The sequence below is a fragment of the Rhea pennata genome, chromosome 31 (assembly GCF_028389875.1).
Source record: "Rhea pennata isolate bPtePen1 chromosome 31, bPtePen1.pri, whole genome shotgun sequence".
NCBI lineage: Eukaryota > Metazoa > Chordata > Aves > Rheiformes > Rheidae > Rhea > Rhea pennata.
In genome coordinates, this window is record NC_084693.1 from 3,056,207 (window position 1) to 3,120,116 (window position 63,910).

Sequence of the window (63,910 nt, forward strand, 5' to 3'; positions counted from 1 at the left end):
AAAACACAGCTCTGGTGGTAACCGTGCGTCCTCGGGACGGCTGTCGCATCCCTGCGGCGCATCATGGTGGCATCTCCTCGGGCTTGGGAAGGACCAAGTGGTCCAGCACGTGGGCACAGCCTAGGACATTCCCCAGACCGAGGGCATCACAAAGCGGCTTTGTGTCCGCCGAGCCGGGCTGCGGGCAGCGTGTCCCCCCCCACCCCCTGCCGTCCGGGACACCGTGCTGCCACAGACGCCACCGAGAAGCGGCACCGGGGCGGCAGGACGCGCGGCTGGAACCCCGGGGCTGGGAGCGCGCTGGCTGGGAGCGCGACCATCCGATCCGACCGGGAGGCCCCCGAGACGTTCGCTCTCGGGATGCGTGGCCCCAACCGTGGGCAGTTCTGCTTGGGGAGATTCTCCCGCCGCCATCGGACACGACACGTCCAGCTGCCGCGGGCTCGGACGTGCCGGCCCCGAGGGCTCTGCCGCCACCGGGGCCTTCGGGCCCGTTACGGGGGGCTGAGCCCGCCCGGCGGCGCGCGGCTCGCGCTCGGCCCCGAGGCATCGGGCCGGAATGATACGTCTGAGGGGAAACGGGCAGCTCCCCGGGGCGGGGGGGGGCGGCGGATACCGGGCGGCCCCCGGGAGGGGGGGGGGCGATGGCGGCCGCCGCCACAGCGAAACGGCCGCGCTCGCTCCCGCCCACAGCTAGGGCCGGCGGGAGCGGAAGTGCGTCACGGCCGCTTCCGGTGTGCGCGGCGCTCCAAGATGGCGGCGCTGGCGTTGAGGTGACTCCCGGGCCTGGGACCGGGGGGGGGGGAGGCGGCGGCGGCCGCCCCGGGAGCAGCGGCGGCGCTGCTCAGAGAGGGGCCGCAGAGAAGCGTCGCAGCCTTGAGCGGGTGGCAGCGGGCCGCGGCGTCCCGCGGCCGAGGCGGAGCAGCTCGCTGCTGGGCCGCGGGCGTGACGCAGCGAGGGGCGGTGGCGGAGCGAGCGCCGCTTCCCGTCGCTTTGAACCTCTGAGAGCCAAACCGCGGCTTCAGCCGTTCCGCCAAGGTGCCGTTAAACGTTACGTTAAACGCTAGCAGTTCGCGGCCGCTCCTTGCTGCTCCCGGCCCTGCCACCCCGCCGCCTCCCCCTCGCCCCCCCTCCCCGGGCCTCTGCTGCCCGTTGCTGCCGCAGCCCCCGAGCAGGTTCCTCCGGGTCGCTGAGCTCCAGAGCCAGCGCGGTGACCCGAACCCGAGGAGCCACCTCGCGCCTTGGCTTCTCCGGTCGGTCCTAGGTGCGGAGGGACTTCGGTGGGCAAACGCAAGAGCGTTTCCTGGCGCGCACATGGCGTTGAGCCCAGGCGGGGAGAGCGGCTCCGCTCGCAGCTTTGAACCGCTGCTTCTTTCAACTTAAAACTTCCGCCAGAAACTTTGCTGCTTCTTCGTGGTTGCGACCGCTCTTCTCCCGGCCCCAAGTTATCGATGTTCTTGATATTGGTGTTAAAACAGTGTTTTGGCTTTTTTTCTCTTAATAAACATGGCATGGTCGTGCTTTGATGGAAAGCTGTTGGTGATGTGTGCCGGTTTGCTTAAAACCAGGCTCCGCCAGCAGAAGGAGGTGAGAACGCCTCCGCTGTCTGCTGGAGGGAGGAGTTCTGCAGTGCAATTACACCCTCTGTTTAAAAAACAACAACAAAAAAGTAGATCTTTTTAGTTTTAGGCCCATAACTTTATCTGATGTCTGCTTCTACTTGTCAGATGAAAAAGCATATATAATCATTGCTCATTTGCCTCATTCATAGCAAAATCCAAGTTATTTTTATTTTTTTTAATAGACCTGTCTTGCGGGATAAATTTTAAAGACGTCTCTTTGTGTGACACTGAGCTGATGCTTTTCTAGAGCCATTCCCAGCGACTTCTAAAGTCTTTCTGAGTTATAAAAGGCAGTTGTGAACTGTGACGCTATGCGTATAGCCGGTGTTGTTGTCATCAGGTGTGCTGCTGTGCGTTTATAGGCATCTCGTTTAAACTGTCACTTTGTGGCAGAGTTGCTTGGCATCACAAGAGCCTTCTAGAGCCCTTTACGATCGACTGTACTTCGTAAAGTCCTCGAATAATTTGTATGGTTAGTGAATTACCCCCTTAGTTTTTGCAGCCTTTTTCAGGCGTGGTGCAGAAGTGGGGAAGCTGTATTCTGAAGCTGTAGGATTCTGTTCTAGGACTAATTTTCTCTCTCTCTCTCCCTCATTTTTCTTTTCTTTTCTTTTTTTTTTTAACATGTTTATCAGTGATCTGGAAGAAAATATAAGCTAATGGATGGGGAGCTAGAGAAGATGCAAGAACTGAGAGAATGATAAATAATGAAGAGGACAGGTCCTTGGTACAGTGTGACCTTGATTGCTTAGCTGGAGGGCTGTGTTTTGCAAGCAATATTCATTTCACTGAAGCAAGATGTAATGCCTTGCATCTAAAAAAAATATTGCAGTGAGGGAATAGGGAATTCTTGTTGGGGAATTTAGCTTTGAAAAATATGAATGTGCTGTGGATTTTATTCTTATTTTGAATGTTGTGGGTGTTTTGCATCCTGCCCTCGCTCTTTTTTTCGCCACCCCTGCCTCCAGGAGAGGTATGGAGCAGCTTTCGTATAAGGGGAGATGAAGTAGGTTAGGCCTCTTAATCTGGAAAGGGTGACTGAGGAGGATGTGAGAGAGGTATATAAATCATTAATAGTCTGCAGATAGAGAGTAATCATTCACCTCCTTTGCCTTCACCAAGAATGAGGAGGTATTGGATAACGCTGCTTCGTGGTAAGCTCAGGACAAGCGAGGAGGTGGTTTTCCACGTCTCGCTAAGCTCCGAGGATTCCTGCCCTTGCAAGGGCTGAAAACTTAGGGGGTTCGAGAGATGGCAACACAGTGCCACGGAAGAAAAAAGTCCATGTATTATGTACTGAAACCGCATCTGGCTTGGGAAGTCTGTGAGCAGCAAATGGGTGGAAGCTGGGAGGATACCAAGGCGGTGTTCCTCTCTGCTTTCTTATACTTTTCTCCAGAGATCTGTTGTTTGCTGCCATTGGAAATGATAACAGGCTCGGTGGAGGTTTGGCCCCGTCCGGCTGTTGTTGCTGTTTTATCCCGAAGTTCTTGATGTAGTTGTCAGGCCCACGCGTCACGAAGAACATTGATGCAATGGAGAAGATGCCTGGAAGGGCTTTGCAGTCAGCAATGTTGCACTGAGTTGTGGGACTCAGTATTGAGTGTATTTAATACAACAGAAAGTGGTGCTGTCCTGTTTTTTTTTTAAGGTAGAGGCATGCAAATGGTAGAAAACTGAAAACCTTCAGCCTCCCAGCAAAAGTGTGGCACTGTTTGGTAGGCAGGAGTTGAAGCCAGACAAATTCAAACTAGAAGAAGGATGTACATGTTAGTGCAGAGACGTGGGAATTGGGGAGAATTCTGGATCGCTGAACATTCGTATGTCAAGACTGGATGCTTTTCTAAAGGTCTGTTGTGTTTCAAGTCCAGCCTTTGAATGTGAGGGAGGATTTTTAAAAGGAAACATCCTATAGATCATTTATACAGGAACTCGGTGTGGTTAATAAGAATGACTTTTGTTATGCATTTACACCTGCTGAAGATTTGACCTCCAGATGTTTTTCCACCCGGGTCCTTTAGACTGGCTGCAGAACGATTTAAGAGCACTAGTGCTTCGTTTATCTACCGCTGTTAATGAAACTGTGGGAGATGCTGGTACAGATGCTGGTGTGTTTGCGAAGATTAATTAATGTTTGTCATTGTGCTGCAGATGAATGTGCCAAACATTATTACACACTTCGTTCTCATTATGTCATCAGGAAATGCCGCGCTGTCTTTTATGCTTTGTCCTTGACAGGAGTGTTTGCGAGCGGGTGCTGTAGATTCCAGCCCACATCTGCAAACTCTTGAGCTATAGCTGGACTGGGGGCCTGTTTCTCTACCCTAGTTACTGGAGAACTGCCCGTGAATGTCAAAGTCACAATTACTACAATTGATCTGCAGAGAATAGCTCCCACTCCTTTGGACACCATAAAATCCCTTTTTACCTCCTGCCTGAAGTGTTGGTGAGGCTGAAAAGCTCTGTGCATCGGGCTGTGACAGTGACCTGTCATCTCTCTAATGCTCAGAGCTTAATGAATGGTGATGCTGAAACAGTGTAATGAAAACAAGCGTTTAGAGGAAGCGCGTGCGTGTGTGGGGGGTGCTGATATCTTTATTTTAGATGCTGGGATGGCAGTAGCCTGAACCAGCCCTTTTCACAGCACTCGGCGGACGCACCTTTCTGGGGACACCTGCCCTGCTAATTGCTTTAGTGAGAGTGAAAAATGGACCGCATCAGCATAGCTGTGAGCTGAGAGTGCTGTTTATGTCTGCCTTATAAATAAGGTATTACAGCTGAGTAGACTAATTATAGGATATTGTAAAGATTGAACCCCTGGGCAGAGTCTGGAGACTCTATTTAAGATCTAGGCTCAGTGTTACAGTGAGAAGATTTGTTTAAGAACATCCCAGATCCTCTTATGTTAGAACTGATATTTAAGACGTGCTGATATTTAAGACATGAGCCACTGAAATGGCAAATCCCCTGCACTGGCCCCGTATTGCTTGCGTTTTCAGGCATTTATTTGGCACTCACAAAGCTTTTCCGTTTTCTCTTGCAGATGTGTCGGACGGCGATGCCTGTTGGCTCAGCTTGGCTCTGGCTTTTCAGCACGACAGTGAGTTTGAGGTTTTATTGGGAGTAACGGGATTAAGTTCTTTCCCTGAGGGATCCCCTCTAAAGCTTTGGTGCATGTGCACGCTCTATCCGCTTAGTAATTCTGATCAATCAATGCCATGTGGTGGCTGCTGCTTACCACATCATACCATCAGGAGCGCGTGGCCTATTTAGTGATGGGTGAGAGCTGCCTTGTAGCTTTGGGGCTGCGTACGGAGCTGAAGGAAACGCTTGGCTAGGTGCTGAGGGTGGGCCTGAGCCTCTCGCTGAGGAGACAGTACAGCTGTTACTTCTCAGGATTGCTTTTTGTGACAACTGCATGTTAACTTTGCACCTGATGGGAGCGCGGATCAGCAGAAGCCCCCTTGTTCCTGTGCTTCGTGCTGCCAGGCTTGGGGAGAAACAGCTATTTTCTGCTAAATTGGGATGTAAGTGTAATTGCTATGTAATCTCAGGAACATTAAATTACAAGCTCTTTATTTGGTACAGTGTGCAATTACCGTGGCAGTAAAGAGCAGGTTGCATGTTATCGCTATTATATAATGCATTATCTGATATCCTATACTCTGATTTGGGACGGCGTGGCAGAGGGTGGTGTTGCTCCCGTGGCTGAATGGATTTCAGTGCAGAGCTGAGCTTAACACAACAGCGGCTTCCCATCCTGAGTATTATTATAAACTCTGGAGAGCTGGCAGTGATCCTCTCCTTACTCGTGTTTGCACACAGCTGCTGGAACTGTTCTTTTTATGGCTGGAGTGAAGGTCAGCTGGGAACTCGCACGCTGTGAGGGTGGAGAGCCACTGCGGCATTGCCCAGCGGAGCGGGGAAGGGTAAATCGCTGCCTGTCTCTCTGCATCCCGTCTCCTCTCTTTTGCAGTGTCGTCCCCATGGGAACGACAGCGAAGGAGGAGATGGCCCGCTTTTGGGATAAGAACACCAAGTCCAGTCGCCCCTTGTCCCCTCACATCACGATTTACAAGTAAGAGATTCGTTGGCCTCCTCGGCTTCGCCCAGTGGCGCTTTGGGGCTTTGATGCATACAGCTTGGGGCCACGCTCTTTCGCAGTGTCACCCTTGGGTGGGAGGGCTGTGCCCAGTTCTGCTGTCAGTTCAGCCAGGTGGGCCAGCTTTGCGGCGGAGGCACCGGGTGGGGAGACAGTCTGTGTCATGCTGTGAACAGTCTGAAGGGTTGCATACAGCAGGGAGATCACGTCCTCAATTACATCGTGGAGTTGATGAAACTCACTTTTCTTTTTTCTTTTTTTTTGTATGGAGTTGTGAGAGCAGGTAAAATTCCCCAAAGGCAGGCAGTGTTTTCAAACACGCAGTTGAAAGGCAGCAGCTTCCGCGGCGGGTGGTTGTGCGGAACAACGTGTCCCACTCGGGAGCTGGCAGAAATCTGGAGTGGAGGCAGGAGGCCAGCTCTGGGCTGCCAGGTTGCCTCTGCAGCGAGATGACATTTTCTTTTGGGCTGCTTCCGTCACTTTTCAAGGTTCTCTCGTTTATCCGTATGTCTGGATGCCTGAACCTTGCTCCCTTCATTCCTAAATTGCAGGAGCCCTGCAGTTTTCTCTCATTCCTCTCTCAGCAGACACAGCCGTTCCCCTTCCCAAACCCGTGCCAGTGGCATTTGTCATTCCCAAGCTGCCTCTGCACATTCCCTCATCTTTCCCCTTTTGCTCTGGCTGGATTCCTTGAATAATTCTGAGTGCAGAAATAGCTGCCCAGCAGCACAGAGCTGTCTAGGAATAGACGGGCCGTGCTTTGTGCCTCTGCCTTGGAAGCGTCTCTAATATTATGTTTTCCACCTTTGTGCCCTCTGTGTTTTGCTGATGAGGTTGCTTGTTTTGCAGGTGGTCTCTGCCCATGGCGATGTCCATCACGCATCGGGGCACCGGCGTTGCGCTGAGCGTAGGTGCGTGAGTCTGTGAGCCGCTCTTGGCGGTTGGTGGGCTGCGGGAGCGAAGACCTCTCAGTCGTGCATTTGGGGATGTGATTCCCGTTGGCTCTTTTCTTCCCTTTACCCCAAGCTGTGGTGTTGGCTTCAGCAACGGGTTTTCTCTTGTCCTCCATCTTTCTCTGCCCCTTAATATCTCCCCATCGCCCGGATATTTGTGGCTGAGTCTCCTTGTGCCATGAGTTGCTTCAGTCCCACGAAGGGAGTGATACACTCCCGTAAGTAAAATCCAGAAAAGCTTTTGTAGCACTGTGGCCTTTCCTCCTCCATGACTCCAAACGCTGTTTCCTCCTGGGCCTCCCCGGGCTTGAAAAAAAGTTGACTAGCTGCTGCAGTTCTCAGACCTTCTCTTCCATGACTGTTTTTTCCCAGTTTACCCTAACAGGAGGCTCTGTTTGAGGGAAGGACTGGCAGACAGGCAGTTTCCTGATGACTTTCCATATGCACAGGTGGAGTTTCTGAGCTTCCTGTCAGTGGCTGCTGCCTTCCTGGAGAGGCTGATGGGGGGAGAAAGTGACACTGTCATCAAAGCTGGTAACCCCCCACCAGCGATTTGACTCGCGTGGTTTGACTAAGTGATCCAACGTCTAACAGTGAAAGGCTGTGTGATTTCCAGGAATGCCCTCTCATGGCAGCAGGAAGGTGCTTGTCTGATAGCTCAGAGTCTCCCGTTGAGCTGGAGGAGCTGTGTTGGTGTTTGTAGAAGGAAGAGAGTGAGGGAGCTCAAAAAAGATATGTGACAAACTGAGGGCTTGTGTTCATGTTGAATGTGCAGCTGGGTAGATGAGGAGAAAACACTGAGGGCCACAGCCTGAGCTTTTGCCGGCTGCATGTTTTCCAACCATGAGGTTCTGATTTCTGAGTAGCTCTGAGAGTTTCCAGACCATCTGATGTCAGTGGGAGCTGTATTTTTAGCAGAAGTGAATTTCAGTGGAAGGTGAGGTCTCAGAAAAAGCCCTGGAGAGCCCTTCTCCACCTGCATCCACGCAGCAGAGCTCTGGTGGGACTTCGGCCCTTCCCCAAGGGCGCGCTCCGTCTGCTGGCCAAGTTAGGATCTGGTTCTACCTTTTTGAAGAGCCTGCGCACCCTCTGCGGGAGAGCAGCAAATGGCTGCGTGCTTAATTACTGCTCCAAATGGCAACCAGGTGACTTCAGCAGTTGTCTTTGCACCCTGCGAGCCCAGCTGGCTCCTTCTGAGCCAGGCTGCGTGCCCTGCTCCGTGCACGGATCCAGGGCATGACATGGCAGCGATGCTGGCCAGAATGACTGTGTGCTGGCACCACCCAGCTTTGGGACTGTGTCTGCTGCTCTCTCAGCCTAGAGCTGTGAGCGGTGAAGGCACAGTATCTCCAGCTGGCTCTACAGGCTGCTGTCTCTGCCAGCAGACACTGTCCAGCTTGCTGTCAGATGGGCCAAGCTGGCAGATTCACCATTGCCCTTTCCGCTTCCTTGTAAAGAAACCATCTATCAAACTCCAGGATTGGAATGAAAAACGGCCGCTTCCCCAGGCTGCTGAGAGTACGAAGGAGAATCCCTTCAGCCGACCACAGCTCACCAGCCCTGATGCCAGAAGGAAGAGCGGAAGCGTTATTCTCCTCTCTAGCAAGGCCTGTAATTACAGGAGCCTCTGACTTCCTGCACTTTCTGCAGGGCGAACACAAAAGCCATTGAAGAGACAAGTGGCTGAGCAGGGAAGCAGCTGGTTGACTCCCTCTGCCAGTGCCGGCCTCAGCCGAGGCGCTCGAGCTAGCGTGCCGTGGTGTAATCAGGCGCTATTGAACGGAGGGTGAATCGCGACTCGGCTGACTCCGCTCGCTTTGATCATTCCCATTCTTTTGGCAGCACCATCTGGAGAAACCCTCTTGGCCTAGAAACGACTGGGAGACGCTGCCGTGGCAGCGCAGCCACTTGTGTCAAACTGTCTCTTCGCTTCCCGGTTTCTTTGCTGATGTTAGCTCGGGCTGCGCGCCGTGCTCCCCTGCTGAGGCCGTCTCGCTAAATTGGCCTGTTTATCAGTGGCTGGCAAGGAGTGATTTTTTATTTTGTCCTGAAATACAGGTCTGAGGGCTTCAACGAAGAGCTGCCGTCTTATGTTTTCAACCTTTGTTGTCCCTTTGACCTTGAATTTGGAAGGTTTGGCTGCAAATATCGGAGCTCATGCTAGTTTACTCTCAGGGTATTGTATGAGTAATGCAGCCCCTGGTGCAGGACCCAAATTCGGCGCGTTGCTGCCCCGATTTGAGTCCTCTTGGGTATGTTGTCACAGCACGGCTGATGCTGCTGCTAGATACGGAGAGCCCTTCTCCCTGCTCCTTCCTCCGTTAGCCACGGTGAGCTGTTGGTTTGGTGTCGCAAAACCAGAAACGTAGGGGTGGTCTCACCAGTGAAACTAGAACAATTATCCCCGCTGCCTTCTCTGAAGTTGTGTGTGGCTGAGCTGGCAGATTTGTCTGGCGAGTTTGTCCGAATTGCCCTTCAGCGTAGGGACGTAAGCTCATCAAGAGAAAAAAAATGGGCACAAGACTGCTCCCAGACTGAGCTACACTGCTTTGGGGTCGGGGAGGACGTAGGCACTGTGGTGACGCTTACGAGTCGGTGTCCTCCTTTAAGGCCTCGGACTTTCAGCTGGTTCTCCTGCCGGCCTGGGTCTCTTTGCTGGCAGTGAGGTGCTGATAACACTTCTGGTGGCTTTGTCTTTCTCAGGAGTCTCCCTCTTCGGTCTGGCTGCCCTTGTGCTCCCTGAGCAGTTTCCCCACTACCTGGCAATGGTGAAGTCGCTCAGCCTGGGGCCTGCTCTTATCTACTCTGCTAAGTTTGCTCTGGCTTTCCCCCTCTCCTACCACACCTGGAATGGAATCCGACACCTTGTGAGTAGCCTTTGCGAGGGGACTCTGTGTGTGTGTGTGCGCACACGTGCCTGGGATGGGGTGAGAGAAGGAAAATGTCTGCTGGCGGAGGGAGTGATGTGTGCAGCGTTTGGGAAGGTGCCCTTGGAAATGGAAATTAGTCACCTAAAGTGCTTCAGAAACGAGGTGCTATTTTTGGGTACATCTAAGTTGCAAAGAGCATCGCTACACTGATGCTTCTCCTAGCGGCAAGGATAGCTGAAGCATCTCCCCATGCCCCGTGTTACCTCCTCAGCTGCTTGCAGGGCTGCGGAAGGGACGGATCTGGGATAACGGGGGGTGGCGGGGAGCGGACGTTACAGCTGAGAGGAAACGTCTGCAGCACCACAGACCAAAATGCTGCAGAAGTGACACGCTTTGCTCGTTATCTCATGCTTGTAATGCAGCTGTTGTGCTGTGATCTTCAAAGTGCTTTGTGCTATTTACTGAGCCCAGAAAACATGTAACGGTGGCTTGGAGACAAGCACGCTCTGCTTAAAAGTAACCTGTGATGTTTGCCCTGGGCTGAAATTTGGAACAATCAGCTCAGTTCAGCCAAACTTCCTGTGTTTAACAAAGGAGGGGGAGCTGGAGAGGAGAGCGTTTGAGCTGGGAACAGTACAAGACGTGCTGCTTTTGTAGTTGATTTTGTGTTTTTGTAGCTCCAGATAGGTTGGGTTTTACAGGAGCAAATTGCAAAGGCAGCTGGCCTAGAGCGTGACACGATCCTTCTGCTCCAGGGCGGGAGCGCCACGTGGGGAGCAGGGCTTTAGACATGGGCTTGCTCGGCGCATGCTGACAGGTTCCCGTGCTTCCAGCATGGAAACACGCGACTCCTGCGCTCAGACTGTTGGATGTCATATTTACAGCCTACACCTGAGAGCGACTGTTACTAGATGCCCGTGTCGGAGCGCCGGGAGGCGCCTGGTCCAGCCGTTCCAGGCGAATGACAGCCCTGCGCTCCGTGGAAGGAGCCCGCTCTGCGGATCCTCGGGGCAGACGGTGTCTTGCTGGCAGTACTGCGAGCGCTCGTTATACCAATTTTCGAGCACTCCGGATCAGATGAGGTCTCTGTGCACAGGGCCTGCAGCGGGCTGAGCCTTGCTTGCTCACGGAGATGCTGTCAGGCAACTGGAGCAGTCACAACCAGCTGCTTGTTCAGAGCATCGTGAGTCGAATGCGTGCTGAAGTTTGTGACTGCACATATGTATTAAGATGCCAATTAAATTGTCTTCCGATGCCCGAGAACGTAACCGGCAGCATTGGCCCTGGCTGAGCTTGGCAGCGCAGCCCATCAGATAGCAGAAAGGATGTATACAGGGAGCAGGTTCTGTTTAATGGCTCTGCCCAAAGTACTTCTCTTCTTTGGCTCTCCCCGTGGTTTGCTGGCAGGCTGGGACAAGGTGTGCGCTCTGCAGTGCTGCACTGAGCAACCCAGCTTTTACTTGCACTTGACCAAAGTTAGGGGAGAGATTCAAAAATCTATCTCACATCTGAAAACGGGGGGGGGGGGGGGGGGGATTCCTGGCTCTGGGTTGTCATTGCACCGTTCTTCCTTGAAATCTGGGCTCAGTTTGGCTCTTTGCAGCTCGCATCGTACCCCAGAGGTTACCATGGATGTGTTGGGGGGCCTCAAGACTCCTTCCAACCTGTATAGCTCTGCGCTCAGGGGTGTTACTGCTGCCTTAGATCTGTGGCTTGTGGAAGGGCTTCGTAACCTATTTCTGTCAGCAGAAATGAAGCAAGCAAAGAGCAGCTGCCGCTCTCGGAGTGAACCTGGCACGCTGCAACCATTGCGGATTAGGGAGAGCTCACAGGCAGCTTTGCAGATAGATGAGGGGTAACTGATGGGGGGTAACTTCTTCCTCTGACGTGGTGCAGGTGTGCCTACATCCAAGGAGATCGCTGCGGTGGTGGGACACTTGTAGCTCTCCCCCCTGATTCCTGCACCATGCTTTGGGGTGGTCTTGCTAGATTTTTTTTTCCAGAAAAGTTGAATCCTAACTGCTGTCTCTCTTCTCTCCTGGTAGGCATGGGACATGGGGAAGGGGTTGAAGATCACCCAAGTCAACCAGTCTGGCCTGTTGGTCCTTGTCCTGACCCTGCTCTCCTCTGCTGGCCTCGCAGCAATGTGAAGGCATCTCCTGGTTGATGGCCTCCCTTTTCTAGAAGATCTGGTCTGTCTGTCCTGACCCACCTCGGGAGGTGGGAGGACAGACTCCTGAGTAACTATAAATCTTTGGGGAAGGTGGCACTTCCCCTCGCAAATTTTGTGGATGATCAGAGTTGCTTATCATTAGCCTGGATGACGTGCTCTGCTCAGCTAGCTCGGGACTGCCTTTTCGATGGTGGGGGGCCGGGCTAGGGTGTCTCAAGTACCAGATAACCTGAATAGCCACAAAAAGTTGGGCACAAGTTAACAGCTGATTCCAGAGTTCTGCCCTAACTCTGTACTGTTCTTTCAGAGAAACTCCGGTGCATTTTTTTTCTCTGTGCTCCGTCCCAGAGCTTGAGACAATGCTGATTCTGTGTCCCCTCAGGTCCGAGTGGGCTCAGCGAAGGAGATGCCAGCGCTGCTGGTAGTGCGTGTGTAGGCCTGGTGCAGGACAACCATCTGCATTGAGGCACCTCATCCTAGGGGAGGGAGGGCAGATGGAGCTGCCAACGCCAGCGCCCGTGAGGCGAATGGATAATTGGTGTCATCCGGGATGTAACATCAGCCGCGCAACCCTGGTGTTTCCAAGGCTGGCAGCGATGAACGGGTTGGGTGGCCACACTCAGACCTGCAGATGTTCAGTCCTGACTCCTTATCACTGGAAAGGTGGTGATTCAGCAGACTTGGGGGCTCTAGAGCTGTTGCCAAAGAAAACATCTTGTTTCCCCTGTATTTTCTTTTCTCTAAAGTGAGTGGGAGCGATGTGGTTTTCCCGTTGTGCATTGTCACCAGCCCTTGTGTCAGTGCTTGTTTGTAAGTCATCCACCATTGCAATAAAGCAGCCTTGATCTTTCGCACTTGAGAACCGCTGGGTTACAGGCTTGGGTTTCCTTGACACAATATTGACTAAGGAGAAATAGGATCAGAAAGCGGGGGAGGGAAGGGGTTACTTTGCGATTAAGGGAGTCACAACTTCCCAGAGAAGCTGAGCGATGGAAAAACAAAGCTTTTGCTCTGCCTCTTCTTCTTTTTTTTTTTTTTTTTTTTCAAGAGCCAGGTATAATGCCTGACCTTTGGAGCTGGTGGGTGTGGGGTTGATTTGGCTGTGAAATACTGCCAGCCCAGCAGGGAGGAATTTCCTTTGGAACCGTGTTTACTCGCAGTGGTACAAATACCTGCGCGACATCCAGGACAAGAGCTTCTCGTTCAAATTTGCCGACTTTTAACGTCCCCCCAGCAGCTCAGCTCTACGAAGAGGACGCTCCTCATCAGGAGCTCTGTCTCATTTTAATGTCCCAGCGACATAAAAACGTTCTCTGCTTTAGGAAGGATCCTCCTTGCCGTTCACGTCGGCAGCCAGCAAAATGATGGCTTCATCAGGAATATCTGCTCTCATCATCCAGCTTTTGATGGAGACCTCAAGTGGCAGGAGGGGAGCTATTCTGATAAATGCTTTCCGAGATCAGTTGCACCAGACAGAATTGTTTTCACCCGATTGCTTTCACTCCAGCCGCTGATCTAAGCCCCTTTCCCTCCCACTTGTTCAGCTCATTTGGCTGACTAGTGGCTCTAACAAATCTGCCACTTCTTTAATTAGCAGAAGGCACCCTAGCCCTGAGGGGAGACGAAGCCTTACAGATGAGATACCACGAAGGAAGAAAAACTGTCTGCTGTCATCACGTTAGAGAGAGAAAACTTACTGCTGAATTACTTTCAGTATAGCTTTAAGCCCCAGCGGGAGAGATCTCCTGGGTGAAACTAATGTGTTTTAGCTTTAAACCAATTACTTCCTGCAGTTGCTGAAATGGCTTTTATTTGGAAGCCTCTTCTGATTGCTGATGAGTGAGTCCGTGGTGCATGCCAGCTGCTAACAAAGTTGCATTTTGCTGCATCTTGTGCATTCTCAGACTTTTATTTCCTTTCCCCAAGCAGTCCTAGCCCAGGCAACCTGGGTTTCCTGTGTAAAGGGGGATGGAAGTGCTGCCTTGGAGGAGGACCAGCTTCTACCAGTTTCTCAGTGATGAAAATAAAGTCAAACCTGGCTCTGCCCCCCACTCCACCTCCAGTAAGAGACTGGTTGATTGTGTAAACACAACCAGCCAACTGGATTTCTGCTGCTCGGCGCGATGAGAGGCCAGGTGAGGTGTGAATATAGCTCCACGCTTCGGGGCTGGTCTCACCTTTCTGCCGTTAGACGAGCTGCACTGCAACCTGGTGAGGATGCACCGAGGCAAGCTGAGGCTGCCCTAGGTTGGACACCAAAGCTCTGCGCAGGCGCGTGCAGCCCTGATGCTGCCGAAGGGCCTGAGCTTGGGCCAGGCCGCTGGCCCTTAGCTACTGAAACCAGAGGACAGGGGATTTTTTTTTTGAGGGGTACTTTTATTTTCCCAGTTGCCACAAACACAAATGCTGGCTGCCTTGCTTGGGCTCTTTTGAACCAGCTCTCCTTCATCGCTAAGGCTTGGACACAGGCTGAGGTGGAAAAGGTCATGAGCGCATTTCCAGCCGCTGAGCACGGGGAAGCCTGTGTGTCCTGGGCTCCACTCGCTTCGCCCACCTGGAGCCTCTTACTTGCGAGCGAGATGAAGGAGGGCTGGTTTGTGCTAGATGCAGGGAGCAGCAGGGGAGGGGAAGTGCCCGCAGCCAGGGGGAGGGAACGAGGAGAACGAGAAGGGCTCAAAACCGCGCGCAAGGCGGTTGCCCCTGTCTCACGCTCGAGCCCGGGTAGGCCATCTGTGCCGCCCTCTCCTCGGAGCACGGCGGCCGCCTCGTCCACCCGTCGTGCTCTGGGGACGCGCTCTTCTCTCTTTTGGCCGTTGCCTTCCGTGTCCTGGAGGTGCTGCCGACCTTGGAGTGAGAGCGGCTGGGCACCAGCGCCTCAGGTGAGGTGGTTCCTCGGGGACTGGCCTCCGCTGGCCCAGGACAGGGCGAGACCATGAGACTGGGTGAACTCCCCCCCTTGGGTTTGGCCTCCACGGAGCCGGACCAGCTCGCAGCGGAGACATCTGCCGACGTGGCCTGCTGAGGGCTAGCTTCCCTCGAAGTAGAGTGGATTTTGGGTGACATGGCATCCCTGAGTCTAAGATCCGTGAAGGCGGGCTGGCGGGAGAGCGGGACCTCCACTGGGGTGTCTGTCCTGTGCTTGACTTGCTTGGAGTGAGGCTGCTGTGAAGCTGGGATCTCCGGTGATACTTCTTCTCTCAGCCGGACATCCAGGCGGCCGAGCTTGCGAGACAGCGGCACCCCAACCATGGCACGCACTTCATGGCCAAACTCCTCTTCCAGTGGCATTTTGGGAGAGAGCTGGGGAATTTGGATGCGCTTGCTAGATGTCTGACTGGCCCTTCTGGAAGGCTCCCTGGCGTCTTGCGTGTCTGACCAAAGCTCTTGGGGCTGCGCAAGGGAGACGCACAGTAGGCTCATGTAGCAAAGACAGGGTGGGAGGTAACAAGAGAAGGGGGGAAAGTGAACAGGAGGACCAGCAGGATGGAAATGCTCCGGCAGGAGGGGTTTGGACTAACCCAAGGAGGCCTGCTGCTGCAGGCAGGGTTCGCTGCAGGACTGGGCTCCTTGCTAGGCTCACGGGGAGGACTGAATCCTCGGCAGACAGGCAGGAATTGGTCTAGCCTGAGACTGCCAAGGAATGAAGAAATGCTGCTGAGCTCCTCCAGGAGAAGATCGAGGCGAAGAGGGGTGCTGGGGGGACATCTCCATGTCAGGGCAGTTCCTATTCTAAGACGATTTTCTCCAGGAGGAGAGCAGCGGCTTGTGAGCTCCTCCTGCTGGCCCAGCTGCAGTGGCCCAGGCAGCCTGCTGCCAGCAGCAGGGGGACAACCTCAAATTAAGGGTGAGACAGAGACACCAGCTCCTGAGAATAAGACGAGAGAGCGGCCTAGGCACCGAGCACGAGTGCTGCAACGCTGAGCGCACCAGATCGGGTCTAATAGCGAGTGCAAATTGGGGACGTGGGAGGAATGAGTCTGTCTAAAACATCCCGTGGGAGGAGAGGGAAGCAGCATGGGGAGAAGCGATCTTCCACATGCGCTCAAGGAGTACGTCCATGCTACTTTCTCCCCTGTCCCACCCTTCCCTGGCCTGGCTCAGACCTACATATTAAGAGGAGGGACATGAGATTATAGAAAACATCCCTGAAATCTGCTCGCAGGCTCTTCTCAGCTCTAGAAATCCTCTCCCAGCGTTCACCTGCTTCTACAGTGCAGGGACCACACTGCGGTGTCACGGTGCAGCGGCTCACGGAGGCTGGACACGGAGACGGTGCCTCTGCCCCCTTGTCCGTAAGGCCAAGCCAAAGCTCGGCAGAGAAAGGTGATGTTCCGAACTCCTTAGATCCCTTGGAAAAGCGGCACCTACCTTGCCAGCGATCTCTGGTCGGAGGCCGTTACAGGCGCTGGTCAGGGGGGCGGACTTGTGGATCCAGTCGGTGAGTCGCGCCGCTGCGGCGGCTGAACGCGAGGTCAGATTCAGCCTGGCTGGGGGAATTTTCAAGGGCATGTCCCAGGTTCCCAAAAAGGTGCCCCAGGGGGAAGCCTGTAAAGGAAAAAGGGGGAACAGAGCGGGGCTACGGCCCTGTTTGAGACAGCATCCGCCCTGCTCGGCCAATGTTTTGCTGCTTCACCTAGGAGAGCTCCGCTCCGGAGCCCGTCTGAGCTGGGCGCCTCCGGCTCATCACCTGCAGCACTGTGGGGGCCATGTGGGGGGTGCCAGCCCCGCAGCGGGCAGAAAACACCCCAACACTAACCTTGGAACGGGGCACGGAGGGGAGCAGATGTCCTCGGTTATCGGCGATGATCTGTGTGTAGCCGTCCCGCGGCAAGGGGCGCTGAGGGGAAGCAAGGGGGTGGGGGTCCGAGAGGGTGAGCAGGGGCGTCTGCCTGCGGGTTATGGGGTAAGCAGGGCAGGAAGGGGGGCAATGGGCCAGATTAAGAGTTTTATTGTTATTTTTTGGGGGGAGGGGGGCTGGCCTAGCTTGGCAGAGCGAGGGGGAAAGCAGATCAATACTTTGGCTCAGCCTCGTGGGGTGGCCAGGAAGTGGGGATAAGGAATCAGGCTAAAAGCGGGGGCCAGGCCGAGCCTAGGGATGGTGAAGGGGGCCAGGCCGGGGTCTGGGGGGGCCGGGCTAAGCCCAGGGGCTGGGGAAGGGGCCAGGCCAGGGTCTGAGGGGGCCAGGCCAAGCCTGGGGATGGTGCAGGGGGCCAGGCCGGGGTCTGGGGGGGCCAGGCGAAGCCCGGGGATGGTGCAGGGGGCCAGGCCGGGGTCTGAGGGGGGCCAGGCCGGGCCCGGGGATGGTGCAGGGGGCCAGGCCGGGGTCTGGGGGGGCCAGGCCAAGCCCGGGGATGGTGCAGGGGGCCAGGCCGGGGTCTGAGGGGGGCCAGGCCGGGCCCGGGGATGGTGCAGGGGGCCAGATCGGGGTCTGGGGGGGCCAGGCAAGCCCTGCCCCCAGCGGGGGTCGTCGGGCCCGGGGCTACCTGCCGGGCGGAGCGGGGCGCACTGCAGCTGTGCAGGCCGCGCGGGTCACGGGCACCCCCGCACTGCGGGCGGAGCGGGGTGCCCCAGCCCGGCCCGGCCCGGCCCGGCCCGGCCCGGCCCGGTGGTGCCGCCGCAGCCGCCGCCTCCCCCCGCTGCCGCCGCCGCCGCCGCCGGCCCCACCTGCCCCACGCCGGAGCGCGCCGCCATGACGCCTCACAATGCGCGCGCCCGTCTCCTAGCAACCGCCCGCCCCGCCCACCCCGCGATCCCACGTGATCACAGGCTCCTCCCCCCCTCCCAACTATGGGCACCCCCTGGCGGCCGGACCGGAGCTGCGCGGCGCGGGGGCGGGACGAGGGGCGTGGTCGTGCGGGGAGAGGCGTGGCCATGCCGTGGGGGCGGGGCGTGGGCGTGCTCCAAGGCCCCAGTTGCCGTCCAGGGCCGCTATCGCTGCACCGGGCCGGGCCGGGCCAGGCCGGCACCACTGACAACCAAAAGTGGTGACTGGTGGGGGCGACGGCGGTGGCCCGCGGTGAGTGGCGGTGGCCCGCGGTGAGGGTCGCGCTCCCACCCGGGCCCGTGGCCTCGGCCTGTCCCAAATGACCAGGAAAACCACCAAAATCTTGTCCTGGACAGCGCCAGGTCTCGTAACGAAGGCAACCCTGAAATCTTCTCTCGTTTCTCAGTGCTCTTTCCCAGCCTGCAAGCTGAGCTCCGCTGGAGAGATGACTGGTCCTGTTACTGGGTGGCCACGTAAGGTTGACTACAAGGAACCGCAGAGTGCGAAAGAGCCTGAAGAGAAGAGGAAGCCGATAAACGTGTCCAGTTTGGTCGTTGAATCCCGGAGCAGCCAGCTTGCGTTTGACGTGGCTGTCCAAGATGCTTGCGTGGACCTTGCAGAGCCAGTGGATTGTACGGTCCTTGCTTATGTCTTGAATTGCCACAACGAGATAAAGCGTCTGATCCTGGATTCGTGCTACATCTGGGCTGAAGGCCTGGAGAAACTTGGCACTGAGCTGCACAAAATCTGAGAGCTGAGATGAGAAAGTAGCTGAGGAGTGGGGATGGGATACTGCCTTCGCAGGAGAGTTTTTATGATGAGGAGCTACAAGGACCTTACTCTAGGCCTTGCCCCAAGCTGCCTCCAGCCCTAACGCTGTGCTGTGGTGCTCTGCCATCAGGAGAGAGAGGCATTTCAGCATCTAGGAGAGCCGTGTCTTAGAGGAGAGCTTGGAGGAGGCCAAGAGGAGCCAGGCTGTGCTGTGAGAGGTGGGAATGACAGCTCGGGAGCAGAAGGAAGGAACCAAGGAATGGAGGGATCTGAGTCTAGAATTGCCTAAAACCTGCAGATCCTATTCCTTTATCCTGCTAATCGCTAGATCGCTTGCTGTGGTGGCCCTGATGGGTCTAGCCCTGCTTTCCAGGCTTAGGTTTTCTTCTTCAACTTCCACGGTCTCATTCAAAGTGATCTAAAGGATATCGTGATGAAGGACATCTGCTCTATCCTAGTGAAGCTGGACTGTCACATGGAGAACCTGAAACACCTCTGATCCACCTGGGGCCACAGCCAGCTGCATCCCCGCTGCCACAAGCTGCATTTCTCCAGGCTGCTGGTCCTTTGCCTTTTCTTTGGCCTCTCAACAGTAAACCCATGCAGGCTTGGCCATGCATGGTGGCATCTAGGCCATCCAGGAAAACCTTCTTGGAGGTCTCTTTCTCTCCCAGTTCATGCAGTGGCTTCTGTCTCTTACCTGTACCCCTCCGTGCCATCCCTTCTGTTCTTATTTTTTACCTCTCTTAAGATAACTGGTCCGTTATCTCAGCAAGGACATCTCACCAATGTCTCGTTCCTGCCCTGCCTCATCTGAGCTGTCACCAGTCCTATTTTGTCCTAATCTCTTGTAGTATCGCTCTTCCTGACCTTTCCTTTGTGCTGTTCTAGCCTCCTCATTCTCATCAGCACCTTCCTGTCACCGTCTCCGTGTCCGCTGGTCTAGAGAAGAATGCCTTCACCCAACCGTGCTGTGAAGATGTGGCCTTTGCCTTGGAGGAGGACAAAACCTTGTTGAAACTGGACCTCAAGAAGAACAAACTGCAGGACAAGGGCATTTCCCGCTTATTAAGAGCACTGGGGAGCCCAAGGTGCATGATACAGAAATTAGGGTGAGTATCGCCCAGGTGACCACGGGCCACATGGCCACATCTCATGCTGGCGCGGCTCTCCGGCTTGTGTCTGCGTCCCGTCTTGTGTTACGTGCCTGTCACTGAGCAGAAAGGGAAATTCACATTGGAGGGGGGTCACAGGCGCTGCCAGGGATGTCCGCTGAGCCGGAGCCCGAGGTTGGAGGCAGCCGCTAAGGATAAGGTGATGGAGATGGTGCCCGGAGCCAAGGGGGAATGCTGCCCCTCCGCGGTGCCCGTTCGGTGGTTAAAGCTGTGTGATGCTCCGTAGTTCTCAGTGGTCCAAACCAAATTTACTTCTGATCTGAGCAGAAGATAATGAGCCAGAAGGAGTCACAGCGGGCCAGAGGAACCTCCTAAGGGTCCCGTTACATAGTGCTCTCTTTCAAGGAGCGTATGAAAGAAGCAAAACCTCCTTCTACCTGCTCCTTTGCCTTGGTGGGGGAAGATCTTTCATCAGAGCGTCTGCTGCCTGCAGGAAGCTCATGTACAGCTGGATCCTCAGATCCATGGCTTTGGTCCGGGAGCAGCAATGGGTGGGTGGGAGGCCAGGGAGAAGGTCAGTGCTGTGGCCCTCTGAGGAAGGATGGTGGGTAGATGCTAACAGGTTCCCCCCACGTTGGGGCCTTTGCAGGCTCCACAGCTGCAGTCTCTCAGATGGCTCCTGTAAGCAACACTCATCCGCTCTTGCCAAGATCTCCAGCCTCCGGCGTCTGAATCTGTGTGGGAATATTTTCACTGACCGATGCGCTGCTGACATGAAGATCCTCATCCAGAGATATCCCAGCCTCACTGAGATCACATGCTTCAGCTCCTCCTGCCCGTCCATCCGTGCATGGTGGGATTTGTCATGTGTGTGTAGATCTGCGCTGCACACATTACCGTTCGTGCTGGTTGCCTTGATGGGGCCACCTTCATCCAGGTGTTACGGGCCTGAAGGACTGTCTCCAAAATAGGTGCTTCCCTCTGAGCTGGTCATTGAGGGCTTTCCTCAGATCTGGCAATATGGGAAAGAGTTATTTTCAGCTGAAAATTGGCCTCCTTAGCCACCGCTCCAGAAGGACACAGCCCTGAGCAGTCAACTTCGATATCCCAGGGCATCTCCTGTGGCACCAGATCCACAGGTCAGGCTGAAGCCCCTGCGTGGGGTTTCGTTTGGGGGCTGCAGACCCCTACACGTGCCTCCGTACCGGCAGTGGTGCCGGGAGAACCATGCGGCTCACCCTGAAGTACAAACCTGTTCCTGCTCAGTTCCCGGCGGACCGGCATGCTCCAACCTTCGCTCTTGGTTCGGAAAATCCCCGTCCTGCAGGTTGCTGGAGGCAGCAAGGGTGATACTGGGGGCGATCACCACGCGCGAGCCCGCTTCCTACACGCTTTCTCTAAGCTCCTGCTTTTGGCGCCTGCTGCAAACAGTCGTGCAGAAGTAGCTGAGGTTTGGTGTGACCCAGGAGCTCCGAAGCCGCCTCGCCGAGCGTCACCCTCGTTCTCCAAGGCCTCCGCAGCTTCGCTTCCCGGGTGCTCCGCGAGGATAAGCTCGCCCCGCGCCTGGGGGTACCAAGGTCCAAGCGAACGCTCAGGCGCCTTCACGAAGGCAGGAAGCGAAGCCGAGACGTGGCGCCGGGCGGCATCGGCTCGGAGCCGTAACACCCGGAGAAGGAAGCAGCTCCCGTTGCGCGAGACGTAATTACTTTGATTGCAGCCCCAAAAGGGGCGGCAGAATCGGGCCTTGCCCTGGCCCAGGGGCACATGTTTTGGCGCCGGTGCCATCTCGTGTGATGCAAGAGCCTTTGCGATCCTTACTGCTGTCCTCCGGCTCGGGTTTAGCCGTTGGGCGCAAACGATTGATCTGCAAAACGCCGTGCGCTGCCTCGCTCGGCTTTTTTCTCCTCCGGCCGCGGCCGGAGACGCTGTTGTGCAAGAGCATCGGCGGGGGGAGCCGGTGCAGCTGACTCCGATCCCGGCCGGCTGCTGCTTTCCGGGAAGAGCCTCCTGGAAATCCCCGCGGCCTCCCGGTTTGGGCACGGGCCGGGAGAAAAGGCTCTCGTGGCTGGAGGGGCCAGCGCAAGGGCAGGGGATGGGAGCGGGATGAGGGGACCGGTGCCACCGGGGGCGACGCGAAGGTGTGGGGGACGCTGCCGGGCAGCACCCGTGGCCTTGCAAAGGGGACGTGGAGCTGCCTGGTGCCCCTGGCACCCGTTAGCGCCCGGGCAGTGGTGCCAGCTGCCAATTCCTGCAGAGGGGCAATGCCAGTGCGGGGCAATTTTTGCATGAAGTAATCGCTCTACGGGGTCTTGCACGGGGCAATTCCTGCACGGAGGAATCCATGCATGGGGCAATTCCTGCAGGGGCAATGAGTGCGTGAACACGCATGTGCACATGTGAGGACGTGTGTGCATGCATGAGCACGTGTGCCCATGCTCGTCCTTGCATCTGTGTGCACTCCTGCATGTGCAAGCCTTCATGTATGTGCATACATGTAGGCGTTTGCTTGCATGCGTGTGGCCATGTGCGAGGGGCAGAGGATGTGCACGCAGGCACGCGTGTGCTTGTGAGCAGCAGCGTGAATGCATCCGTGTCGGTGTTTGGCTGCCTGTGTGCGCTCGCATGCGTGTGTGTGCAAGGAGTGCACGCAAGCAAATGTGTACGCGTGTTTATGTGGCTGTGTACACGTGTACGTGTGCGTGCGTGTTTGTGTGGGGTGCATGCACATGTGTGCTTGCATGTTCGCACGTGGGGTGCACGCACACGCAAGTGCGTGTGCCTGCTTGCATGTAAGGTGCATGCGTGCATGTTTTCTCACACATGGTGTGTGCATGCGTGTTTGCACGTGCATTGTGTGCATACATGCACACGCGTATGCGTTTTCTCATGCGTGTGTGCGTGCCTGTTTGCATGCAGAGTGCACGCATACACACGTGTGCACGCATGTCTGCACGTGGAGTGCATGCACACAGACGTGCCATGCCGTGCCTGGTTCTTTATTTATTTATTCATCTATTTATGTATTTATGTATGTATTTATTTATTTTATATTATCTTTATTTATTCTTCTTTTGCTCCGGCCCTTGCACCCGATGAGCCTTTCCATCGCCACCTAATAACACACATTCGCCCTTCGTGGTTGCCTCCGATCTCTATCCGGGCTTGGTCTTCGCATCCGATGGGGACGGGGACACACTCGGGGGACAGCGGCAGTTGCCACCACCGCAGCGTCAGTCCCCTGCCCCATGGCTCACAGGGGACCCTCGACGAGGGCGACGGCTTTCGGGCCGGTACCCGGATTTCTCGGCTCTCGGGAAGCTGGAGGAACCGGCGGGACTGAAGCCACACGGCTGCACCGGCCTTGGGGATGCGTCACTTGCCGGTCACCGGCTGCCTTGAGGCGAGGTGACGGCGGCACCGCTTTGACGGGTTCGGCTGGCGCGGCGGCATTTCGTTCGCTTGGATTTCGTTGCCTTTTCCCAAGCCGGCACCGTCTCGACTGACACCAAATGGCAAAGGCGACGCTGGAGGTGGGCGCCGCCGGGCAGCGAGGCTTTGGGCGTTTGGGGCTGGCCTCTCCCCCGAAAAAAGGGGGGAGGGCGAAAAAAAGAAGAAAAAAGGATGAACCCAAATGATAAATTACTCAGAGCATCAATTAAAAAAAAAATAATCACGTCTCGAGAAGAAAGCAAGGTGGGGGGGGGGGGGAATGGACCTGAATGAAGAACCTCGATTTGCCTGGTGGTGCCAGGCTGGGGTGGGGATGGAGGGGGGGGTCACAGTGGCCCTGGGAAGCCGGGTCGGACCATCCTCAGCGGCGGCTCGGTGGCCCCCCCCAAGGCCGTCGAGTGCGGTGGTGGTGGTGGTGGTGGTTGGTTGGGTGGGTGGTTGGTGGTGCCGCTCGGCTCGCTGGCGGGTGCCGTTCACAGGGCCGGGCAGGCGACCTGGTGCCTGACGCCCTCGTTGCACATGAGGGCGGCCGCTCGCTCGTCGCTCTCGCCGTGCTGGCACTGCATGTAGCTCACGCCGTGGGGCGAGTAGCTGTGGTGACACACGTTGCACGGTCTGGTCATGGTGCCGCCCGTGCTGCTCCTCGGGAGGTAGAGAAAAGTGAGCACCGGGGGGCACCCAGTACTGCCTGATGGCACCCCTCGGAGCCTGGTGGCACCTGTCAGTGCTCAACGGTGTCTGGTGGCACACATAAGTACGTTGTGGTGCCCGTTGGTGTCCATCAGCACCCAGTGGCACCCACTGGTGCCCATCAGCACCCAGTGGTGCTCATCGGTGTCTGGTGGCATGCATCAGTACCTAGGGGTGCCCAGTGGTGCCCACTGGTGTCCATCAGCACCCATTGGTGCCCAGTGGCACCCACTGGTGTCCATCAGTACCCAGCAATACCCATCATTGCCCAGAAGTACACAGCAACGCTCATCAGTGCCCACCGGTCCCCAGTGATCCCCAGCAGGGCCCATCATTGCCTGGTGGCACCCAGGAGTGACCACTGGTGACCACTGATCCCCAGTGGTCCCCAGTGATGCCCAGCTGTAGCTGGTGGTGCCCATCATTGCCTGGAGGGCCCCTGTGGTTACCATCGGTGACCGGTGGTACTCAGCAGCACCCCATGGTGCCCAATGTTACCTGCTGGTGCCCATCAGAGCCTACTGGCCCCTTTCGGGTGCTGGCCCCGGGCGCGCCGTGCCCACTCACCTGCAGTCGCTGCATGCCCGCTGGCACTCCTTCCTGCGGTAGCGGCAGACCAGAGCCCAGATGAGGAGCCCCAGCAGGGTGAGGAGGAGGAGGGAGCCCAGGATGGAGCCCACGATGATGCCCGCTTGTCTTCCTCCTGCTGAGGGAACAAACCCTATTACCGCCGGCCTCCCTGCCGGCTGCCTACAACTGCCCAACTCCCGGGGCAGCCCTCCATCGGGCTGCCCCGGGTCACGGTGCCCACGTGGAGCCCACCATGAGCTCAGCCAGCTCAGGGTGGCCTTGGTTGGGGTTGGCAAGCCCAAGGATAGAGCCGGCCCCCCTCCCAGCATGGCCTTCCAAAGGCTGCACCTACTTGGCAGGAGGTTGAGGTTGAGCTGGCACAGCGAGTAGCCCACACGGTTGGTCACGCGGCACTGGTACACGCCGGAGTGCGCCTCCGACAGGCTGCGGATCAGCAGGTCACCGGGAGCACGTCCTGCACGGGAGAGACAAGGTTCCTGTGAGCCCCCACCCCCACCAACGGCTGCCACACATGGGGACACGCGCACCCTCTGCTGCGGGTGCACACAGACACGGGCACCCATGGAAATGGGTGCACACAGACATGGGAACACCCATGGGTACAGGTTGCATGTGGACATGGACCTGCGTGGACATTGGCACTCTTAAACATGGATGCACATGGACACGGGAGCACACGCACACGTGGGAAAACGCAGCCGTGGGCAGCCACGGACATAGGTGCATGTGGACATGGGCAGCCACAGACACAGCTGCATGTGGACATAGGCACATCTGGACGTGGGCACCCATGGATATGGGTGCAAAGATGGGCATCACCAGACATGGGCACCCACGCTCCCCTCGCCTCCCTCCGGCCCGTAGGGTTGCAGTCCCCAAGAGAAGCTCCTCCAGAGCGTGTGCAGCCTCGCTGGCGCCCATCACCTCCCTCTTACCTTGGATGGTGCCAGATGGCAGGCGCCCCCCGCCGTAGCCATCGGCCAGCTTGGCCCACTGGTAGGTGAGGGGGCTGGTCCCTCCTCGGCTGTAGCACCGCAGCAGGATGCTGCTGCCCTCCGTCACCTCCCCCTCAGTCCAGCACTGTGGGGTGGCCGGCTTCTCTGCAGGGTGAGAAGGACCATCAGCGATGCGGAGCCATGGAGAGCAGATGCCAGGGCCACCCCACCCTGGGGTGGGGTGGGGGGATGGCGCAGCAGCTGCTGGGTGCTGCACCATGGCCCCTCACGCTGGCGATACCTGCCAGGGGCTCACCTTGCACGGTGACGATGACTTCGTGCACGGCTACAGTGTTCTTCTTCACCCGGCACTGGTAGGTGCCCGTGTCGGAGACCTGCAGGTCGGCCAGGCGGATGGAGGCATCGTGCTGGCTGGGGTCGTTCTGCACGAAGGCCACTCTGTCCTGCAGCCCCGAGCTGCCGCCGTAGTTCACGTGATGGTCGTGGTAGGACAGGAACTGGCGGGAGGAGCAAGCCGTAAGGCTGGGAAGGGCCAGCCCAGGCTGGTGGCAGCCTGGGGGCTACTAGCCAGGAAGGGAAATGCCCTAGCCATTTCCACGAGACAGCTGTCCTGCCTGTCCCTGCTCAGCACTGCCTGGTCCTTCCCAGTCTTACCTGCCCTGCCTGGTCCTTCTCAACCCTTCCAGATCCTACCCAGCCCTACCTGGCCCTGCCTACCCTGCCGGGCTCTGTCTGGTCCTTCTTGGCCCTGCCTGGTCCTTCCCAGCGGCTGCAGGATGCAACTGGGTGAGGGCCCCTGTGCAAGTGCCCGTGGCTCTGTGGGTGTCGACCCAAGGAGGCTCCTGAGGCTGCACATGGGGCTCTCCTCAAGCTGGGCAGAGGGGAAACTGAGGCACAGAGCATGAGCCGAGCCCGGGAGCTGCAGTGAGCACCCAGCACACTCACCACGTTCTCCGGGCCCGTCCGCTCGGGCGTTATCTGGATCCACTCAATGCCCAGGTCCTGGGGACCGTTGTCTTCAGGCTCAAGGACGTAGGGGCAGCCCAGCTTCACGGAGTCACCCTTAGCCAGATACAGCACCTCCCGGCCCTTGGTGTTGATCCTTACAGCCAGCAGAAGAGCTGAGAAGAGAAGGGCACTGATACTGCTGTCCGGGAAGCGCGCAGGTGCCCATGCAGGGCACAGCCCACCCAGAGCCCTGGTACCCGGACCCCACGTCCCATCACCACTCGACCCATTGGCAGCAGGGATGGAGCACAACCCTTGCAGAGACCCATCTGCCAGGGCCGAGCATCCACCAGGGCTGGACATCCCACCGGGACCAGGCATCCACTGGGGGCTGGGCGCCCGCCAGGTGCAAGCCGAGCTGTTGGCACCGCGTGGAGGTGAGGGGGTTCAACGCTGGCCCCCTCCCCCTCCGGCTTTGGACATGGGGCGTCCAAAGGGTGGTGGGTGTCGGGGCCACCCTGAGCACAGCTGACCGCGGGTCGGGGGGGGGGGCTAGTTCCATCTCCATCCTGCCAACCCTTGGCACTGCAACCCAGCCTGGCACCCCAGGGTGCTCCATCCTCAGGAGCATCACTGCGGGAGCAAAGCTGAGCGCTGGGTGCTTGGCATCCCTTGGCGGCACCCTAGCGAGGCGCAGGTGTCCGGTGGCGCCTACCTGGCATGAGACCCAAGAGCAGGAGCCGGCTGGTGCCTTGCCCTGCCATGATGCTGCAGCCGTGCCAGCAGACGCGAGGACGGAGCGGGAGCGGAGGAGACGACGGGGAAGCCGGGCCGCGCGGGGCTGCTTTTACATGCTGGGCCGGGGCGCTCCTCCCTGTGGGGCGGATGCCTTTGGGATGACTGAGTGGCTCCAAGCTGTGAGTGAGCGATGCCGCCCTGCTCCACCACCCACCTGCTAATTAAACGCTGCCATGCTGTGGACTCCTTTCCAGTCAGAGCTGGGCTGGGGGGGGGGGGAGCTGCTGCAGGTGACACGGGCAGGGGACATCTGGAGGAGCAGAGCAGCCTTGGCCCCGAGGTGTCTTGCTGCTGGTAGCCCCGGTGTGGGCATCTGCAGGGATGAGTGGGGCTGGAGGGAAAAGGCTGCCTCGGTCCCGCTGGGAGCGGCCCGAGCCACATGAAGAAGGTGGCTTGGCTCAGTGCAGGTCTCAAGATTATGGTGTCCCAAAATCCAAGGATTTTGGTGTCCCAGGAGGGCTCAGAGCAATTGTATGAGCTTAAAGGTGCAGTTTGATCATGGCTTTAAGTTGCCTGAAGTTCCTTCTCCTCCGGTCCTGCCCCCTCGGTGAGCGGGTGCGAGGATGCTTGAGTTGCGCAGGGGATCGGGGCACCCGCCAAGCCCACGCCAGCACCATCAGCCCTGCTGAAATGCAGCGCTCTGGCCCGTTTGGTTCCCCCATGCCAAGGCTCCCTGCACAGGGACGTGGTGGCCCGGCGGCTGCGAGGACAGCAGACCCCAACCTGCGCTCAGCAGCTGGGAGTGGACGTGCAGCTCCAAGCGCAGTGGCAGAGCCAGGAAGAGCCAGGAGATGAGGCACAGCAAGGCTGAAAGCTGAGGACAGGGATGCTCTGCAGCTGGGCTGGAAGATTTTGGGATGGGGATGCTCTGCGATAGGGCTAGAAGATTTTGGGACAGGAAAGCTCTGCAGCAAAGGACAGAGGAGTTGGGGACAGGGATTCTCTGCAGTGGGGCTGAAGGATTTCGAGACAGGGATGCTCTGCAGTGGGGATGCAGGAGGCCAGGACAGCGATGTCCTCGAGCAGGGTGGAGGAGATCAAGGTCAGCATGCTCTGCCCTAGGGGAGGGTTCCGGCCACAGATGTTTCCCAGCCTCTCTGTCCTCAGTCCCTGCATCAGTCTGGGCCTTGAGAGCCCTGCGTGCAGGGATGCTCCGGTCCTGGGGGTCAGTCCCAAAGCCTGGCACATCCCGTGCGCTGGCCTGCGGCACAGCGACCTGTACTTTCCAGACTGTGACTGCCCAAACCAGCTCAGCAGCACCGCCTAGCCAGTCCCAAACATTCCCCGGGGCCATATGCTGCTCCATTTACTGGCCCCAAGTTGAGCTCATTGCTGCCAGTTAACCCCTTGCTGGCACTGTGCTGGGAGCTGGGGCTGAGCGGCGCACGTGCTTTGCAGCGTCCGTGATTTCGTGGCCCCGGCGCATGGTCTGGCCCTGGGGCCAAGCAGCAAGTGCAGCTTTGCTCCCCGCCTGCTGGGGCCATTCCCAGCTGGTGCCGTGTCGTTCCCGGTGTGACAGGGCTACGGCTCACTGCAGCTTGAGGCTCCTCGCCGGCGCGGCGCCCTGGCCGTGTTGGATCTCCAAGCTGGTGACTCCTACATTCCTCGGCGCGGGGCGCTCCGCTCGTGCAGGAAGGGTGGGGAAGCCGCTCCACCCTGGTGAACCTTCTACCAGTGGTCAGAGCACCCACGGCGAGGCAGGAGCGGTGGCTTTGAAACCCTCCAGGCTGAGCCTGGCCTAGAACAACGCTGGGACTTCCTGGCTAAAGCAGTGACTGGGAGTGACACGGCTGGTGCATGGCCACCAGGGTCTGAGGACCTGGACACAGACAGCGATGGAGATCAGGGCAGCCGAGCCTGGCACTGAGCACCGCAGACACTTTCTGGACTGGCTGTTGGTGCCAAAGATCCAAGGGGACCTGGAGAATTTGGTGGCTGCTGCAGAATGCTTCAAGCTGGGTTTCTTGACTACCTGCACTACATTTTAGGTGGTGGAGATATGTCCTGGATGCCCTGGAGTGCCAGTGATGTGTACTCAGTGCATGTCCCTTATCGAGATGAACCTCACAGCCCAGCAGTGCCTGGCTCCATCGCTGCTTAGAGATGCACAGCAGCTGAAGCAGAGAGACAGGGAAGAGATAACAAGAGGCAATGACATTTCCTCATCTGCATTTATCCACCCCGGAGCAGTGTAGAGGCTCAAGTGGAGTCCTCCAAGCTGTCTCTCTGCCCTGGGCAGTCTCACCTTTGCTGGCTCTCCTTATATTTTCGGCTGCTCTGGCAATTAATCAGAGCCACTCCTATAGGATCGCAGCCCTCGGCCCTGCCTTGCCTCAGCAGCTGCCAGTCCCCATCCGGGTTGGTTTGAAATGTTTGCATCAAGCTCTGGTTTCTTTGCTTTGCCCCCGGAGAAGGCCACTGTAGCAGAGCCTAAAGGTGAAACCTAGTTGAGAAAATGACACTTCCAGGGCTGATGGAGCTGTGGTGGCAGTGATAGCCCTGCACCCAGGGTAGGCAACCCTGGTGAGCCAATGTCAAGGCTCTGTGCATGGAAAACAGCCCACCTGGTTCATGAGAGACCTGCCTGAGCTGCCCCTTGTGGGCTAGGAATACCCAAGCTGCTCCGATTTGCTTTGGTGCTGATGCTGACAGATGCTGGGCAGCTAAATCAAGGACCTGGGGATGCTCCTGCCTCCTCTGAGGACGTAGTCTGCCCTCTGACACTTTTCCTGCCATATGTGGATGGGGATATGGGATGTAGGATCAGCCTCAGATTCTCCCTGGGAGCAGGAGGGCGATCAGACAAGAGGCCTTCAGATTACTCAAGCTCATGGAGCTACTCCCAGCCTGTGAACTCAAAGCGAGTAAATGACGAAAGACACTGACCGTTCCATAAATATCTCCATTTATAAAATTTCAATCTAAGAAAATAGAAACTCTTAAGTTGCTGGGGAAACGGTGCTCGGTTCCTTGCATGGTTGAACCAAGCCAGGGGCTGCACTTGCTCTGCTCAAAGCCTTCCGCTCCACCTGGGCACAGTACTTCTCGGGGATGCCGGAAGCTCTACAAAGGGAAGAGAAATCATCAGGTACCCTGTGTTACACCAGGGTTGGGGCTTCAGGAGCACAGCTCTGGAGCGGATTCTGTTTGAAGAGGATGTGAAGGAATCTTTTGCCTCCTGAGAGGTAGTCCAAGGGTTAGGAGAAGTAGGCCAGGAAAGACTTCTAGCGACGCAGGGAAGCAGGCTCCAGGGAACCAACTGGCCGGTGACAGTGCCTTACCTGAGCTCCTGCATCTTCTGTCGCTTGAGCTCAGTGAGGCGCTCACTGCGCTGGCGGGCCTCTTCCTGGAGCCGCCGGCCCTCCTCAAAAGCAGCGATCCGCTCTTGCACCAGCTTCTGCTGATGCTCCCGCATCTGGCGCCGGACTTCATTGGCGTGGGCGAGCTGCAGAGCTGCTCTCTGCACCTCCTCTGCCTTCTCCTTCTCAATCTGCTCCCGCTGGACTCTGGAGGAGGCCTCGGGGCAAATGAAAGCCCCCTCACCCCTCACCACTCCAGCCCCTGCTTGGGTGCAATCCCTGCTGCCCCGATAGCCAGCTCGCTGGGCCTTGGCCAACGCCAGAGCTACAAGGACTGTGCTGACCTTTGTCAGCGGGAGCCCATGCAGCGTCCCCCCCACCCCAGCAGGCTTCGTGCTGCCAGAAGGCCACGCAACCCCTGCAAAGCAGGTACTGGCCGTCCTGCCAGCGAGCTCCTAGCAGCACCCATCTTACCTGAGGATCCTTTCAAAATCGTTGCGGTCCTGCTGCACCTGCACGGCCACGCCGTGCTCCCGCGCGGCAATCTGCTCCAGGCGGCTCTGCTTCAGCATGTCGTTCGTCTCTGCCTTCTTCCGCGCTGCCTCCTTCTCCTTCCGACGCCACTCTCGCTCGGCAGCCTCTTGGCTGCGCTTGGCCCTCAGCGCATCCTGACGGCAGGGGGATAGTAGTAAGGCTGGAGAGCCGATGGTACCATGCTAATCAACATCAGAGCTGAGACAAGTGGGTGGGCAGGTTTGGGGGGAAAGTATGGAAGAATCCATGGTTTTGCCTTCCTCCCAAAGCCACAGAGACAGCACTGCTCCCACTCACCTCTCAGGAGGGTGAGCAGGGCTCTCCTAGCGAACTGCAGAGCACATCTGGGGAAAGGGATGGGATAGGGCAAGACCTCAGCTCCCCACCTGCAGCTCTTCAGTGTTGGGAGGCAGGAAGGGATCCTACTGCCCTCTTCCAGGGTTGGGAATGCAGCATGACACTATTTCCCACTGGTCTGAGGGGTGGTGGGGCTCGTTTAACAAGCTGTTGTACATTTTTCAGGAAGTTTCCCTGAATTTCCAATCTCTCACAGAGGCACAGGTGAGGTGAGGAGTTCTTCAGCCCTGGCTGCTCCATCCTGCCTCTGGCCCAGAGGCCTTCATAGCTAATGCCCAACTCCAGGACAGCACTGCTCTGAGCTGGCCTGAATCTGCAGCATCTCAAGTATATCCATGACATCCAGGGGAGCTTCCGCTTTGCTGGGGTGGAGATGAGGGAGATGGCGAGAGAAGCTAGGCCTACGTGGAAGCAAAGCGCAAGTCACCAAGCTGTTCACCTTCTCTGCCTGGTAGTCTTGGGCTCTCTCTTGTAAGGCCCTCAAGCGTGCTGTCTCCTTCTCCTTCTCCCGACGGATTCTCTCCTGTTCAGCTTCAAACTCAGCTTCCCGTGCCTACACGGAACAGAACCCTGTGGCAACTCCCTGCAACACCTTTGCTGCCTGCCGCCGCTATGCCAGCACCAGCACACGTGCACACGCTCCGTCTTACACCCAGCATTCGGACACACGTACGCAGTGTTCACATGCAGCACTGCGTGCAGACGGGTGCCCGGAGTATGGACTTTACATCAGAGCTCATATGGACCACATTGGCCAGCTCATATAGGTGCAGAAATACTGAAGTCCTTGCAGAGGACCTGAGAGGGACAGGATGGGATGGGCCAAAATTGGAGTTTATCATCAGCCTGCTTTGCTTAAAGCACAGCGGGTTTCAGAGGTCTCTGTGCAAGGGCTGGCGATGCCATCTTGACTCTGCCCCTCCTAAGTACCATTTTCTGCCTCTGATACTCAAGCACCCGCTGATCTGCCATCTTCTCCTGCTGGAGCTGCTCCTCCCTGAGCCTCTGATTTTCATTGTTGATACGTTTAATCTCGGCCTGGATTTTCCTCTGCTGCTCGTGTTTCTGCTCCAAGTCCTGAAAAAAAGTGCAAGGCAGAGGGTCGGAGGGATGACAGGGAAAGAGCCATAGCAGAGAGCACTCCTCACTGTGGTAGCTGCCTGGCACCTACCTTAGGGTCCAGCAACAACACTCAGGCTGATGAAAGGCTCATCGGGTTAAGTTCACTTTCCAAGTATGTCTCTTACAGCTTTTCCAAAAGACTAGAGCCTTAATTCTGCTGGCTATTGTCTCCACACACTGACTCTAACTTACCCAGCACCAGGACATCCTTCCAATGAGGTGATAATTTAACTCTAGCCCCCTCTACTCCACAGTGGCTCACTGGTTTCTGCCCAGCATACCTTCAAGTCTTCCATCTGCAGCTTTTTCAAGTACTCCAGCATCTCCTGAGCCTCCTGGTCCCGCTGCTCAGCTTTCATAGCCCTCTCCTCTGCATTCTGCTCAATCTGCTTCACAAGCTCCTGCCTCCCTCTATAAAGAAGAGGCAAAAAGAGTTCTCTCTGGCTCAGCCCTGCTGTTGGAAGCAGAAATGTTGCTATAGACATCAGTGGAAGCTTCTGCTACGAGTGCCCTTCCGCAGCCTGACACGCCCCAGTCTAGCTGCTGTGACTGTGAAAGGTGTGGCATGAAGCTGGCAACTAGAGGTTATCCCAGATCCTGCACAAGGTCTGGGAGGATGCCCAGGGATGCCTCTATGGGAAAGAGGGACCCATTCACTAACCTGATCAGCTCCTGCTTCCTTTTGTGTTCCAGTTCCTCCTGCCTCTCATTGGCCTTTTGTCTTTCCACCTCCATCATCTGAGCCAGGCGTTTCTCCTCCTCCTCTAGCTCCTTTGCGATTAGCTGCTTCTCCAAGATCTGTGTGTCACGGATCATGTGGCACTTGGCATCGAGGATCAGCTGTGGGGACAACAGGCCTCTCTGGTCTCAGCGATGACAACAGGGACAGACACACAGATGAGGAAGAGGTGGAAAAGAAAGGAGAGAAAGGCCAAGGGCAGTGACAGGTAGAGCAGGGTTTAGATCTAGTCCTAGCTGTGCCGTGAAGCGGCTGGGGGTCTTGAGGCAGCCTCCTTAATCTCTGCCTGTTGATTCCTCAGATGCAAAAGGACTGAAGGAGGGAGAGCAGGCTCTCATGAAGCCATCCTGTATATTCAGCTATTTCAAACACAGCCTGGTGCCAGCAAAGCCTTTCTCCTTGCTGGTGGGCAACCAAAGCTTGCTGGGGGCTCTCAGCAGCCTGTTCTAGCAGACAGCTCAGGCTTTATGTTGCCAGTGTTGCACCCACTCTGGATAAAGGTGGCCTCAAACCCCAGGAACTAGCTGGCATTTACATCACCCTACTCTGCTAGAGAAAGAGCACCTGGGACCTAGCATGGCAGAAGGTACTGTGATGCCAGGTGATGATGGGGGAGTATAATGGAGGGGAGAAAGCCCCTGGCCCTACCTCGCTGAACTCCTTGATCTCATCTTCCTGCTCCATACGCATCCTGCTTGCCCGCTGCAGCAGGTGCTGGGCACGGTCCCTTGCTTCCTCCTCCAGGTCATTCAGTTTGCTCTTCTTCTGCTGCAGGATGGCCCTTTGCTTCACAGTGTTCTTGCGCTCACTCGCTGCTTCCTGAGGAGACAGGCAAGGCTGCCAAAAGCCAAACACCCTCCTGGGGCCATCCCATCCCTCACAGCTCTGCAAGGGTGACCATATCTTGTGCTGAGTCTGCCTGAGGGTGCCATTGGGGAAACCTTGTTCACAAGGAGCACACTCCACCACATCGTGTTGCAGACATAGAGCCCAGGAGGTAAGCAGGCTCTTCCAGCTGTGGCACAAAAACTGGGCAGCCTCTTCCTACATGCTTGAGGAGACACCTCACTCCAATGTAAGAGCATCAAGAGGCCTTGCTACACCTTCCAAGGGGGCAGAAACACAGCACAGGGTCTTCATCATAGCCTCCAGGATCACAGCAGAGACAGCTTGGGGAGCTGGTAGAAGCAAGGAGTGTTGGATGGTCCCTTCAGCCACAGACCAGGCAAACCCAGGGATCCCAGTACAGTCCTTCCTACGCTGGACAGGGGATCCAAGGAGATCTGACATTTCAAGCCTCCCCTGCATGGCTGTCTTGGGTGACCTCTGGCAACAGTCTGCCGGGCTGTGACTGTTGTAGTCACAGTGAGCAGTGACTACAATGCCTGGGGAGCAGGGAGAAATGTCGGGGTCCTTGAGCAGAGCTCCAGGGACAGCCCCAGCTGGGCTGTCTAACCCAAAAGTTTGGCTCTACCTGGGAGCATCCACTTCCACCAGCAGCCTGAGATCTGTCTACCAGCAGCTAAAGAAGAGAATGTAGGGGAAATGCCTACTAGAATGGCGTTCTTCTCTGCTTTGAAGGCTGCCAGCTTGGCCTCACGCTCCTCCTTGGTCAGCACTCGAGACGCTTCTTTAATGCGCTGGAAATCCTCCAGGCCGATAACAAGGGATGCTGCTGGGTTCTCTGCAGGGACGCTGGTAGCATGGGAAGCAGGGCACAGAGAGAGATCAGTCAATGGCACAGAGTCTCTTACAGCTCCTCCATTCCCTGACCCACTAATCTCCCTGCCTGGCAATAAAACCTGCCTGGACTGCCAAAAACAGGGGTTACAGGAACGACTGAGCAATTAGGAGTCATCTGAGAGCAATGCAGGAAGTGTCTGAGCTGAAGGCTTCCCTAGTGTGAGGAACGGGATGTGATTCTCCTGGTCTGGGGGAAGGGAGAAACAGAAAGTCCAGTGAAAGCTGCACGATGCTGTGATGCGTGGAGGACAGGATGCATGGCAGGGCAGTGAGAAGGCTCCCGTGGAAACCCCACGACATTCAGCACGGGCCTAATCAGCCCCGATAAAAGACGCTGAAAGCATTTCAGACCTTCCCAGCTTTCATCTGGAGAAAGTACGACCACAGCCCTGATGTCCTTCCCAGTGGGACGTACTGCTCATCCCTGCCTCTGAACAGACTGTCACCGATACTGTGCAGTGGACATCTCCTGAACTCTGCACCCACAATGAAGGAAACCACAGGCTTACCCATACTGACCCTTTACGTCCCCTCTCAGCCTGAAACCTCTGTTCCATCCAGACAGATTTGGGGAAGCAAAAGCTATCTTTTTGTTCTGTTTTATAACACACAGCATGGTCAGGCTTCAGATTTGCACAACTCCAGCGGAATTTTGGCTCTGCTGTCCTAGGAATCCATTCTGGCACTGCCCAAACACGGAGCACCATCTCCCCTCCCAGTGCTGGCAGGTGACCCTCCAGCAGTCACTGTGTCTTTGCAGGAGACTGCAAGGTTTAGTGGAACAAACACCAAGCAGCGAGCCATGAACTCTGCACATGACTCGTGCTGTGGCTTAGAGGAAATCATTGAAGCTTTTGATGCCCCCATTTCCCCACTTGTAAAAATGTGGATAATAATATGGGGCTGTTTTCCATGGGAGCTGTAGGGAGTTAATTATTCTTTGTATTACTCAGATACCATGGTGACGCGTGTGGTGCAGGAGCATATATTAACAAAATGCATAGAGCACTTTGAAGATGTTCAGGACTAAGAATTTAGTCATTATTATCACGCATCACCTTTCATCCACCCATATGAATATGAACAGATACCTGCATAATGATCACTGGAGTGACTGCATCACAGCATCGGATTGCAGGACGCTTTAAAGAATGGCTAATGGTAACAATGACAGTAATAAATGTAATGATATAGTGGCCACTACTTTAGTTGTCTCAGTGTTTGGGTGACCAACTCAAGATGTCTAGGGCTTGATTTTCAGGAACGAAACCAGCACAAACAGTTTCTATTAGCCGCAACTGAGGCTGTGCAGCACATCTGGAAATTGGCCCTCAGCAACATTGACATGGCCAAATAAGAATCTGAGCGTACAAAATAAGCCACCAGTCTTGAAAACCTGAATCAGTGGCTCTATCATTTCACTCTCCATAAAAACTCCAAAACAAGGCCCTCCCTGGTGCCGATCCCATGTTTGTTTTACAAGTCATAACAGCGTTACATTATGGTTCCAAATTTGAAGTTTAGTTGAACTCTGCACAGAGCCATAACTACAAAGAAAATTTAGCGAGGTAAAAATTAGGCTAAACTGGATCTTGCCAAGATAAATGGCCTTATTCTTGTGTATGTGCTGCAGGCTTTTAATGAGGTGAAGTAATTAGGACCAGGGTTCTTGGAGTTCAGTCCTGCTTACAAAACATCTCTGTAGAGAAACATATGGCTTGCTGCCGTGCACAGGCACCAGATGATACTCCAGTGCCAGCCTGCCTTTCCCACATGGGGATTTTTAGTATCAGGGCACTGGAGGAGCTGTTTGATTGGTGAGGAAGAGCAGTTTGCCTCTTTGAGGAATTATTTGGTCCCAAAAGAGCTTTTCTGGCTGCTGAGAGAGCTTTACGGCTTTAAGTTGCTTTTCACTGGTTCTCATGATGATTCACTGCCTCTGTAAAACATCTAGTGCTCTGTGCTTGCCAGCTCCATTGCCGTCCACATCAGATCATTGCTGCTCATTCCTCCCCTGAGACGTTCTTGCAAGCAGGCGTGACAAGCTTAGCACACAGAGACGTTGCTATGACAGACACACGGGCCCCCGGTTCCCGAAAGCTCCTCAGAGCTGACACTCAGGCATGGACTTACACGAGGTCCCGGATGAGGTCCTTGGTGACAAGACGGATGGTCTCAGCCTTGTGCCCACAAGCAGACGACATTTTCTGAGCAGGCTGCACATCCCGAAGGATCACAACGGGGCTGTCGGAGCGCGACTGCTGCAGGTTCTGCAAGGAAGGGTGACATCTGCTCCCTGCCGCCACCACCCCATACCCATCTCTCTTCCCCTGAACTGCTGGGCACACAGGTACACCGGACAGATGCTGGGCTGGAGATAGGAAGGAGATACGGATTTCCGTCAGCTTAGTTCTCAGAGAGCATTTGTGATGCTTTCTGACAAATAACTTGTCACATCACCAAATTCAACCAAAGTCTGGGCAAGGGAAGTAGGTTTTGCCTCGATAGCAGCAGTTTCAACTTGGCCCCCTGCAAGGGCCTGGCCAGAGCAGAGAGAGAATTGAAAATTCCCCCTGCTTTTCCCCCAACAGCACTAGGTTTAACCTAAAAATTTGGGCACCAGTCTTTCTAGTCTGTTTTACCCAAATCTGAAGGAAACAACCAGGTAACAGATACTTTTCTGGGGCAAGACTTGGCAAATACACAAGCATTGGCTCACCTAACTTGAACTGATAACAGTTGCACCTTGCCCTTTCCTTATTTGTGGGGACTGGTACCTATGTCCTGCTGAACACCATGGGCTCTGGCAGGAGCAGGAAAAACACGGCAGAAATAAAGTGAGACTGAGGCACCCTCACAGAGGATGAGCAGAAGGGTCCTAGCAAGAGGGAAGTGTGGAATTCCTTGAGGTCCAGCTATTGCAAGACAATAAACCAGCAGACTGCAGTGTGCTTCCTGGCTTGCCAGTGCTGGATTCTGGAGAGAAACCAGCCCTCCCAGTACAATCTGCCCTGAAGTTGGTCCAGATCCCTTTGTTCGAGCCGACAGTGCCACCTAGTGAAGTGTCACCCTGTCTCCAGGGTGACTCAGAGACCCTGAGGGTGCTCCTGCCGCTTGCTCTGCCCACGCCAGCTAGGGATGGGTGCCAGGTGCCCACCGCAGAGGTGGCAGCAGCTCCAGGAGAGCACACAGCGCCCCTCTCCATGCACATCTCCTCTGGCAGCTCCGCGGAGACTGCCACAGCATGGTTCAGCCTTGAGTGCTGGCTGCCGGGGTGGGGGAGAACACACCAGGGGCACTTTCGAAACAAGCGTGGTTTGCAGAGCTGAGGAAAGCAAAGCTCCTTCACCGAGCAATGGAGCTAGATGATCCCCAACGAGGTGACCCCAGCCTGACACAACCAATTTGGAGATAAAGGTATGGCTTCCCAAAGCCAGGATGGCTTCCAAGAGTACAACCATGGGTGTGGGCTTCCCAGCTAAATCCTTACCCAAGAGGCTATGCCACAGGGATGAAAGGAACCACAAGAGCTAACCTGAGGTACAAGTAGATGTGTGGTTTTCTTTGTGCTTCTATTTATTATTCGAGCTTTAGAATTCTAACTGGCTGGTAGAACTTTATCGCCTATAACCAGGCTGGCACTGAGCAGCTTCTTGGTAACTTGCTGCCAAGATTTCCATCCTGCCAGTCTGGTGATCCTGAATCAAGGACTCTTCCGTAGCCCCTGCTGCAGATATTGGGTTTTTTACTCATCTAACAGACACAAAGTTTGAGACCCAGAGACATCAAGACAGGATGTAGGTACAGCCACTCAGCGCAGCTAACCTTGCGTTGCTCCAGGAGCTTCTGTAAGGAACTTCCTGCCTTTTATATATTTCAGCTCTCAGCAATATCAATCACTTCCCTGCCAGTCACTGTGGGCCCCCAGTGTGAAATGTTGAATTAAAGGGTTTAACACTGAAACGCCCTTACAAATAAAGATAATAGTATTATTCATTGCATTCAGTCTTTACATTTTCCTCAAAGCCAGGAGAACCCCTTGGAGTGGATGCTGATTAGTCTATGCAATCGCTCATCTTGAAAAACCCAATTAGCACTCGTATGATTTTTACAACATTTTATATAAGTACCTTGAAGATACGCGGATAAATTATTAAACTGCCTTGGGCTCCTCTGGCTCACAGTGTTTCAAGGTACTTGTTTGCACAGGAATCCAAAGACTCCCAGACCTCAGCTCACTTGCAGCTCACACTCCCATTCTCCTGCACCATGACCACTTGTGCAACCTCCAATTTCAAATCGGAGGTGGTTTTTAATACACATTTCTTCCTCTCCTCTGATTACTTAGAAAAGCCAAATGGGCTGTGGCAAGTCTTTTTTGAAAGATTTGTTCTAAGCGATAAGGCTATACGATAGGAAGTTCCAGCCACAAACACACACACCCACTTGGAGAAATGAGTGTACTGAATATTATGCACCGTTCACGAGCTGCAGCTAGCCACCAGCCTGGCAGTTCCTGCAAAGCACATCCAGGCAAGAACGTTTTTGCATCGTATCAGCCAAGGAGATGGCGAGCGTTAGATGGGTTAAATATAAGCGTCCAAATTTGCAGCCTGGTCCTTGTTGTCTCAGTCCGTGTCAAAGACGAAAGCAAAGATGACATAAAAGGGCAGGGAGGGCTCAGTGCTGCAGGGTGGGAGCCATAAATCCAACCTGCCAAGTGAAGAAGCATCTGGGAGAGTCAATAAAGGAGCTGGGGAAAAGAAGAGGTGGGGGGAGGTCATCTAAAACATCACTTTTTTCCAGCATTTGAAGGTCCTGCTCATTTTGACTAGAAAATGTCATCTTCCACCTCAGAGTGAGAGCCTAGAGCTCTTCTCTCAGCTTGCTTTCAACAGCAAGGGGAGAGCAGAGGGTACGAGAAGGGAGGAAGTGAGTGTTTTCCTTGCAAGAACCGGAGAGGAAAGAGCTGTTGCTCTCTGTTTATCTGCTGACTGAACAACCAAGGCACTCAGCCAGGAGGTCAGAGACCTGCTTCAATTCTTTCTTGTATCCAAGGGAATTGAATTTATAGCTCCCAGAAGAAAACCCAAATCTGTTTGCCACAGGCTGCTCTGGAAGCTTCCAGCCCCTGCTCCAAAGGCTCTTTATATAGCCCACATTAAACAACTACCGTCTAACGTACAGACTCTGTAATGTGGGTTCCTCTCCTTTTCTGGGGTGTCTCCACTACTAAGCTTGCTTTGTCTCAATAATTATCTTCTGAGTGGCGTTAACAAGGACAGAGCCACACGCAGCCTCTACTCTAGTGGTTGTGGCACTCTCCTGGAAGGCAGGGATGGATTTTGTACCCTCCCAGCTTGAGGGAGGACTTGAGGCGTGCACAGTGTGGTAAGGAACTAAAACAGCTGCGTCTCTGCGCTCGGAAGTGTATTTTGTGTATGTATTTTTTTTCTGTGGACAAAAACAGTGGCTCACCCACTCGCACACCAAAGGAAGGAAGCGGCCGCCGCAGCTTTCCGTGCAGAGCCCAGCTTGGCAGCGACGCTCTGAGACAGACAAACCGTTGCCACTGGGGAAGGTGATCTTGGGGTTATGGTTCATGACAACGTCAGCTCAGTAACATTAAAAAGAAAAAAACACAAACAAACCCAAACAACTGTATCCAATGCTAGGAATTAGGAGGAAAATAAGAGCTGGACAGGACATCTTTCTCTGTCGCTGGACAAGTCCCTGCTGGCCCTGATGCTGGATGCAGTCCCGGTCCCCTCAGCTCTGAGCGGACTCGGCAGGGGTGGAACGGCTCTGGGAGGACCAGCAAGGGCGATCGCGGGAGCACCGCGGCGTTATCAGTGGGACGCAAAGGGAGAGCGAGTGCCCCGCAGTAACGGAGCTGGAGTGAGCAGGGTGCAGGATTGGGGTGAGGATGGGGGCCCTGGGCGGCGGCGGAGGCACCCGCTGGCTCCCATTGCCACTGGCACCCCGGGCTGTGACCCGCCACCCCATCCCACCTCATCTCCCCGGTGGCCTCCTGAGGTTTGGCCGGTGGCGTAGCCCCCCCCTCCCCCCCCGGGCCCCCTTACCCGGGCTTCCCCGAACAGCGACTCGTCCACCTCGGTGCTCCGCGCCCTGGTCCGGTACCGGCCGTGGCCCCCCCGGCACCGGCTGGAGGTGGTGCTGAGGGCCCCGGAGACGCTGGCGGGCTGGGGGGGGGGGGGAGAGGGGTGGTGAGCAGGGCATGGTGGGACCAGGGAGGTGGGACGGGATAAAGCGGGGGTGGGGGGGAAGCAGGGGGCAGGAAATGGGGGGTTGGGCTGAGGGCTGGGGCTGGGGGGGGCGTGGGGGGGAGAGCAAGGGGAGCCTGGGAGGGGGGCGACAGCGGAGTCCGAGGGTGTCCGGGGGCAGCCTGGGGGTGGTGGCACTGAGGGGGCCGGGGGGGCCTGAGGGGAGCCTAGGGGGGCACTGGGGGCAGGGGGGGTAGTCTGGGGGGGGGGCAAGGGAGGCAGTGGGGAGAGCCTGCGGGGGGCCAGCACCGGGGGCAGCAGCGGGGGGAGTGTGAGGGCGTCTGGGGGGGGCACTGGGAGGGTGCTACTGAGGGGGCCGGGGGGGGGGCCTGAGGGGAGCCTAGGGGGGCACTGGGGGCAGAGGGGGGAGTCTGGGGGGGGGGCAAAGGGGGCAGTGAGGGGGGCGGAGGGGGGGTGTCACCGGGGGCAGCAGCAGGGGGAGTGTGAGGGGGTCCGGGGGGGGCACTGGGGGGAGGCCCGGGGGGAGCCCGGGGGGGGGGGGGCTCGCACTTACCATCCCGCCGCCGCCGCCGCCGCCGCGTCTCCCGGCGGCAGCTGCCCGTCGCTATGGCAACACCCCCCCCCCGCCGCTGCCCTGGGCAACAGCCGCGCGGGGCGGGGCTTCGCACGCCGGGGCGGAGCCAGAGCGGCTCGCGGCGGAGGGCAGCGCTAGGCGGCAGGAGGAGGCGCTCTATGGTGTCCGGCTGGCGGGCACACGCGCGCGCGCGGGTAGCGGCGGCCGCGGGTGTGCACGCGCCCACGCGTGTGCCCCCATCCTTACCCACGTGCACACTCGCGGAGGGGCTTGCAGCGGTGCCCACGGCCGCGCGGGGCTGCGTGCGCCCGCGCTCGGCGGTGCCGCCTGTGTCTCCCTGTCCCCGCGTGTCGCCTTCCCCACGTGTGCACGGCCGCCTCCCTCTGCCACGACATGTCCCCCTGCCCACGCGTCCCGTGCTGTGTCACCCTGTCCCATCATGTCCACGCGTGTCCCCCGCCCCATCGTGTCACCCTGCCCCACGGCATCCCCCCCCCCGCCCCATGGCGTCCCCCTGCCCCGTCAGGTCCCCAGCCGTGTCCCCCTGCCCTTCCACGGCCCCCTGCCCCACGGCGTCCCCCTGCCCCATCAGGTCCCCAGCCGTGTCCCCCTGCCCCACGGCATGCCCCTGCCCCACAGCATGCCCCTGCCCCATCAGGTCCCCAGCCGTGTCCCCCTGCCCTTCCATGGCCCCCTGCCCCATGGCATCCCCCTGCCCCACAGCATGCCCCTGCCCCATCAGGTCCCCAGCTGTGTCCCCCTGCCCTTCCACGGCCCCCTGCCCCACGGTGTCCCCCTGCCCCACGGCATCCGCCTGCCCCATCAGGTCCTCAGCCGTGTCCCCCTGCCCCATGGCATCCCCCTGCCCATCAGGTCCCCAGCCGTGTCCCCCTGCCCCACGGCGTGCCCCTGCCCCACAGCATCCCCCAGCCCCATCAGGTCCCCAGCTGTGTCCCCCTGCCCTTCCACAGCCCCCTGCCCCACGGCGTCCCCCTGCCCCACGGCATCCCCCTGCCCATCAGGTCCCCAGCTGTATCGCCCAGCCCCACCATGGTTCCATCGTGTCCCCCTGCCCCATGGCATCCCCACGGCGTCCCCCCCCCCGCCCCACGGCGTCTCCCCACCCCGCCGCGGCACCCGCTGTCCCCTGCATCCCGACCCCCCTGCCGGGCGCTGGCACCAGGCTCCAGCAGCAACGGGCGCTTTTTTATTTTTATTTTTATTATTTTTCTTCTTATTATTATTACGGCGGCAGCGGCCTGGGGGGCCCCCCGGGGTGGGGGGTGGCAGGTAAGGGGGTGGCGGCGGCGAGGCGACAGCTCCGGAGCGCGGCAAGACGCGACGGCGGCGGGGGGCGGGGGGGGCCGAGCCGGCGGCGTTAAAAAAAACAAGAACCCCCCCAAAAAACCCAAGTATAAAAAGGGAAAAAAAAAAAAAAAAAAAAAAAAGACTTTGGTCCGAGAGGCTCCGGCCGTTCGGCCGGGTGGCGGCGAGGAAGAGGAGGAGGAGGAGGAAGGCGGCGGCGGCGCTCAGAGGATCTGCCGGGGCATGCCGTAGCCCGTCATGCCCGCCTGCGACGCCCCCCGGTTGGTGCCCATCTGCAGCCCGATGACGCTCTGCCCTTCCTTCAGCTTGTCCTCGGAGAAGACGCGCCGGTTCTCCTGCGACTTCCTGCGGGGGACGGGGACAGGGGGGACAGCTCAGCCCCCCTCTCCCCTCCATTCCCCCCCCCCACACACACCCCTTCCACGTTGGCCCCCCCACCCCGTGGTGGCCACCTACTTGGGGAACCAGTTGGGGTCTCCGACGAAGAGCCCGTCGCCCTTGGTGACGGCCAGGCTGCCCAGGTTCATCAAGGTGCGCTGCACGCAGGCCATGTTCTTCCCTGCGAGGCCCCGCGGTGGGTGAGCGGCCGCCGGCCTGGCCTGGGCCCCGACCACCACCCCTCCATCTCCACCTCCACCACCACCTCCACCACCACCTCCACCGCCACCACCTCCACCACCGCCACCACCACCTTCATCTCCACCTCCACCACCACCTCCATCTCCACCTCCATCTCCACCTCCACCTTCACCACCACCTCCACCGTGCGCGCGCGCGTGGGTCACCCACCTTCCCACAGGTCAACGGTCTGGAAGATGTCGGTGGCGGCGATGCCGTAGCGTTCGGCCGCCTGCAGGAACTGCGAGATCTGCTCCATCTGCTTGAAGGCCATGGCAGACGCTTGGATCTTGGCCACGGGACCTTGGCCGCGCGGGTGCAGGCTGTTGATGAGGCGGCACAGCACCTGGGCCGGGAGAGCGGGCGTCAACGCCCTGTGAGCCAACCCCTCGCGGCCTTCCTCCTCCTCCTCCTCCCCGCCCCCTCCGCCCCCTCGGTCCCCGCTGCCGGCGACTCACGGTGCCATCCTTCAACCACTGCTGGAAGTTCTCCCTGCCGGGTTCGGGTTGCTTGACGTCCCCACCGCACTGGGCCAGGATCCACTGCACCAGCACCTGCTCCAGCTCGGGGTCGTACTGCCGGTCGATCTTCTGCTGCACCTCGCGGCTGAGGCCGTAGGACGGTCCCCGGTTAGCCATGGTGACGGCGCGGGTGTCTGCGCGCAGAAGCCGGGGTGGTGAGTGCTGAGGAACGAGCCACCCCCACGTCCCTCCCTTTCCCCTCCCCTCCCCAAATCCCGGGGGGCCGCCGCTGCGGTGCCCGGACTGGCGCGTGTCCCCCTCCTCCACCCAACACCCCCGCCCTGCCCTCGTGGGGACACCCGGCGGCTGTGTCCCACCACAGGCACCAGAAGGACCAGTAGGGACAGGGGCACGAGCTGCTGGTGTGGGTGCGAGGAGTCCTCGCCGCTTCCTGCCCCGCGAGGACCCCAGCCCCTTTGCAAGGACCTCAGCACTACAAGGACCCCGGCCCCCTTGCAAGGACCCTGGCACCCTACAAGGACCTTGGCCCTTTGCAAGGACCTCAGCACCCTACAAGGACCTCGGCCCTCTTGCAAGGACCTCGGCTACCTTGCAAGGAGCCTGGCACCCTAAAAGGACCTCAGCCCCCTTGCAAGGACCTCGGCCCCCTTGCAAGGACCCTGACACCCTTGCAAGGACCTTGGCTGCCTTGCAAGGACCCTGGCACCCTACAAGGACCTCGCCCCCCTTGCAAGGACCCCGGCACCCTACAAGGACCTTGGCCTCCTTGCAAGGACCTCAGCACCCTACAAGGACATCGGCCCCCTTGCAAGGACCTTGATTCCCCCCCCTCCCCTGCAAGAACCCTGGCCCCCTTGCAAGGACCCTGGCACCTTGCAAGGACCCTGGCACCTTGCAAGGATGTCAGCACCCGACAAGGACCTCGGCACCCTTGCAAGGACTTGGACCCGGGGTCGCCCTGTGGCACTCAGCACTCCACGTACTCCCCACACTGGCCCTCACCCGCCCGGCTGCGGCCCGGCGCTCATCCGCATCCGAGAAATTCCCCCACCCCGCTCCCAACCTCAGCTGGAGCGAGCTCCATGCTGGGGTCGGACCACCCCCACCAGCCCCTCCGGCCACACCGGCATCCCCCCCCCCACCTTATTTTATTTATTTATTTATTTATTTTTGCCGGGCTCAGCCAAAGGCTTGGCAGGCGCTTGCTGCCGGTCGAAGCTTGTTTGCAAAGCTCGCCGGTTCGCTCGGCGCCGCCGGGCTCGGCGCCAGATCCGGGAGCAGCCCGGAGCCAACGGGAGCTCCCGCGGCCCCGCGCGCCCTCTGGGCCGGCACCCGCGCGGCGACGGAGCCGGGGCGAGTCACGCCGGAAAGGGGACGAAGCGAGATGGTAGCACCATCCCGGATCCTTGGGGGACTCATCCCCAACTCATCCCGGATCCGCAGGTCTCATCCTGCCCGCAGGGCTGGAAACGGCCTCGCTGGCATAACCCTGCTCTGCTCCCGCGGTGCCGGCCGCACCGAAGTGCCTCTCGGCACGAGGCGCCCGACGGGAATGCGACGTCCCTCCCGGCGCGACCCACGGGGACGGCGGGAAGCTCCGCCGTCGCGCGCCGCCCGCGACTTCTCCCGCTCCGTCCCTCTTGCGCGAGCCGGCGCCGGGTCCCCGGTGACCCACCGGTCCCGGGTGGGGGACAGACACGTGGCAGCCGCGGGAGCCCGGCGAGCCGGCGGGAAGGAGAGCCGCTTCCCGGGAGCGCTGGGAACGCCAGGCCAGAGGCCAAGGCGGATTAGGAAACAAAGAGGAGCTGAAATTGGTGCAGACAGGGCTGATTTCCCGACGCAGCTCGGGGCTTGCCCGGACGGCAGGGTGGGGAGGGCCGGATCCAGCCCAGCCCTGACGGGGCACCAGTGGGGAGGGGACCGTGTCCCGGCACACGGCTCACGCACGGCCACCCTGGGGTCTCCGGAAGTTATTCCGGGAGCAGCAGGGTGGGGACGGCACCCAGCGCGGCTGGGCCACGGCCACGCGGGGCGGGGGGGGGGATCGCGGGGACGCGGCGGCGCGGAGGAGCCGAGCCCGGCTGGGTGCCAGCTCCCTCGGGGACCCTAGGGAACGGCCTAGGGGATGGTGGCGAGGCGACACCACGCAGCCTCGACGGCTCTCAGCACCCCCCCCCTTCGAGGGGGACCTACCCGGCCACCTCGGAGTCACTTGGCTGGAGGGGGGGGTGGGCTGGGAACACGGACACGCGGGGACCCCGCGGCGGCGGGGAGGGGACCCCAAGCGGCCCGCCGTGCTCGCGAGCGCCCTGCGGACCCTATCGCCCCCCCCCCCCCACACACACACCTTGGGGACAGCGGCGAGGGGGGCAACGCTGAGCACATGGCCGCCCCCAGGGACCTCCCCTCCCCTTCCGCCCTCCCCCCCCCCCCCCCCCGACGGCAGGGAGGACCCGGTGCTCGGGGTGGGGGGCGGCCCCGTGGCCGCCGCTCCGTACCTGCGGCGCGGCGCCGATCCCCCCCCGCGCTCCGGCAGCGGCAGTGGCGGATGCCGCCGCCCGCGCCCTTTTCACGGCTGATGTCAGCGCGGTCGGGGGCGGCCCGGGCGCCGCCCGCTCCCGGGGCGGGTCCCGCCCGCGCCGCCGCCGCCGCCGCCGCCGCCGTCGGGCAGAGCGGCCGCGGGCGGCCAGGCCGTGCCGGGGGCGGGGGGCAGCGCGGGGGGGAGGGGGCAGAGTCATGCCGGTGGTGGGGGACAAGGTGGCCGTGGTGGCAGCGAGGGATGGAGTCGCCCTTGTGGCAGGGCACAAGGTGGCCATGGTGGGGACAAAGTGGTTGTGGTGGGGACAGGGTGGCCGTGGTGGCAGCAGGAGACAGTCACCCTGGTGGCAGAGGACAGCGTGGCCATAGTGGGGAGGGGGTGGCCATAGTGGGGACAGGGTGGCTGTGGTGGCAGCAGATGACAGAGTCACCCTGGTGGCAGGGGAAAGGGTGGCCATGGTGGCAGTGAGTGATGGAATCATCCTGGTGGCAGGGGACAGGGTGGCTGTGGTGGCAGCAGGGGACAGAGTCACCATGCTGATGGGGGATAGTGCGGCTGTAGTGGGGACAGGGCGGCATGGTGGGGACAAGGCAGCTGTGTTTGGGACAGGGTGGCTGTGGTGGCATCAGGGGACAGAGTCATCATGGTAGCATGGTACAGGGTCACCAGGGTGACAGTTGGGAAGAGTCTGGCACATGGCAGAAGGAGAGACCCTGGTGGGGACAGGGTGGCCATGGTGGCAGCTGGGGGCAGGACCTAGCTGTGGTGGCAACAGGCAACAGGGTCCCTATGGTGGCATTAGGCAATGGGGCTTGGCAGAGGGACGGTGGCAGCATGGTGGCAGGGGGGACAGGGTCACCCGTGCTTACACCAGGGGACAGCGCCTGGCTGCGGTGGCAGCCGGAGGTACCACCGAGCCCTGGCTGCGCTCGTAGGTGGTGGCAGCAGCTGGGGGGTGGGGACAGGGCCCAGCCATGGTGGCAGTGGGGACACGGTGCCTGCGGTGGCAGCGGGGGACAGAACGTGGCCGGGAACACCAGGGGGGTGGGGGGGCGTCGTGCCAGGGAACCTCACGGAAGGGGAGCGGGAGCCGGTGGCCCTGCAGGGGGACGGCGGGACGTGGGTGTCCCTGCGGCAGGCAGGGAGGGACGGTGGCAGTTGCACAAGCTCCGTCTCCATGGAAAACGCGGCCCCAAACAACAAACAGAGCCGGAGCCGCGGAGCCGCCCCAGCGCTCTGGCTCTGCCCCCACGCGGGGACCCGGCCTGGCTTGGGGGGGTGGCGTAGGACAGGGCTGGGGTGGTGACACGGGGTGAGGGCAGGACAGGCCTGGGGTGACATAGGCAGCAGGAGAGGGGTGACAGAGGGGGACATGACTCATGGTGGGGAACAGGCCTGAGGTGACACCGGGGCGACCTAGGAGCAGGGCCCCGAGGAGACAGGGCTGTGGGTGACACAGGAGAAGGTCCTCCAGGACACATGGCCACAAGTGACACATGGGTGATGCAGGGAAGACTCCAGGGGCGGGGGTGTGACATGGGGACAGGAGTTCTGGGGGATGCAGCAGGTGTGACATGGGGTAACACAGGTGGGGAACCTTGGGGTACAGGGCTGGGCATGACATGAGGTGACACAGGATAGGACCCTAGGGGGACAGACTGAGGGTGACGCAGGACAGCCCCAAGTAACAGAGAACAGGACTCCTGGGGTGACACGTGGTGACAAGGGATGGAACCACCGGGGGTGGCATGGGCAGGGCGTGGGGATGACACAGGATGACACAAGGCAAGACCCCTGGAGACAGGCTGGGGGGGGGGAACACGGGATGGGACACACAGGGGTGACGCTAGAGGGACTCCAAGGGTGACCAGGAGTGACGGGGTACCAGACCCTGCGGCAGGGGGGGGTGACACGGGCAGGGCAGCTGGGGACAGGCGGGGGTGACCCAGCACAGGATCCGACGGGGTGGGTGGGGGGGGACACGACGGTCCCCCCGGGTGACGGGCGGTGCCGCGGGGCGGGACCCCGGCGGTGACAGGGGGCGGGGCCCGTGGTGACGCCCCGCCCGCCGGGGGGCGGAGCCGGCCGTGACGCTCTCACCGCCCCGCCCCGCCCGCTGGGCGCCCCGGTGACGCGCGCACCACAACGTGACCATATAAGGGCAAGGAGGCGCGCGGGCCCCGCCCAGCGGCGACCCGCCGCCGCCACCGCCCAGTCCCGCCACCGCCCGCCGCGCCCAGCCCCGACCGGGGCCTCGGGGGAGGGGGCGGCACTGGGAGGATGGGGGGACACCAGGACCCGGGGGAAATGTGGGGAGCACAGGGGACACTGGGACTGGGGGGGGGGGCCTGTGAGGAGCAGGGGGACGATGAGGGACACCAGGAGGATGGGGGACAGGGATGTTGGGGGGGGGGGGGCTATGGGGACCACGGGGAGCAGGGGTGGTGGTGGGGGGACCCTGGTGAGAGCACCGGGAGGAGGGTGGGTGGGTGAGGGATGACCCAAACATCATGGAAGGGACCATGGGGTGGGGAGGAAGGATGCGCAGGGAGCTCCAGGCTGCAACGGTGGTGGTGGTGGGGACAATGGAGATGACAGCAGCACCCACGGGTGCAAGGAGCATGGGGGGAGGGTGCAGGGCCAGCGCCTGCTGGCGCAAGGTGCACGGAGCCACGCTGCTCTCACGTCTCTTTATTCTGCTCATGGCAACCTTCCTCCTCCCCTCCCCCCCACCGCCAACCCCGCAGGTCTCTTCTGGCCCCCTGGCCAAGTCGGGGGGGGGGGCACTATGGGGCAGGCACTGGGGGGCCCTAGAGCAGCGTGGCCAGCTCAAAGCGCTCGGCGTAGGCGGCGCGGGCGGCAAGCCGCTGCCGCCGCTGCTGCGCCGCCTCCCTGCGGCGCCGGTAAGCCAGGAACTCCTCGCGCAGCGCCGTGCAGCGGGCCTCCGGGCCGCCCGCCGCCTCCAGCGCCTCTGCGGACTTGGAGTTCACCGGCGAGGCGCCCGGCCCTCGGGGCTCTGCGGAGAGAGGGAGAGAGGTAAGGGCCGGTTGTCTCCAGGCCGAGGGGTGGCACGGGGTGGCGCTGGGGCCCGGCCACTCACTCTGCTTCTCCAGGTCACGCACGGCGATGGTGGAGACGGGTCGCGCGGGGTCCCCGCTGCGGTACAGCTGCAGAGCGTCGAGGATGTCCGACTCCAGCGCGAACTCCGAGTCCCACTCGTAGTTCTCGTCCACGGACGTGTTCCTCCTGTGGGACGCCGGGGTGCCATCAGCAGCGGGGCCTGTGCCCGCACCCCTGCCACCCTCGCCGGAGAGGTGCCAGAGTGAGCGATGGGGCACAGCGTGGGGCCACATGGGAAGCAGGAGGTGGGCGTGATGGGCTGGCCCCAGCCACCCTGGTCCCCATGGCTCACCGTGACCCCCTCCAAGGGCCAGCCTGAGGCTGGACACCTCTGGGGCTCCTTCGGTGGCTTTGGGCTCACGAGTGGTTTCTGCTGTGGGTCCCGTGAGATGCCCGCTCCGGGTTGCCATGCGGCCGGGCGGCTCCGTGCCATGTGCTGGGGCATCCCGGCCGAGCAACGTGGCGAAGAAGAGGCCGAGAGATACCCAAGCACGTGCCTCGCTTGCCCCTCGCCATCCTGTCTGCAGCTCACCTCTTGCCTGCGCTGGCCAGGGCTGGATCCTTCCGCAGCCTGTCCTCCTCCGCCACAGGGCCTCCGCTTTGCCAGCTGCTCCCTTCCCCAAGCGGGGTGCCGAGGAAGTTGCCCCCGAGGGACGGTGCCAGGGAAGGAGGGCGCAGGAAGGAGGCGCTGCCCCGGCCGCTGCTCTGGCTGGTTAAACTGCCCCGCGGCAGCTTCTCCAGTGCGGAGGGCTCCTGCTGCCTGCGCGTCTCGGGCTGCCCCAGCAGGCCCAGAGCCCAGCTGGGCTCTGCGGGGACGGCCGAGGGCACGGCCTCAGTCCTACCGCTGGCCGCCTGGGTCCGACAGACTGGCTCGGGGGCCAGGAGGGGGCTTGGCGAGCTGCTCCAAGCGGCAGTGCCGGGCAGCGAGGCCTTTGCAGGGCCCACTTGCTGCTTGGGGGGTTTGAGGAAAGCCATGGCTGGAGGTGACGTGGCGTTGGCACATGTGTCCATGTAGTCCGGACGGACTGTCCGCTCCGTGCTCTCTGGGGAGCCTGCGGTCTCCAGCACGGTGGCCTCCAGGCTACCTGGAGGCTCTGGCTTGCAGAGGGGCTGGCTTGGCTTGCTCGGCTCCTCCTGGGGCGGCCAGTCGCCGTCGACGCACATCTCCTTGAAGAAGGGCAGGCTCAGGTACTGGAGGATCCCGCTCTGCACTGGAGAGTCACCTTTTTGCCGGCTGCTCCGGATGCTGGAGCTGTCCGGAGGAGCGAGCCGGGGCAAAGGGGAACCCTGGAGGGGCAACGAGTCCCACAGCGCGCTGGCCGTGCTCTCGCCGGGCTCGGCGCTGCCCGTGCTGTCTCGCAGCTCCTCAACGGCACTGTAAGGCAGGGTCGCGGCGGAGGCCACGGGGCTCACGTTGATGATGCACAAGGCTGTGCCGTCGTCCATGGGGCTGCTGCTGCTGCCGTAGCCAAAGTAGCGGCCCTGGCGGTAGCTGGAGGCCCTGGCTCCCTGGCGAGCTTGCCCCGTGGCCCGGGGTCGCAGCGAGACCCCCTTCTTCCAGATAGGCTCTTTCTCCTCCAGATGGACCTGCAGGTAGGGCTCGGGCTGCTGCGCCAAGGGAGGCGCGGGCAAGGGGTCCCGCTGAGGGTACAGCTCCGTCTCGGTGTAGGGCAGTGCCTCGAAGCTGCCCTCCTCTGACTGCCTGTCCGTTTCCACCACGAAGCGCCCGTCAGGGCCCCGGCAGATCCGCTCCAGGGGCACGTGCTCCCCAACGTGGCTCTCGTACACTGCGTACCTGGAGCTGGCCCCAGCGATGCTGAGGCCCAGGCTGGTGCCTGCCTTCTCGCCCCACAGCAGCGTCCGGCGCAGGCTCTGGTAGGGAGATGCCGGCAGCTTCAACTTCATGGTACTGTCTGGGCTACCAGAGCCATGAGAATTGCTGGAAAAAAAAGAGGAGTCACTCGAGCATCCTTATCCTGGCTCCTGGACTTCTCTGGCTGCACCCTGTTACGGGACAGCTTGCATCAGGCATCTCTTGACAGGTATCATGACCCTGCAGTGCTGCCACGGGGTCTAGAGGCCGGCTCCTCTCCAGCTTCTGATCCTTTCTTCAGCCAAAATACTCAGCTAGGGCGAGCAGAGCACCGCAAGGGAGCCCTATCCGCATCCTGACCCAGCACCCCTCTCCCAAAGACTCCTCAACAACCAACTCTTCCACCGGAGACAGCAGCGGCAAGCCCGCCCAGCCTGTCCCACACCTGCCCTGAGCCAGCAGCGAGAGAATGAGGAGTGCAGTGAGACAGCAAGGGAGTGAGACGGAGAGGGAGCATGGCATGGCGTGACTTACTGTGGAGGTGGAAGCTTCTTGCTGGGGGAGAAGACGAGTGGTGGATCTGGAAGGTCATGAGAACACAAGGGGATCACATGGCGAGCAACTCAAAGTGACGATGAGGTGACAGCGGCACCCACTCCACCCTACTACCCCTCTTTGCGAATCTCCAAAGCCCTGCCAGAGCCTGGGCTGGTCTTATCCCCTCCTTGAACACCAACCCAGCCAACCAACCAGGTCCTGTCTCCCTGGGCACACCAGTCCGAGCTCTCTGAAAGCCTTGGGATCCAGACATCTGCACCCGCCCAGTTGGGTCCTACCTTGCCTTCGCTTCTGAATGCGCGTGGCACGCCGGCGGTTCATGATGCAGGCTGCCACGGTGCTGAAGATCACAGCCACGCTGAGGAAGCAGATCCCACCAATGACCCCAGCGAGCACTGGCTGTGGCAGGAGCTCCGGGAGCTGGGTGCGAGACGGATACACCTCCATGCCTGGGTGAGGACAGGAGACACCGTTAGACGTTTGGTTACCTGCAGAGCATCTTGGTGCAGTGGGCACGCTGGCTGTACAGCGGCCACACCACCGGCACTGCAGAGAGAAATAGTAGAACTTTGGCTTGCTTGCCCTTCTCTGCCCCCTGGGGCAGGTCACCTTCAGGTGGACCCACAACACCCACCGTGCCAGGCAGTGGGAGCAGGGATGCTCTGGACAAAGCTCTCTTGGTATCTAGTCCATCACACCAGTATCATGCAAGTTCCACTCATGGAGATGAATGTTCTCACAGAGCTAGCCTTGATGGTCCTACTCCAGGGCCACTCTATGGGCTGCATTCCCTGGTCTAGCAGTAGGGACACTCAGGGTGGGAACAGTAAGGAGTTTCTATTTGGGAAGATCCTAGGATACACCAGACACCTAGTCCCTTGGTTTCTGTCTCCAGGTCAGGAAGAGCAAGTAGGTCACAGCTGAGGCCTCACCTGCTGTGGAGACATTCACCGTGTTGCTGGGATCGCTGATGTAGCTGCCCGCAAAGGCCACCAGTCGAAACTCATAGAAGGCGTCCTGGGGGAGTAGAGAGCCGTCAGCCTTGGCACAGCGACCAGACAAACCTCAGCCCACCAGGCTATAGAGTTGAGCAGCCCTGCTGCATCATCAGGGTCCTCAGCTTCTCCCAGCACTGGGCAGCAGCAACACTGACCCCTGCCAGGGGCCAGCCCCCTCCCTGTTGCATCCCTGCACTCGCGCAGGGCTGCTCTGTTGCGGGGGTGCACACTGAGGTTTCCCCTCGACAACTGCACCTTGATGAGTCCTGGCACCAAGACCTGGGTCTTCGTGCTGGGGATGGAGCGGTCCAGCACCTCCCAGCCACCCTTGTCCTGCCGCAGCTCCAGTGCGTAGCCGCTCAGCGCCACCGAGAACTGACCCGGAGGCTCCCACTGCAGCAGGACCCCACGCGCAGTCTCGTTGGCGGTTAGAGCCTGCGGTGGGGACAGGAAGATTCGCATGGTCATGGCAGGCAGCTCTGGAGGCACCGTGGTCAGTGGGAAGCCTGAGGAGAAAGGGGACATTGATGTGGGAGTGGATGTGGTAGCAAGGGGAGAACAGGGCAGAAACAGGGCTGTGAGGAACTGAAGGATGCTGGGGGCAGCACCATGGCCCACTCTTACCCCTGGGCACGGAGGTGACAATCTGGCTGAAGGGGCCACTGCCCAGCTTGTTCTGGGCCAGGACGCTGAACTGGTAGCTCATGTCTGGCTGGAGATTCTCCACCAAGAGGTGTTGAGCTCCTACTGGCACCGATAGTGACACCCAGTCATGATGGGCCCGAGGCAGATGCTTCACCCTGAAGAGATGTGGGACCTGTGAGCCCAGAGCTGAGGGACAGGATGCTCTGCTGCCAGGTGGGATGGATGGGGTGCAGGCATACCACACCCCCACCCCTGTGGGACTCACAGCGGCGTGTACCAGACGCTGAACCTCTGGAAATAGCCTCCATCAAATCCTGGCTCCCAGGAGATGTTGGCTGCCAGCAGGAGTGGGAGCACAGAGACATTAGTGACGGCATGAGGACTGGTACCTGGCGGAGAAAGCAGAGAGAAGACACATCAGACAAGGGCAGCTCGGACAACAGATGCATGGGGACATTTCCATCCCCTTCCAGCGCAGTGAGACCGGGGTTGCTTACCCCACAGCTGCCCTCTCTATCCTTAGGGTACCTCAGCACCCATCGACCAAGCTTGCCTGCCAGGAACGAGTGACTCACCCAGCACGTGGACAGAGGTGGTGGTGCTGATGTGGGCCACCTGGTTGCTGGCTGTGCACTCCCAGACCCCGTGCTGTTCCTTGACGAGCGGGCGAAAGACGAGGCTGCTGTTCGCATCCACCTGGGCGCCGTTCTTCCCCGTGCTGCCCAGCTGCACAGCAAGGCACGGACATGCTGACAGCAGGTGACTGACTGCACCCAGCTGCAGGCTGGCTGCTCTGCAGCGACCCTGCCCATGCTGACGCAAACGGGACCTGACATGCTTTAGATCCACAGCCCTGGGGCCAGTGTGGAAACAGAGGCCAAAGAAGGGGTAGGATTTTGCCCTTGTTTCTTAGAGAACTGAGGACAGCGTTAGCAATGGGCCCTGGGCCTCTTCAGCAGGAAGCAGGTTCTCAAGAGAGATGTGACCCTGCACAGCGGCCGTGGGGACAAGGATGTGGAGACTGCCCTGGGACAAGAGGCCCGATGTCCTAGAGGGCAGGAGTAGCATCAGCCTCCTAGGCGGGCTCAGCTGGTACCCCAGACCTGTGGCTCTTACCTTCACCCACGTGATAGTGGGTGGAGGATCCCCGTGGGCCATGCAGGGGATCACCAGCTCCCTGCCCACCTCCTGGAAATATTCCTCCTTGGGGTGCACCGTGAAGGCAGGAGGGTCCTGGAATACAGTCAAGCACGGTGGTGGACTTGGTGGCAGGATGGACGGGGGCAGACCCATGGCAGGGCAGGCCGAAGGGCACCGCGGCACGTCTGTATCGCTGCATAGTTGGGTTGTTGCAACGGTGGCATGGCAGTGCCCATGCCAAATGGGTGCTTGGCCCAGCAGGGTGGGAGCAGATGGGACAACGGGCTCAGGCAGCATCATCCACCAGCCCCACCTCACCTTGAGCAGCACACGCGTGGGCCGAGACTCGCCGGCTGTACCGTAGCTGTTGTATGGGGTACAGGTGTACAGTCCCAGCGCGTCATCGTTCCCCGTTGCAATGATGATGGAGCCATCAGATCTCACAGACCAGCCAGGAAACTAGGAGAGGGGGATGCTGGGGTCAGGACAAGGGGCTGGGGGCGGTGGGAAAACAGGGGAGGGCGCAAGCAGCAGTACCTTCTCCAGCTCCAGCGGGCGCCCATCTCTAGTCCAGCTGACAGAGAGCAGAGGGGGGTTGGCCCTAGTGGGGCACCGGATCACACCCTGCATCCCCTTGGGCAGGTAGGTCTCTGGGAGCATGGTGGTCACCTCCGCCGGATCTGGGAGGACAAACAGGGCACCAAGGCCTGCGTGAGGATTGCAGGACACTCACAGTCCCCACGGCAGCTGAAGGAGAACCCCCTTCATACCAGGGCCTGCAAGACCTGTTGGTCTGGCCCATGGGCACCTGGAGGGGTCCCTGCTCTGCTGAACCTGGAGGAGCATTTTTGTGAGAGGAGCTGGTCACAGTGTGCTGTGGGCTCCCAAGGGGCAGCAGGGCTGCAAGGGGGTCGCAGAGCCTCTTACACAGCACTGTGACGAAGGCTGAGGCAGAAGGTGGCTTCCACAGCCCATTGCTAGGGATGCAGGTGTATTTGCCAGCGTCGTCTGGGGTTGTTCTTTGGAGTAAGAGACTCCCATCCACCAGGACACGGACTCGAGCCTGGAGGTGGCTACAAAGAAAGGACAAGGAAAGAAAGTGAGCAGCGCAGCTGTGACTATCCCCACCGGCCCGTGGTGAGAGAACCTTCCTACTTAAAAACCCAAGCAGCTTATTGCCTGCCCGGAGCGTGCAGGGGTGCCTAGATCCAGGCTTTGTGGGGCCACAGCATCTCCTGCTGCGCCTCAGCACTGCCAGCCACATGGGATAGCCAGCAGGAGCCCATGATCACCCAGTGACAGCCCCCTCCTGCCATCCTGCTCGCCAGAATGTGGTGGGTCCCATTCCTGCCGTACCTGAGATGGAAGACGTTGCTGCTGCCCTGTAACCAGGTGTAGGTGAGGTTGCCGGGATAGGCCTCAGCCTGGCATGCCAGGAAGGCGTCCTGGGAGATGTTGACGGTGATATTCTGAGGTGGTACCACGATGATGGGTGGCCCTGTAGCATGGCACAGAGAGGACAGTGAGGACTGGGGACAAGGGACAGCCCAAACTGCTCCAAAAGCTGGTCTGCTTGTGCTCCTCCCAAACCCAACCCCCACGATGCACCTCCCTCTGTGCCCTGGGGCAGCAGGGTGTACAGCACCCAACAGGGTGGCCCAGCTTGTCAGGGCTCAGACAGCACCCGCTCTTACCGTGCACGAGCACACGGGTGGTGTGGGTGATGGTGCCCTCCTTGCTGGAAGCATGGCAGGTGTACGTGCCGGCACTGGCTTGCTCCACGACAGCAATGCTCAACGTCCCGTTCCTCACCTGCAACGGCACCGAGCACAGCCTCGTCAGCACCACTGTGGTGACGAGAGAGGGGCAAGCGCCGCTCGCCCAGCTCTGCGAGCTGCTGGGCTGCAGGAAGAGCTCCACTGCAGCACCACAGTCTTCCCCTTCTTGCAGTGAGTTCCCAAGACCTTCATCTGCATCAGGTTCAAAGGCTCTTCCCTGGGGAACAGTCCAGTGGTGCAGCGTCTTCCTGGCTGGCTGGACCTTCCCTGTGGACCCTTGGGAGTCATAGCATGGCCACCAAGGGATAGGACACCCTCAAAAGTATGGCATTGTGGGCAGGGCCAGTGGCAGGAGCCGGTTGCCACCTTGGTGAGGCCAGGCTCATGCTCTCCAGCCAAGCAGAGGCTCATTGCTCTGTATGCCCTACAAGACCTTTGCTGAGATGTGGACGGACACCTGATGGTCACAGCTCCATGCCCCTTGGCATGAGGCTACCAAGAACCTGCCTTCCTCACCTGCACTGTGTCCCCGCTCTGCACAGCCAGGTCACTCCTCTTCCAGGTGACAATGGGCTGGGGGTTGCCAACAGCCGTGCAGGTAAGGCGCAGCGTGTCCCGGTCTCGCACCTCCACAAATGCAGGGGGAGTCTCCAGGAAGGTCGGGGGTGCTGCAAAGACACAAACCCAAAGTCTCAGTCCTGGATTGCTGACATGGCTTGACTGATCTTAGAAGACAAGTGAATTTGGCCACGCATGATCTTTGATGGTACAAGGCAGAGCAGTGATCTCTGAAGGCCCAGATCTGGGGCAGGATCCACATCTCTGGGAAACAAATTAGTGGCTGACACGGATCTCAGCTCTGCTGTTGCAGTAGCTGCTTTTCCTGCCCTTCAGGAAAACAAACTCCTCACGGTTGTCCCCCTCATCCTCACTGTCATCCTCAAAATGGGGCAACAAAGTGACATGGAACAAGCACAGGCGCAAGGTGGCTGCATGAGCTCGGGGAAGGTCTCTCCTGGCACAGCGCACAGGAGAGCACAGGACAGGGTCTCCCTTGTTCAGGGCGTCAGAGAAGCAGCATCTGCTCTGTGAGGTCCATCCTGACTATCCAACAGGCTAAGCTGAGAAACTGAGAAAGGACTAGGAACAGCCCCATGGCCGGCAAGCAGGCCACTTGATAGTCAAGAGGCTCTGCCTGGCTCTGGCCTTCTCTATAAGCAGGTTGGGTCTTCCCGGAGCACAGGAGATGCCCAGTAACCCATCCTGGAGCCGGGACTTGGACGGAAGGCCCCCAAAAGAGCAGATACAAGAGTAATCTGCAGCAAGAGGCAGAGCTGGCTTGGGCAGGCAGAGCAGGCAACAGCCTGGGCTCACTCAGGCACAGCCAAGAGCCCAGCCCAGTGCTTGGAGATTTCAGGAGCAGTTTTGGCTCTGCCTGAGCCCTGTTACCTTTCTACACTACGCTAACCCAATCAGCTGCTAGCCCTCAGTCATGGTCCCAAGGCCATGCCTGAACAGGGTAGACCCGAGGCAACCCGAATCTGCCTCCAGGATCCTAAGCTCTGGTTGCACCATATTAAACACGGACATAAAGGCAGCCACAAACCCTGAAGGCCATTCCTGAAGTTCATAAAAGTGCCTGCTGCTGAGCGAGGAGCTGTTAAAACTTCCATGCCAACCGCTGCAGGAGCTTGCATGTGCTGAGCATCGCCCTGGCCGTACCGTTGACAGTGAGGTGGATCCAGGTGCCGTTCCGGAAGTCGTCGTCGGTGCTGTGCCGGTCCAGGAAGAGCACGCGGCACTCGTACCAGCCTTGATCCTCGGCGCGCAGGAGGTCGATGCGCAGCGAAGCGCCTTCCTCGATCCGCACGCGACCTGCCGAGCGAGAGGCGTCTGCCGCAGCTCGGGGCACGGCAGCGTCCGCGGAGCGCCCACCCACGCAGCGCTGAGCCAGCCCCCACGGTGGGCTCGGCAGCTTCCCCGGGGAGCTGGGCCGAGCATCCCACTCGGCAGCGCCCCGGGCAGCTGGGATGTGCTCGGGCTGCTTCCGCCTCGACCTGCTGGGACTGGCAGCTCCCGCTGCCGTGCCGGGGCATGGCACCGTTTAGCGTTACGTGGCTTGCTGCTGTTGGGAAAACGAGCTGGAGGAAGCAGAGATCAGCTCTGCCACCCGCTCCCGTGCGGAGCGGCCTCAGCAGGGACCCCCTAGACTCCTGGCAAGGTGGTTCCCATGCCCTAAGCATCTCTCCCTGCACCCACGGGGACCCAAAAGCCCCTCGAGCTACCAGCCTGCCTGCAAAATCCCTCCCCGTACCCTTCCCCATTGCTTCCCAGCAAGCTGGGGGCTTTCAGGGATTGTCCCCTCGGCTGCCCTTTCCCCTCGGGAGCCCTCCCAGCTGTCTCACCCTTGGGAGCCCTGCTAAGCTCCGGGTAAGCAAGGCACCCCCGCACCTTTCCCTTGCCCTGCAGCGCGCAGTCCAGCTAGCCCAAACCCATCACCAGCCGGGCGAGGACTCGCGGCACGACCCGCGGCGGGGCTGGCACGGGGCTCTCCCGGGTTGCGGGGCTCAGAGCGGCCCCGCACCACACGGCCTCTTTGATGAGGAGGAGGATAAGGACCTAAAGCAACAGTGAACGCAGCCCTCTAATCCCCTGGGCTATTATCAGAGCCATAATCGGCTCAGAAGCACAGCAGGCAATTGGCTCAGCACCCGGGCTGGGGTGCGCAGACAGCACCCGCCACCGCCCCAGCACCCTGAGCACAAGTACGCACCCCCCGAACGTCGCTGTGTGCACCCACGCTCCGGAAAGCTCCTGCTGACCGGAGACGTGGGCTCAGCCCCTTGCGCACCGTCGCCCCGCGCTCCAAGTGGCTGGTCCGGCAGCACCGCTGCGAGATCCAGGCCTGGCTCGCTCGCTCAAGTGCGCGCAGCTGGGACAGCAACACCGTGCAAACGGCTCTCGACACGCTTCGGAGCTGCCCTAAATCAGCACCTTCACGAAGTATTTCCAGCAAAGTCAGTTTTGCTGCAAGAACCTATCGGCTCTATCCAAGACACCTCCCCGGGATGGATGCGGCCTTCGGAAACCCTCCAAGCCAAATGAGCGCGGACGCGTGCAAGCGCCTTTCCCCCTCAGACCCAACCCACACGCGGGCGATTCCACGCCGCTGCCTCGGCGCGGCAGCCCTCGCAAGCCGAGGCAGAGCCGCGCAGGCAGCCGAGGGCGGGCGCGTGGCCGCGGCAGGGAGCCGAGCTGAGGGGAGCAGCCGTGCAGTAATGCCACGCAGGACCGTGACGCCAGCCCAAGGACGACCTGGCATGAGGCTTTGCTTAGCTATGGACGTGCAACAGGTCCCGAATACCGCAGGAGCCCGGGGAAGGGTTGCAGGAGCAGAGATGGGAGCAAAGGCAAAACACCCTCGGGACAAGAAGCCCTTCATCAGCTTGTTCCCACGGCTGAGACCCCGGCGAAGCTACGGCAGCTTCAGGGAGCGCAGCAAGGCTCCCAGAGCCCGGGGAGCGCCGCTTCCCGGCCAGCAGCTGCCAGCTTGCAGCTCCAGGAGCCAGCCGGGAGCAGCAGCGGGCTCCTGAACAAAGGTCCTATTGGAAAAGATCAGAGTGCCCTGGGGATACACCCCCAGCTTCCCTCTAATCCCCTGTGCTGGCCCCAGCCCCCTCCTCCTCATTCACCACCCAGCCTGATAACAAAACCGCCTTTGCCCTCCGCGACCAGCATCTCCCAGTGCCTGGCAACCACCATTCAAAGGGACACAAAGGGGGCTGGAGCCCCAGCCGTTGGCGGCTGCCGGGCGCTCAGCGCCATGAGGGGTAGGGGCTGGGGTACCCCGGAGCAAGCAGCGGCCAAGCCAAGGACCACCGGCTGCCTGCCCTGCACCGGGATGGCGGTCCATGACACCATGGGTGAGCCGTGACACCACGGGGGACAGCGGCCACCAGAGTGAGGGAGAGACAGCCCCAAGTGCTGCAGGAGAGCAACCCAGGAGCTTGCACGGAGACAGATGCATCCCACCTCACTTGCATCCTACCCCGGGATGCCCCAAACTGCCCCATGATGGGAGCTGGCGGCAAGGTGGTGGTGGTGGAGCTCCCTGCATCCTCTCGGGTGATATTTGAGCTGTTCCACCTGGGAAGGGCTGGAAGGAGGAGCTGCCCTTGGCAGCTATGAGCTTCTGCCCACCCCTCCCGTTCCCCGGGGCGCCACAGGGGATCGAAAATAAGCAGCCTGCTGCCATGGTGACAGCCACCGGCCCCCCTCGCCCACCCACCTCGCCCTCGATACAGCCGAGCAGGCCGGCGGGCGAGATTTCCCCCCTCCCCCTTTCCCCCAGCAGGTCCCTGTGCTGGCCCTCGAGCAACGGGAGCACCCAAACCTGCTCCCATACCTCCCCCCCTCCTTGGGTGACAACCGGGATGGGTGCCGGAGCACCAGGAGGTGGGGAAAGGGGGGTCGAGAGTGCAGGCAGGTCCCTTCTGCCGCCTTCCCCCGGGGGTAATTTGAACTCCCCGAGGGGCCCTGCGAAGCCCCAGGGCTCAGGTAACAGGAGCGGGATGGAGGCAGCGTAGGGCAGCAGCCCAGCGCGGGCCTCCCAGCAAAGCAGGTGCCGGAGGGTTTGTCGTCACCGTCACCGCTGGCTCTGCCGAGCGGGGAGGGGTGGAGGCCACCGCGGCTGGCAGTGCAAGTTGTCCCCACGCCCGCAGGTACAGGCCAAGCCAGGCCAAGCCAAGCCAAGCCAGGCCAGGCCGGCAGCAAGAGGAGCGAAGGATCAACCCCGAGGTCGGCTCCTTCCTGCGCCCGCATCCAGCCAGGAGCGGGCTCAGTCCGAACGCCAACACGTGGGCACATTTTTTTTTTTTTTTTTTTTAAGCAGTTTCGCTGGCGGAAATGGGATCCTGTGACTAGAGCCCGAGAGCTCTGACCTAGGCACAAACCAGCCACCTCCGCCCCTCCCTGCCGTTCCCATGGGAGGATTTTGGCGCGTTGCTGCCGCGGGCTTTCAGGGCGCCAGGCTCGGGCTGAAAGGGCAGCCGGCTGCCAGCCCTTCCCCTCCTCCGCCGGGGGAACGCCAAGCCTTTCCCTTAATTACGGGAAGGGCTTGTTGCCGTCGTCGCCTCCGCGTTCGCAGGGATCCCTCAAGGTCTGCCACTGCTTTACTCTAAAACGTCCCATAAATAGGAGAATATCCCCCTCCCACGCCACAGCCCTTCCCCAGCACAGCTTTGCTCCAAATCCCAGCCAGTCCAGTACCGCCAATTAGCAGCTTCACTGAAATCCCCTCCCCAAGCTCAACCTTCAAGCGACCCGCACGGGCCGAAGCGATGGTGAGGCAGCGGCTGGGGTGCCCAAAGCCCGGCAAAGAGCTGGGTGCCGAAGGCAAAGCCTAACTTCAGGGCTCCCTGCTCTCACCAGCTCTGCTCAAACGCCCTGGCACAGCCCACCGCTAGCCTGCGGCTGAGCGAGACACTGGCTCCTGCAACAGCCACGTTCCCACCACCATCCTGGGCAGCCTCTGGAGCTCACCGCGATGTCCCTGGAAGGATTTCACCTGTGCCGGTGCCCACAGCAAAGACACGAGCAGGGCCGGCTTGTGGGATCGCACAGGACGGGGTGCAGCCTGGCAGTAGCACCTGGCTCTTTTTGGACCCCCAAGAGAGCCCGGAGAACAGTGCTACAATACAGCACCATTGCGATGGGCCCCAAGGTGCCATCGGGCAGTGCCCAGGGTTGTGCCACCCACCTTGGAAACCTGCAGGCCTCGCTGGAGGTCCCCTGCCCAGCGAGGCCAGGAGAAAGCTCCCCCCAGGGAAGCAGCCCACGGGGGATTAGAGCAAACAAAGACCCGGAAGCAGCATCAATCCTGCCTTCGACCCCAAGGAACATCCAGCCTGGAGCCTGCAGGCAGCACCCAACACCGAGCAGCGGGCTCTGGACTGCCCTCTGCCACCCTCCTGCTCCCAGCGTGGGGAGCGGGGGATTGGCGATGAAAAGAGGATGATGTTTCGTGCTGCCCGCAGGTCACAACAGATCCGGACCTGCCGCTGGCTTCCCTGATAAGCGATTTTGCGGCGCGCACGCTAGGACAGAGGCACAACCCTTGCTCCCGAGCACAGCAGACCTGCGCCTCTCGGCGCCCAGGAGCTCCTACACGCAAGCAGTCGGCCTCTTGGCTGTGCCGCTTCCCAAGTGGGTGCTGCTGGGGGAAGGCCACGTTGACAAGCTGTGAGCAGGCACCACCGATGTGTGCTAGGAAGCCTTCTCCCACCCCATGGCTCTGGTGGGGCAACCACCTACTGCTGAGCCGAGGACCTCCGGCTCCTCCGCGGGCCGCTCGTCCACCGCTAGCGGGTCGCAAACCTCCTTCTGCCATCCGTCAAGCGGCTGGCGTCAGGTTGGGGAGGGCAGACGGGGACTCGGCCCTGCCGGGGTGCCCTCCCCACGGCCCTCTCGCTGCTCCAGGCCCGAGGGAGAGCCCCGCGGCGTTTGCTGTGCCTCCCCACCACCTCGGGAGCGTGATTAATGTGCTCTGACAGCGGCGGCCCTTGGCTGGGGCCCAGCCAAGGAGAGTGGGGAGGCAAGCAAGCAGATCGCGTTCCCATCGTACGCCACAGCCGGCCTTGCCTGGGCTCACATCAGGCTCCGGGTAACCCCCAGCCCCCCAAAGCCTGGGTCAGCGGGGTCTCTCCAGCACCCAGACCCACAGCTGGGGCCACAACACCCCGAGCGTGGGACGCCCGGCCGGCTGCGGGACTCACCGATGTACTCCGGGTCCACGCGCGGCGAGTAGAGCCCGAACTTGATGAAGATGGGCAGGACGAACCCGAAGCGGACCCACTCGATCACGTAGAGAGGGGGACGGGCCTCCCGAGCGTCCAGGAGGTCGCAGCCCAGGACCGTGCTCTCTCCGACCCGCGCGACCACAGCCTGAGACTCGCTCTGGCCGTTACCTGCTGGGGCCAACGCACACACACAAAAGGGGGGGGGGGTTAAGCGCTTGGAAGCGGGACTGCCGAGCTGTGATTCGGACAACGCTCCCTCTTCCCGTGGGAGAGGGAACGGGCAGGATCCGGCACGGCCGCAGCAGCAGGCGCGTGCTGGCCGGCGGAGGCGAGGTGTGCCGCCACGCTGCCCGGCCTCCAAGCCTGTTGCGCCCGCAAATACAGCTTCGCCCCCAGCCCTCGCCCCCCACCTCCGTCTACCAGTGGGGCAGCACGAGCGAGCCTCACCCCCAGGGACCCTCTGAGGAGCTCGGTGATGATGGGGGGGGGGACACGCCAACCCCTCACTCAGCGACCTCCCCCACCACCCCGGGGGGCTCTGGCTTCTCGCAGGTCCCCCCCCCCCACCTCGTGGAGGGCGAACGCGGGGACTACCGGGGAAGGGGCAGCGGGCGAGCTGGGGGGGCAGAGGGGATGCGCTCGGCATCTCCCGGCCCTTCCAACCGGAGCACCGGGGGGTG

At 59.7% G+C, this 63,910-nt stretch overlaps 7 protein-coding genes across 13 annotated transcripts in view; 2 read left to right on the forward strand and 5 right to left on the reverse strand.

Annotated features, from left to right (window-relative positions):
• Nucleotides 1-689: 689 nt before the first annotated feature.
• On the forward strand, nucleotides 690-12,582 carry SDHC (succinate dehydrogenase complex subunit C). 2 transcript variants are annotated; one of them, XM_062597573.1, is made up of 6 exons: nucleotides 690-773; nucleotides 4,666-4,722; nucleotides 5,599-5,700; nucleotides 6,574-6,635; nucleotides 9,381-9,544; nucleotides 11,593-12,582. In XM_062597573.1, exons 1-6 carry the CDS (start codon nucleotides 754-756, stop codon nucleotides 11,695-11,697), a joined length of 510 nt encoding a protein of 169 aa, XP_062453557.1. In that variant the 5' UTR covers nucleotides 690-753; the 3' UTR covers nucleotides 11,698-12,582. The 2 variants fall into 2 exon arrangements, with proteins under 2 accessions (XP_062453557.1, XP_062453558.1); XM_062597574.1 differs by lacking the exon at nucleotides 690-773 and adding an exon at nucleotides 896-1,038.
• Nucleotides 12,583-14,194: 1,612 nt separating this feature from the next.
• On the reverse strand, nucleotides 14,195-17,411 carry CFAP126 (cilia and flagella associated protein 126). The gene is made up of 5 exons (XM_062597633.1): nucleotides 17,385-17,411; nucleotides 16,912-17,096; nucleotides 16,477-16,609; nucleotides 16,089-16,265; nucleotides 14,195-15,110 (listed from the first exon to the last, which is right to left on the reverse strand). Exons 1-5 carry the CDS (start codon nucleotides 17,409-17,411, stop codon nucleotides 14,394-14,396), a joined length of 1,239 nt encoding a protein of 412 aa, XP_062453617.1. The 3' UTR covers nucleotides 14,195-14,393.
• Nucleotides 17,412-18,855: 1,444 nt separating this feature from the next.
• On the forward strand, nucleotides 18,856-23,058 carry LOC134152311 (ribonuclease inhibitor-like). Its single transcript, XM_062597575.1, has 3 exons — nucleotides 18,856-18,912; nucleotides 19,147-19,367; nucleotides 20,020-23,058. The coding sequence occupies exons 1-3, from the start codon at nucleotides 18,856-18,858 to the stop codon at nucleotides 20,339-20,341; spliced, it is 600 nt and encodes a 199-aa protein (XP_062453559.1). The 3' UTR covers nucleotides 20,342-23,058.
• A 235-nt stretch (nucleotides 23,059-23,293) lies between these two features.
• VSIG8 (V-set and immunoglobulin domain containing 8) lies at nucleotides 23,294-26,769 on the reverse strand. Its single transcript, XM_062598105.1, has 7 exons — nucleotides 26,721-26,769; nucleotides 26,003-26,178; nucleotides 25,353-25,554; nucleotides 25,037-25,201; nucleotides 24,433-24,555; nucleotides 24,078-24,216; nucleotides 23,294-23,462 (listed from the first exon to the last, which is right to left on the reverse strand). The coding sequence occupies exons 1-7, from the start codon at nucleotides 26,767-26,769 to the stop codon at nucleotides 23,294-23,296; spliced, it is 1,023 nt and encodes a 340-aa protein (XP_062454089.1).
• A 2,922-nt stretch (nucleotides 26,770-29,691) lies between these two features.
• On the reverse strand, nucleotides 29,692-41,489 carry CFAP45 (cilia and flagella associated protein 45). 4 transcript variants are annotated; one of them, XM_062597789.1, is made up of 12 exons: nucleotides 41,396-41,489; nucleotides 40,681-40,800; nucleotides 36,731-36,867; nucleotides 34,408-34,549; nucleotides 33,503-33,673; nucleotides 32,777-32,955; nucleotides 32,397-32,526; nucleotides 31,924-32,070; nucleotides 31,433-31,546; nucleotides 30,577-30,770; nucleotides 30,085-30,309; nucleotides 29,692-29,866 (listed from the first exon to the last, which is right to left on the reverse strand). In XM_062597789.1, exons 1-12 carry the CDS (start codon nucleotides 41,396-41,398, stop codon nucleotides 29,743-29,745), a joined length of 1,686 nt encoding a protein of 561 aa, XP_062453773.1. In that variant the 5' UTR covers nucleotides 41,399-41,489; the 3' UTR covers nucleotides 29,692-29,742. The 4 variants fall into 4 exon arrangements, with proteins under 4 accessions (XP_062453773.1, XP_062453774.1, XP_062453772.1 ...); XM_062597790.1 differs by lacking the exons at nucleotides 40,681-40,800; nucleotides 41,396-41,489 and adding an exon at nucleotides 40,076-40,381 and having other exon boundaries at nucleotides 30,085-30,218; XM_062597788.1 differs by lacking the exons at nucleotides 40,681-40,800; nucleotides 41,396-41,489 and adding an exon at nucleotides 40,076-40,381.
• A 1,127-nt stretch (nucleotides 41,490-42,616) lies between these two features.
• TAGLN2 (transgelin 2) lies at nucleotides 42,617-46,426 on the reverse strand. Its single transcript, XM_062597799.1, has 5 exons — nucleotides 46,341-46,426; nucleotides 43,819-44,015; nucleotides 43,532-43,706; nucleotides 43,199-43,301; nucleotides 42,617-43,087 (listed from the first exon to the last, which is right to left on the reverse strand). Exons 2-5 carry the CDS (start codon nucleotides 43,996-43,998, stop codon nucleotides 42,946-42,948), a joined length of 600 nt encoding a protein of 199 aa, XP_062453783.1. The 5' UTR covers nucleotides 43,999-44,015; nucleotides 46,341-46,426; the 3' UTR covers nucleotides 42,617-42,945.
• Nucleotides 46,427-49,065: 2,639 nt separating this feature from the next.
• Nucleotides 49,066-63,910, reverse strand: part of IGSF9 (immunoglobulin superfamily member 9) — a 15,177-nt gene continuing 332 nt past the window's right edge. Inside the window, exons 2-20 of one of the 3 annotated variants that reach the window (XM_062597639.1) lie at nucleotides 63,207-63,398; nucleotides 58,156-58,308; nucleotides 56,950-57,101; nucleotides 56,350-56,467; nucleotides 56,012-56,153; nucleotides 55,583-55,728; nucleotides 55,193-55,335; nucleotides 54,974-55,114; nucleotides 54,632-54,748; nucleotides 54,091-54,241; nucleotides 53,781-53,904; nucleotides 53,495-53,670; nucleotides 53,126-53,376; nucleotides 52,805-52,889; nucleotides 52,151-52,321; nucleotides 51,849-51,894; nucleotides 50,034-51,440; nucleotides 49,482-49,627; nucleotides 49,066-49,397 (exon numbers count right to left, since the gene is read on the reverse strand). In XM_062597639.1, the coding sequence (XP_062453623.1) occupies nucleotides 49,192-49,397; nucleotides 49,482-49,627; nucleotides 50,034-51,440; nucleotides 51,849-51,894; nucleotides 52,151-52,321; nucleotides 52,805-52,889; nucleotides 53,126-53,376; nucleotides 53,495-53,670; nucleotides 53,781-53,904; nucleotides 54,091-54,241; nucleotides 54,632-54,748; nucleotides 54,974-55,114; nucleotides 55,193-55,335; nucleotides 55,583-55,728; nucleotides 56,012-56,153; nucleotides 56,350-56,467; nucleotides 56,950-57,101; nucleotides 58,156-58,308; nucleotides 63,207-63,398 (4,067 nt within the window). In that variant the 3' untranslated portion in view covers nucleotides 49,066-49,191. Of the gene's footprint in view, nucleotides 49,398-49,481; nucleotides 49,628-50,033; nucleotides 51,441-51,848; nucleotides 51,895-52,150; nucleotides 52,322-52,804; nucleotides 52,890-53,125; nucleotides 53,377-53,494; nucleotides 53,671-53,780; nucleotides 53,905-54,090; nucleotides 54,242-54,631; nucleotides 54,749-54,973; nucleotides 55,115-55,192; nucleotides 55,336-55,582; nucleotides 55,729-56,011; nucleotides 56,154-56,349; nucleotides 56,468-56,949; nucleotides 57,102-58,155; nucleotides 58,309-63,206; nucleotides 63,402-63,910 lie in introns of all 3 variants that reach the window. The other 2 variants (XM_062597637.1, XM_062597640.1) reach the window with 2 other exon arrangements.

What these genes read in the sequence shown, in the direction of transcription:
- SDHC (XM_062597573.1), top strand. Translation starts at nt 754, where the DNA reads ATGGCGGCGCTGGCGTTGAG. An exon ending in CGGCGTTGCGCTGAGCGTAG is followed by an intron (nt 6,636 to 9,380) that starts GTGCGTGAGTCT and finishes TGTCTTTCTCAG; the next exon opens with GAGTCTCCCTCTTCGGTCTG. An exon ending in GGAATGGAATCCGACACCTT is followed by an intron (nt 9,545 to 11,592) that starts GTGAGTAGCCTT and finishes CTCTCCTGGTAG; the next exon opens with GCATGGGACATGGGGAAGGG.
- CFAP126 (XM_062597633.1), bottom strand. Translation starts at nt 17,411, where the DNA reads ATGGCGGCGCGCTCCGGCGTGGGGCAG. An exon ending in CCTCCGTGCCCCGTTCCAAG is followed by an intron (nt 16,266 to 16,476) that starts GTTAGTGTTGGG and finishes TTTCCTTTACAG; the next exon opens with GCTTCCCCCTGGGGCACCTT. An exon ending in GACCAGAGATCGCTGGCAAG is followed by an intron (nt 15,111 to 16,088) that starts GTAGGTGCCGCT and finishes TCCCTTGCGCAG; the next exon opens with CCCCAAGAGCTTTGGTCAGA.
- LOC134152311 (XM_062597575.1), top strand. Translation starts at nt 18,856, where the DNA reads ATGCAGGCTTGGCCATGCATGGTGGCATCTAGGCCATCCAGGAAAACC. An exon ending in CCAGGAAAACCTTCTTGGAG is followed by an intron (nt 18,913 to 19,146) that starts GTCTCTTTCTCT and finishes GTGCTGTTCTAG; the next exon opens with CCTCCTCATTCTCATCAGCA. An exon ending in TGCATGATACAGAAATTAGG is followed by an intron (nt 19,368 to 20,019) that starts GTGAGTATCGCC and finishes GGGCCTTTGCAG; the next exon opens with GCTCCACAGCTGCAGTCTCT.
- VSIG8 (XM_062598105.1), bottom strand. Translation starts at nt 26,769, where the DNA reads ATGGCAGGGCAAGGCACCAGCCGGCTCCTGCTCTTGGGTCTCATGCCA. An exon ending in AGTCATCGTCACCGTGCAAG is followed by an intron (nt 25,202 to 25,352) that starts GTGAGCCCCTGG and finishes CTCACCCTGCAG; the next exon opens with AGAAGCCGGCCACCCCACAG. An exon ending in CAACCTCAACCTCCTGCCAA is followed by an intron (nt 24,217 to 24,432) that starts GTAGGTGCAGCC and finishes TTGTTCCCTCAG; the next exon opens with CAGGAGGAAGACAAGCGGGC.
- CFAP45 (XM_062597788.1), bottom strand. Translation starts at nt 40,201, where the DNA reads ATGAACCATAACCCCAAGATCACCTTCCCCAGTGGCAACGGTTTGTCT. An exon ending in TTCCTTTGGTGTGCGAGTGG is followed by an intron (nt 36,868 to 40,075) that starts GTGAGCCACTGT and finishes CCTTCCTTGCAG; the next exon opens with AACCTGCAGCAGTCGCGCTC. An exon ending in AAGACTACCAGGCAGAGAAG is followed by an intron (nt 30,771 to 31,432) that starts GTGAACAGCTTG and finishes CCCTGCCGTCAG; the next exon opens with GATGCGCTGAGGGCCAAGCG.
- TAGLN2 (XM_062597799.1), bottom strand. Translation starts at nt 43,998, where the DNA reads ATGGCTAACCGGGGACCGTCCTACGGCCTCAGCCGCGAGGTGCAGCAG. An exon ending in AGTGGTTGAAGGATGGCACC is followed by an intron (nt 43,707 to 43,818) that starts GTGAGTCGCCGG and finishes CTCCCGGCCCAG; the next exon opens with GTGCTGTGCCGCCTCATCAA. An exon ending in GACCGTTGACCTGTGGGAAG is followed by an intron (nt 43,302 to 43,531) that starts GTGGGTGACCCA and finishes GGGGCCTCGCAG; the next exon opens with GGAAGAACATGGCCTGCGTG.